This window comes from Pezoporus flaviventris, unplaced genomic scaffold (assembly GCF_033815535.1).
Source record: "Pezoporus flaviventris isolate CSIRO_AGI_PZ_B2104156 unplaced genomic scaffold, CSIRO_AGI_Pfla_v1 ptg000031l, whole genome shotgun sequence".
In the NCBI taxonomy this organism is placed as follows: domain Eukaryota; kingdom Metazoa; phylum Chordata; class Aves; order Psittaciformes; family Psittacidae; genus Pezoporus; species Pezoporus flaviventris.
In genome coordinates, this window is record NW_026892579.1 from 31,097,959 (window position 1) to 31,164,358 (window position 66,400).

At 43.2% G+C, this 66,400-nt stretch overlaps 1 protein-coding gene across 3 annotated transcripts; it reads left to right on the forward strand.

Moving 5' to 3' along the window:
* The first annotated feature begins 919 nt into the window (after positions 1–919).
* Positions 920–35,590, forward strand: GCLC (glutamate-cysteine ligase catalytic subunit). 3 transcript variants are annotated; one of them, XM_061460615.1, is made up of 16 exons: positions 920–1,172; positions 16,317–16,429; positions 17,747–17,929; positions 20,683–20,823; positions 21,600–21,658; positions 21,742–21,878; positions 25,099–25,173; positions 26,036–26,152; positions 26,967–27,105; positions 27,648–27,760; positions 28,411–28,503; positions 29,238–29,342; positions 31,452–31,533; positions 31,630–31,733; positions 31,838–31,958; positions 33,982–35,590. In XM_061460615.1, exons 1-16 carry the CDS (start codon positions 1,023–1,025, stop codon positions 34,185–34,187), a joined length of 1,938 nt encoding a protein of 645 aa, XP_061316599.1. In that variant the 5' UTR covers positions 920–1,022; the 3' UTR covers positions 34,188–35,590. The 3 variants fall into 3 exon arrangements, with proteins under 3 accessions (XP_061316599.1, XP_061316600.1, XP_061316601.1); XM_061460616.1 differs by having other exon boundaries at positions 20,710–20,823; XM_061460617.1 differs by lacking the exon at positions 920–1,172 and having other exon boundaries at positions 16,311–16,429; positions 17,708–17,929.
* The last annotated feature ends 30,810 nt before the right edge of the window (positions 35,591–66,400 follow it).

Consider the following 66,400-nt stretch of genomic DNA (forward strand, 5'->3'; position numbering starts at 1 on the left):
ATCAAATGTCACACACTATACCATGCCCCCGCTTCCCCTTTCCTGAGCTGACTGCTGTTCCAATGCCCTTAAGGACAATTCCCAGGTAACTAACTCATCCCTGACATCTTCATTAGTTGGCCCTTTTCCTGACACAGTAGGATGTGGGCCTTACAGCCAGAGCAGACATGTCTGTCATGAGGTGTCTCCATGGAGTCTCATTCCACCCACGCGAAGCATCTGTAGGCATCCAATCCATAGGATCATTGAATAGTATGGATAGGCAGCGACCTTAAGGCTCATCTAGTTCCAACCCCTGCCATAGGAAGGGGCACCGTTCACCAGAGCAGGCTGCTCACAGCTCCATTCAACCTGTCCTTCTGAGATGTGTGCTCCGATCTATAATAAATCTACAACACCCTTCAGTCCACCGTCCATATTTTAGGACCTGTATTTAGGCACTTTTAGCCACACCAGGGTCCCTTTCCACCAGGAACCCTATCCAGACCAGGCCGACCAGCCTGACTCGCCGCTCCTGCACCGTTGGCCGCAGGCAGGGCCGCCCTCGCCACCGGGGCGGACATCTTCCCGCCGCCATTTCAGCAGGCCTTCCGCAGAAGGCGAAGGGACACTTCCTCCTGCGCTCGGGGCGTGCGTCGGGCAACGAGCGGGGCAGCAACGCACGCACACGAGCACTGCGAAGCCGCGACTTCCCCTGAGGCTGCTTTCCCCGAGGCGCCTCCTTCCTCCCCAGTCCCGTGAGCGCTGGGATAGAGACGCCCGCGGCCGCCAAGCCGGCAGCAGCGCCGCAACTGCTGGGCACCGCTTCAGCCTGCCCTCAGCGAGCCCCGACCGGGGCGGGGCCTGCCGGCGGAAAGTGCTGAGTCACGGCCTGACGTCCTGTGCCGTCACGTGTGGCGCCGGGCTCCGCTCCCGCTGCCGCCGGGGCGCAGAGCGCAGCCCTCAGCCCGCGCCGCGCAGGCTTCGCTCGTCTGTTCCCTTCACCTTCCGTGCGCTGCCGCTCCGCTCCGCCGCGGGCCGGCATGGGTCTGCTGTCGCAGGGCTCTCCGCTGAGCTGGGAGGAGACGCGGCGGTACGCGGAGCACGTGCGGAAGCACGGCATCCTCCAGTTCCTCCACATCTACCGCGCCCTGCGCGACCGGCACAAGGACGTCCTCAAGTGGGGCGACGAGGTGAGACCCCGGCGCGCACCGCACCGGACCCGCACGGCCTCATGCGGCCTCCGCCGCCCGAGTGCAGGTGCCGCGGCGACTGTGGGGCTGCCGCTACTCTGCTGTGCTCTGCTCTGCTCCGCTCCGGTGCGGCCCGGGCCCTGCCTGGGAACAGGGGGTCTGGCCGCTCGGCCGCGGCTGTCGGCGGGAGGGGAGCGCTCAGGCTGCCCGCCGGGGCTTTGTTTCTAACGCACACGCTGTCGCTCGCTCGCCGCCTCCGGCTGCGCAGCACGGCTGCCCCGGTGTTACCTGGTGGTTTCTAAACGCACACGCAACTTTCAGCGCTTCCGTCGGGCATCGGTAAACCCGATGGTACACCTCGGAAGGTGTCTCGCTGTGAGCGGTGGTGTCTGGCAGCACTTGCTCGTTCCCGTAAGCTTATTTTCTCTGCAATGAGGTCTGGTTAAAGCATGTGTATGTCTAAACTTCAAGGTAGTGCCTTGGTCTTGGAAGGGGAGCAAGGGAAACAGGGACAGGAGGTGGGCAGGTGGGCTCAGCAGCACCACCCCTCTCACCGCACACCAGGTTCCTCTGTGATCCTGGCTTGTCCTGTGGAAAGAGACCTGCCAAACCTTTATTTTACTTCAGTCTTCCAGGCGTCTGGCACAAGTCAGCCTGCCTTTGGAACAAGGATGAGGACAGTTGCTCAGGTCGTGACTTAAACTTTGTTACAGGTGCTTTGTGCCCGAGGACCGTAACTTTATCTGCAGGTCTTAGCCATGCAAGCCGGTGCTGAATTGTGTCCCAGACTGACAGCACTCTGTGAGGAACAGAAGCTCCCTCTGTTGATCAGGATTTCCCAAGGGTCCCAGCTTTCCCTGGAGACAGCGAGTAGCTTTGGATGTGCTGCCCTAGTAGCCATTCTTCATCATGGTGCTGGTGTGGTCCAGCATGTTTCTTTGAGGTGTTTGTGATGTGACTGCAGGGGAGTTCAAAGAGCAGAGTGGGAAGTGAGCAACATGGGGGCTTCTCTGTGCACCTCTGGTTTGTGCTCCATTTCCTTTCTGAATGACAAAGGCATTTCTGAGAAAACTATCCAGCGGTAACAACAGGTTTTCACAGATGCTCTTTGTCAGAGGAAAATGCTGTTCCATTGAGCACCAAGAGAGACCTTAATTATTAAAGTCTGTTGTTCTTTAAGGAACTAGTGTCGTATCTCACACAACTGAACAAGGCAAGCACTGGAGCACAGGAGCTACTTTCAAGAGGACTAGGTAAGGGCTTGGCTACTAAAAATATGTCCTGTAAGGGGACTAATGCTGCCAGCATGTCTAGTCTGCACTGAAGGGTTTTGCAGTCAGTGATGTGGGCTCAGGAAGTTTAAATCCATATCTGACTTCTCTGTGTCCTTTCATCTCATGTATGACTGGAGTTATGCTGATAGAAGAGCCTCACAAATAGTCTGAAGTTCAGGAATATAGAGGGAGCAGAGCCTTCCTATTCCTCTGAGACTTAGCTTGGGGGGTTTCTCATTAAACTTTACGATGGGATACTCATTTTTCAATGGGCATTACTTTCTAGTTGTCCTTGCTTTCTCAGGGTGAGATTTCACAAGATAGCTAGGGCTGATCCACAAGCAAGTAGGTTCAGCTTCCTTCTTCTTGCTCCAGGCTTGTGTTTCTTCTGCCTTCCTTGCATTGTTACTGGTTATGTGAGTTCAAGAACTTAACCCAGCAGAAAACTCTTCTCCTGTTCAGTTTTCTAGGGTGATTCATTTACTCAGAGCTTCCTCTGCTTCACTGTGAGATCCAGCAAGTTCTGCTTAATGTGAAGAAGGTAGCAAGGGTATGTGGAGGAAGGGGGCAAGCAGAACTCACTGGTAAATGGTGGTGTGTTATGTTTAAGGAGATTCAGATTTCTTCTGTCATGCCCAGTATGGCAAGAGGCAGAATTTTAAGAGCAGTATGATTACTATCATTACAGCCACAATTCTGATAAGAAGGTAAGAGCAATATTTGAAATGCCTGTGAACACTGAGAAGTAACCCAGTTTATCACCTACCTCTGATTTTCGCAAATGGGAATAAGCTCAGGTGTGGCTACTTATTTTTATTATACTGTATTATGCAATTTATTTTTTTTATGTAAAACAACATTTAGGAGTGTGTTAATGTATCACATACTTGCTGCCAGCCTGCTCTTCTTGTGCAAACAAAAAAGCATACCTGTCTCCATAACTTATTTTGGCTGTGCTGTAGACAGGCAAGTGGGGAAAGAGGTAAACTTGTTTTCTGTTTTTCCCTCTCAAGTACCTAGTTATTAGAAAATGGCGCCACATTTACATGCAGCTTAGATGGATCTACTAATTGGACAATTTTCATAAAAAGCCTTTTGTGTACTTTGACCTTCATGTATAAAGTCACAGCCTGAGGGTGTTTTGTTGTTTTAAAAACCTCTTGAAGATAGATGTCAAGAATGAAGATAACAGCCCTCTATAATGGTAGAGATTAAATCAGAATTAACAATTATTTCTGTGTTCAAGAGATGCTTCTGAGACACTGTTTGGTGAAAGGTTTTTGGTTGTTTTTTTTGTTTTTTTTTTTTAACTTTATTTTTAAGGGGACTGCTTCAAATTTCTTAGCACATCCTGAGTTTGTCTTTCAGGGCAGATGTGTGAATCTGGAAAGATTGTCCCCATCTAGCTGATGCCATTGTGAAAAAGAAATCCTGTGTTTGCTTTAGAGTATAGAACGAGCTTTTTCTTCGGATCTGTTTTTCAACAGGACTCCACTTCTCAATGTGTGCTGTAAGGCTCATTAGAGAATTGTGATCGTCCTTTGGGGTGCTTATAACCTTCCCTGTGGTCCCAGGGCATGAAACTGTGGGGAATGATCATACACTTTCTGTTTCTTGGGTGCTAGGCAAAAGTGTTGAGGCTTGAAAGTGTTAGTAGGATGGTGGCATTTGTTTTCAAGAAAGCAAGGCAGCATCACAACTTTCATAGTAGGGCAACATTCCCTAGTGCTCCCATATTCCCCTGACTAAGAGCTGGAAAGGTCAAAACACTGGTTCTGTTGCCTGTTGAAAAGTCAGTTATCTTCTTGCTTTCAGGGTTAGTAGAACCAAGAGCTGTTGCCTTCCCTGGGGGCAGGTTTCTTTTTGCTCTCTTTTCCACAACCATGAAGCCTTTGCAATGGTAAAAAAAAAAAAACAAAACAAAACACACCAAAAAGCAACAAAACCCAAAACTTACAGATGTGAGTGTGGCAGAGAATAAGACTTGGTTAAAAAAATAAAATCTTTCTAAAGGTCTCTTTGAAGCTGCGTTTGCAAGTAAAGGTCTTTTGTATCTTAATCATCCTTCTGCCTCATTTAAAACTGACAGTTGGCCTCCCTGTTTATGCTTGGCTTCTCCTGACTATGGAACTGTCTCATTATCCCTCAGCAAGCCCTTCCTTATTATCCTTGCCTTAATGCCTGCGAAAGTTGGGCAACAGATCAGCTGATAAGACCCCATTACACTAATCAGTAAGGTCTCACAGTCTCCTTGTGTTTTCATCATCCAGTCCCACCCAACAACATATGCTTATGTTTGTATTTGCAGAGTAGCAGTCATTATTAGTATTTTGCGCAGCAAATGCAAAAATCTGCACTTTTTCTGTACTGGGTTTTAAAACTCCAGTAGAGTTAGTAGGTATTATATGAAACAATTCATTTGTGCAGCTTGGCAGATGTTAATGGTACCAAAAGAGTTTAAACGGTTTTTGAGGGTAAGGCAAAGCCTATTCTGCTGCTTCCCAGCTTTTGTCCCAAAAAGCTCTCTCCTCTGCCAACACATTACCAGTCTCCTGTGCTGTTCAGTGCCTCTTGTCTGATGATTGCATTCCTCTAGCTGACGGATGTTGCTTAAATTTCACTTTGCAGCTTAATGTGGACGCTCGGATCAGACAAGTGGAATGGTTGGCCCTTGGCTAGGCTCACTGCCATTGCTTTGTGCTGAACACGCACACAAGTGTATGAATTGTGACACTTCATGCATAACTATCTATACATATGTATTCATGCATGCATGTAGTACTTGTATTCTGCAGTCTGTTTTGCTGCTAAATGGGACAGGTTGGTTGTTTTCCAGGATGGACACTTACCTGGACTGGGAAGAAACAATACAAGCAAGAAGAGCTGAAAAAGGAAAACTGAAAGGGACAAAGAAACAGTAAAGAATAAGGAGGAAAATGTTGAGAAAGGCATGCTGGAGGGAGATCTGCTCAGAAGGAGGGGTGTAGAAAGCAAGCATGGGCAAAACACGACAGTTTTATTTGAAAGTATATGTAAATGACTTGCCCAGCCTTGTTTAGTGAAATTGGACATAATGACCCTTTTGTTGCGTATCAGACTGTTCCTGTCAGTGTTGGGACATAGCACACAATAAGCATCTTTGGCTTTTAGAAAGTTGTTTTCTTCATGGAAACTAAATGAAATTTGGAGGCCTTTAAAATGGGTTTGATAATAAATTGTATGAGGCAGTGTGAAAAATGTGCCACTCCACTGCTTGTCTGTTAGCTGTTTTTTTTAAAAAAAAAACAAAAACTTCTTTTGGTCTTTCTTCTCTACTTGAGATTCATTCCCTTCCTTATCCATTAGTTTTTTAATCATATCTTATAAATGTTTTAAAAACTAAAATGAACGTTTGCTATTCAGCCCTTACTCATGCAAGAAGCGAAGCAACCCCTCTCAGGTTCTGTGAGAGGCTGGAAGTTTTTTACCAGAATTTCCCAGAGGTGTGGCCTCTGATTAGAAGATGCAAGACTCTTTCAAGCCTTTTCCTTCTTCCTAATGAAAGGGTGCGCTGTGAAAAAAGCTGCTTTTCCTTTTGAATGATTCTTCCCGGGTACCTAGCTATTGCATTAATGTCCTGCTGCACTTTACAGCCTGCATGGTTTTGTTTTGCTTTTTTTTTTTTAATAAAGCAGTAGAAATGTGTAAATGATATCATCAGTGTTGTGTTACAGTCTGCAGAACTTCAAAATGGTAAAATAACAAGCTCCATCTTAAGGAAATGGGTTTGGGTTCAGATGCACACAGCATGAGGCTCCTGTTTGTCAGCCATTTAAAACCAGCAACGAAGTCTAGGGCATTTTATGACAGTGGTGAATCTAGCTCACCAGCAGCATAAAATAAGTTCAGCTACTAACCCTCATTTACACAGGTGAAGTTTTGGTCATCTTTCTGCTAAAATACGACAGTGAGGTTTGGTGAAAGACACGCATACGTGTGGAAAAGGTCAAGCAGAGGTAAGAAAGGACCATGACTGATAAAAGAAGCTGTAGGTTCAGAGAGCATTGTGGTGTACAGGAAAGGTGATGTCCTTTTCTCATTTTGCAAGAAATTTGCCTAACCTGATAGAATGGAGAGGCAGCAGATGTCCCTTTAAGATAATTTCTTACTTTACAAAGCTTAGATGTTCTGTGGAACAAGATGCTGCATGATAGTTTTGCAGCAGAGAGACACACACGGGCAACAAGAACAGACAACCTATTGTGGTTTCTTTAAACTCCACATGCTGCAAGATGTATGTCCCTCTATCCAAACCACTTAGATAATTGTCAAGTGACTCATGGGGCTTCTTTAATGTTCATCTGAAACTTTTTGCTAGCTTTTTACTGTATGTATTATAAAATAGAATCACCAAAAATAGTTGTTTGATTTTCCTGGCTGTTGGTAATAGATCTTATTGAAAAGAAATTAATCAGCCAGGTCATTATACAAAGTCATCATCAGTATCCTGGTGATCTCGCATTCTCACTTTGTACAAATTGTTGCAATATATGGAATGCAGAAATTGCTGTATTTTGAAGGTTTTTATGGGAATCTCATGATTATAATAAAGTCAACATAGCCTGATGTCTTCCAAAATTGTTCGTTACTTCTGAGCTTTTGTGATTTTAAGACAATCACTTTTAGTCTCCTCCTCCCCCCACAAAATTCCCCGAACAGAATGTGGTTTTGAGTTTCTTTCATGCAGAAATTCCTCATGAGGGCTCCTGCCAAACATGGCATGTGTAGATGCATCTGAATGGGAGCTGTCTTAATCGATGTACTTGCCTGCTTACAGCATGTGGGGAAGCAGCACTCATGAATCATCTGGTTGTTTATTGCATGTCTGCCTGTTCATCCTCTCTCTCTGAGCTTTATTTGGTTAAATAAAGGGACAGTGCATTGATTGTTTACGGATAGATTTAGTGCTTTCTTGATGTTTTGTAGCTGCACCTGTTATTTATCCTAGTGGCATTTCTGGGGAAGGGTCTGAAGGTATGATGTTAATGCATCAGCTCATGCTGCTTGACAGCCTTGAGTGTATATATGCAACTTCTCAAATGAGTACACTCATGCATGCAAATGCAACTCCTTAAATCTTGACTTGAACAAGATAGGTGCCCTTGAAGAATCTCCATGTTTATTCCTTCACTAGATGCTTTGGCTCACAATCCTGAAACTAGTTTTTCTTCCCAGCTTTAGTCTTCGTGTCAGGGAAAACCTAAACCGAATTACATCTAAACCCTCTAGCTCTCAAAATGTGTATGATATGGTGACCTCCCCAATAACTGATTATTTTGCTTCAGCTCTATACTTCCATGGCCAGGTGATGAGGTTGCAGTGCAGCACCTCTGATGTACCTGTAAGCTTTGCTGCTGGATGTGTTGTGCATATGACAGTACAGGACTTGCTGTAAATTATAGTGGGGTGCTTTTTCAAAAGCTAGTTTTGTAATTCAGTTGAAAGCAGTTTGGAAAGGATGTTTTTTTGTTTGTTTGGGTTTTTTTCTTTGGTTGGTTGGTGATTTTTTTTCCTAAACAAGCTGCAGTTTGTCATAAGTAGTAACCATCCCCGTTGTAAGCATTGATTTCCTCCTTCCTGATCTCAAAGCTTAAATTGTCTGCTGTTTGTATATTTCTGATAAATATTCTGTTTACAGTGAATGTCTTTCTGTGGATGTCAAGTGAATTGCTATGGTCTTGTCACGGTATTGTTGTCTATTGCAATTCCTCTTTTGCCACAGGGCTTCCTCTTCTTGCTGTACAGCCACCTTATTTTAGTTAACTGTGAGAAAGGGTGAGTTGCAAGAATGATTTTTTTGTGGTTTTTTGTTTGGTTTTTTTTTTTGGTTGTTGATATTTCTTGTTTGGTGTTGGGGTGTTTTTTGTGGTCTTGCTTTCTGATGCAAGAGGTAACTTAGAAGCTTGCAGCATCCTGTTTCACAGTTGATCAAGTGATCTTTTAATAGTACATAAAAACATCTAGCCTGTGTGGAACAGAAAATATCATTGTGCCAAAAAAACTCCTTTTCTGTTTTAAATGTATGAACATTCACAAGTGAGTGTCAAAGTTACCTTTGCTGTAGAAATCTAAAGTTAACATTACCCTAGTATCTTTTTTTTAAAAACACTGTTAACCTTAGTTGTTACATGGTACAGCAGTCAGAAACACTCTGCTCTCTAATGTGCCACATCTTTAGATGCACGCAAATGGTTATAACCTCTAGATTCTAGTTTTTAATAATCCAGCTTCCTGGTTTGTGGTATGCGTGGCACAGGGCATCCTCTAGTCACATTCTATCATGCAAAAGAAAATCTGCAACCCTGACATTGGCAAGTGGGAGGGGGAACGGGCCTGAGCACTTAGCTGGGGCTGGCTGTGCATCGTTGTGGTGAGAGCCTGTGCATCCTCCTCCTTTTCGTTATCTATGATTGTCTTTAATGTGGCATAGAAGTTCTTAGTTTTTTTGCTTATTGTCAATGTAATATAAAATATTAGCTGTGTTTTGTTTTTAGGGCATGGTCTCTGGGAGTTGGTCTCATGTGGAGCTGGAAGCTGCCTTGTTCATTGGATTGTACCCCTTCAATCTGCTGGATCAAAATTAAGAACTTTGGGAAGTAAATTTGAACCTTGGTTCTGCTGTTTATGGCAGATAACTTTAAATTGGTTTTGTGCAGAGAACACCCATAGTAATCTTATGAGCATGGAAGTGGCTCATCCATGTGCCAGTGTATGTGGTTTGGGGATGTGCCGGCTAGGTACGGCCACATTATAGGCATAGAAATAGCTCATATTATAGGCATAGGAATGGCCTCTGTGGCACTTCCAGACTTGTTTTTCTCTGAAATCTGCTCCCTCAGGGCTTACATTCACCTTTGTGGGCCAGTAAACTTCTCATGAAAGGTACAATACCAGTTGGTTATTCCTGTGGCTCCATGATTTCACACAGCAGTGGTGAGAAAATAACTGTATTTAAAAAAACATCTTTACTGTTATGCTTTATGTTCATCAGAGTTATGTGTACCTGTGGAAGAAATCTGCTTTTTCCAACTTAACACTCAAAACTTGTGGAAGAGGTTCTTTAATGAAGTTGGGTTATTAAAACTTTGTTCTTCTGTAGGGTATCATTTTAATGATACAGGATATTTTAATAGTGTATTAGCTGACCACTAAATGGGTGTGGGAACTAGGGTTTTTATTTTCGCTATAATGAAGCTTAATAACTAGTGAAAAGCGCTTTGTTTCTTTGATGCTCTTGACAAGAAAGTTCACCTCAATTTTATTTTCTACTGTATACATAAATATAGAATCATAGAATAGTTAGGGTTGGAAAGGAGCTTAAGATCATCTAGTTCCAACCCCCCTGCTGTGGGCAGGGACACCTTACTCTAAATCATACCACCCAAAGCCTCGTACAACCTGGCCTTGAACACTGCCAGGAATGGAACATTCACAACCTCCCTGGGCAACCCGTTCCAGTGCCTCACCACCATTACAGTAAAGAACTTCTTCCTATAGCCAATCTAAACTTCTCCTGTTTAAGTTTTAACCTATTACCCCTTGTCCTGTCACTACAGTCCCTAATGAAGAGTCCCTCTCCAGCATCCCTATAGGCCCCCTTCAGATACTAGAAGGCTGCTATGAGGTCTCCACGCAGCCTTCTCTTCTCCAGGCTGAAAAGCCCCAACTTCCTCAGCCTGTCTACATATGGGAGGTGCTCCAGTCCCCTGATCATCCTTGTGGCCCTCCTCTGGACTTGTTCCAACAGTTCCATGTCCTTTTTATGTTGAGGACACCAGAACTGCATACAAAACTCCAAGTGAGGTCTCACAAGAGCAGAGTAGAGGGGCAGGATCACCTCCTTCGACCTGCTGGTCACGCTCCTTTTGATGCAGCCCAGGATACAGTTGGCTTTCTGGGCTGCAAGCGCACACTGAAGCCGGCCCATGTTCATTTTCTCATCAACCAACACCCCCAAGTCCTTCTCCACAGGGCTGTTCTGAATCTCTTCTTTGCCCAACCTGTAGCTGTGCCTGGGATTGCTCCGACCCAGGTGTAGGACCTTGCACTTGGCATGGTTAAACTTCATGAGGTTGGCATCAGCCCACCTCGCAAGTGTGTCAAGGTCCCTCTGGATGGCATTCCTTCCTTCCAGCGTATCAACTGAACCACACAGCTTGGTGTCATGGGCAAACTTGATGAGGGCGCACTCAATCCCACTGTCCATGTCAGCGACAAAGATGTTAAACAAGACCAGTCCCAACACCAATCCCTGAGGGACACCACTCGTTACTGGTCTCCAGCTGGACATTGAGACATTGACCACAACTCTTTGTGTGCGGCCATCCAGCCAGTTCTTTATCCACCAAGTGGTCCATCCATCAAATTGATGTCTCTCCAATTTAGAGACAAGGATATCATGTGTGACAGTGTTGAACGCTTTATACAAGTCCAGGTAGATGCCATCAGCTGCTCTACCCCTGTCCATCAGTTCCGTAGCCCCATCATAGAAGGCCACCAAATTGGTCAAGCAGGATTTCCCCTTAGTGAAGCCATGCTGGCTGTCACCAAGCACCTTGTTGTTTTTCATGTGCCTTAGCATGCCTTCCAGGAGAATCTGCTCCAAGATTTTGCCAGGCACAGAGGTGAGACTGCCTGGTCTGTGATTCCCTGGGTCATCCATTTTCCCCTTCTTGAAAATGGGGGTTATATTTCCCTTTTTCCAGTCATCGGGGACTTCACCTGACTGCCATGATTTCTCAGATATGATGGCCAGTGGCTTAGCAACTTCATTCACCAGCTCCTTCAGGACCCGTGGATGGATCTCATCGGGTCACATGGACTTGTGCACGTTCAGATTTTTAAAATGGTCTTGAACCAGATCTTCTCCTACAGTGGGTGCAAGGTCTTCATTCATTAATACCTCTAGCTAAGTTTAATTCTAACTGGGCCTTAGCTTTCCTAACCTGGTCCCTAGCTTCCCGGACAACATCCCTGTACTCTCCCCAGGCCACCTGTCCTTGCTTCCACTTATTATAAGCCTCTTTTTTCATTTGAATTTTCCTCAGCAGCTTCCTATCCATCCAAGGAGGTCTCCTGGCCCTCCTGCTGCACTTCCTTCTGGTTGGGATGCAACACTCCTGAGCTTGTAGCAGGTGATCCTTGAATATCAACCAACAATCTTGGGCCCCTCTGCCCTCTAGGGCTGTATCCCATGGAACCTTACTAAGCAGCTTCCTGAAGAGGCCAAAGTCTGCTCTTTTGAAGTCCAGGGCAGTGAGCTTGCTGCACGCTCTTCTCCAGGCCTGAAGGAGGGTACGTATGAGGAGGCTGCTAATAATTGCCCCAAGTATATGTGGCAATAGTTGTCCAGTGGAAGGAGAAAGAAACTGTCAATAAGATTGTCCTTGAGGAACAGCAGTGGTACGTAAGTCCCATGCGATCAGGCCTCGTTTAGAATTGCAGAACGCTTTGGGTTGTAAGAGACCTTAAAGATCGTCTAGTTGACTGCCCCCTGCAGTGGGCAGTGACATTTTCCGCTTCCATGCTCAACAGCCCCATCCAGCCTGGCCTTAAACACTTCCAGTAATGGGGCATCCACAGCTGAGATAGATGACCAGGAGTGTGGTAAAAGGTAAATTCAGGGAACTGATTTTCACATGTAGAGAGGATACAGACTTGCATTTCTTTCCTCTCAGAAAAACTTACCTTCAGATCATGGATCATCATTCTTAAACTATTTTCCTCTACTATGTAATCTCAGCACCTTCTGAGCTTACCAAAGTCCAGACTGCTTGCCCGTGTTTGCATATGCAGAAATGCCGTGTGGCAAATTCTTGGAACGTCAAAAGGATTTTAACATTAACTCTAGAGCAGAGGCTTCACTCTCAACTATTAGGTAGGTTTTGTTCCCACTGTACTTAGCATGATGGTGTTGAGTATGTGAGAAAGGGCTTTGATACTAGAAAGGCCACTGCCAAGACAAGGATTTGGACAGTGATACTATGTGGGATGTGGTAGAATTGCTGCTAAAGAGTCACTTGACTCTTAAAGTCAGTTTTAAGTAGTGTGAAACAGTATGTGTAATTATGGTCAAATAACTTGGGCATTCAGACACCATTTCAGGCATGTTTACCCGTTTCCAGAAAACAATCATCTTACACTTTGCCACTGGGCAAGTCCAGCACAACTGTTTGGCTTAGTGCATGGAGAGTGGTTTGGATCCTTCCCAGCTGAGGGGCTTCAAGGACTTGCTTGTGGTTGTATTTACAGCAGCAACATCGAAGAGTTTTCAAAAGCTCAGAATTTCCTTGGTAGCAGACTGTGAGAAGTAATCATAACAAGCGAAGTAATGCTGTTACGGGTGCTGTTCTGTTGGCAAGACAGAATGCACTAATGGTGCATACTCCTACAGCAGTGAAGCAGAGCTGATGTGGAAGTACTCTGAAGGTGCAGTACATTGCAAGTTGGTAGTTGAGAGGAAGGAAACCTGTAAAGAATAGTTTTTCTTTGTGTTGGCTCACAACAATAGATAGATCTATTATACTCTTATTATTTGCTTTGACTTAGAATTTATTTGGTTTTTTTTACTGCATTTAACTTTGAACAGTTTTTTTTAGGCATGCTCTGTGTGGGTATGTGGACTTACAGCTTTTGCTTTGCAACCTTGCTGGCAAAACTGATGCTCCTTCTCTGGGCTGGTTGGAGAGGTTGGCACACTGAAGCAGTGCTGAGCATGTCTGTCTGCAGGGAGAAACGGGGAGTCCACCTCCTGTCCTCAGCAGCCTTGCAGCACGTGCCAGCCAGAGGACAGAGATGCACAGGGTTTGCTGCAGGGTGCAGGCAGCAGCTGGGCGTGCAGGTCCGAAGTGGCCACCTTTCTTGCCATGGTAGGGTGCACTTCCCTAGCTGGCTCTCAGCAGGACTTCTTGTCAGCCATCTGCATCGATAATTTGACCTGACATGTATTCGGATGTTTGCTAGGGAGGCTAGTTAAAATTGGAGAAAAGCTAACTCTGAAGAGCTTGGCAAAATGATGAATTCTAAATGCTAGGTGAAACCCCACATACTTGGCTTTCAGACTCGAAGCTCTGCCAGGCATGCTGATGCTTTCAACTTGGCTGCAATCCTCAGAGCTTTACTGTGGGTAGAAAACATGTGAGAAGTCTGGGAATGACGAGCTGAAGTTAAACGTGAAAATGTGTGAACTCTGAATTTGCTTCTCTCTTTCTAGCTGCAGGCTAAACCTTTTGATGAGCTTAAACTAAATTCTTTAAGGATGCCCATTCAGGCAGTCCCTCTGTTGGCATGATACTCTGTGGGTTACTTGGAATTGTTGGCAGCTGTCTGAAGATTTTTTTTTTTCTTTTCTCATTAAAATTAATGGCAGATCTTCTGTGTGTTAAGACAGCTTTGAAGATTAGTCAATGTTTCCGGAGGCAAGAGTAGTAGCTGTTTCTAAAGCTAGATGCATAAATGCAATATATTCACTACAGCACTTGGATTATGAAACATCTTGATTTCTTTGGTTTTACCTTCTTGGCTTAATACTTCTTTACACTTCTGGCTTATTTTCTTTTGTGGAACTTGTAATGAGGTTTATAGAGAAGCAGAGTGTTCTCACCACCAGCTCATTGCAATTATATTTGGGGAGGGTTTTTTAAGACAGGAGGCTAATCATAGTAATATGTAATGGTGGACAGATGTCCAGCTTTGGGATCTCTCAAAGGTGGCTGCAACTCCTTTGCCTTCCCTTCTGCTGCCCATCCATGTGGGTGTTGTGCAGTTGGATGGCATGGTACGAGGCCAGGCATGCGGTGGGCTTGATGCCCATTCATGCGTGCATCTGTATGACTCGGAGATCTGTGTGGTTGTGTACCTCCTCTAGTTTAGGCTGGGTCCGAGTGAGGAGGATGCTTTCCCAAAGCAGGAAGAGATGATGTTGAATGTGGTGGAAACTGGAAGGTGTGAGAGTAAGCACTATTTTTTCCAATAATCATGGGTCAGGCTGGAGAGACTGGTAGATAATAACTAAATCAGTACTAGAATGTGTCCTGGTTGACTGTAGTCTGTATTTAGTTCAAGTAGATCATTGTGGAATAATACACACAAACCACAAAATACCACACAAAATGCTGTGTTGCACAGAAACTAGAAGTCACTGGTTTTCTTTAGGGGATTAAAATTTGATCTTAAAACAATATAGAAAACAAGTGTAACTGCTGAATGAGTCCCTCCAGAGTGTCTGTCTATTCAAACTCTGTAGAATTACATACACTCTTGGATAATGCTGCTGGTGATTTAATTGCAAATCCCAACAGAGGATTATATTTGTAGTCACGGGTAGCAAGCAATAATTCTGTCATGAACACGGAAGCAACCAAAGAACACAAAGCCCACAAATCCACTTACAGTGTGCTGGAAAACACCGTGCAAGTTCCCTGTGTTTTGGCAAGCTGTTTTCCTGTATGCATCAGACTTCTGTACCAAACAGAAGTTGCCATGAGTTGGTATGCTGCAACTTTAACATCATCATCTTGCATGAGTCTGAACTCCCGGGGCTGGAGAGATGGTGTTTGGTTAAGTACTGCTGGTTGCAGCTCTAGGCAGTGTGTGAAAACCAAACTGAGGAATACAGTGCAAAATCTGTGACAGGTTCTAGCTGTGGAACTGCAGCTTGAATTCTTAACCACATGCTGATGTCTGTAAGAGATGAGTTGTGGAAGTCTTGGAGGCACCAGTTTCAGAGCCTCCAACAAAAGGCACTGTATATCACTGCTGATCCAGTCAGGGGTTTTCAAAACCAGTACCCTTGTGATTCATTTCCATGTATGACTTCTGCTTTCATGTGGTAGACAACACATTGCACTTGGGGGCTGTTTTGTCTTTCATATTTTCCAGAACAGTGCAGAGCATCCCCTGCCAAATAGGTGTTAGGAAATAGATTGTATCAATAATACTGAAAGGCTACAAGGTGCAGGCAGCTGTTGGCTTGCTATACTGAGTAGCACTCTAAAAGTCTTTTTGGGAGCTTTCATAGCAAGTATGCATGGAGATTAGGAAGTTTGACATGAGGGTGTTCCAGGTTTGGCTGCTTTCAGATAAGCTGTTATGGAAACAGCTTATTTGCCAATGCTGGGACACAGCACTGCTGTTGTTAGTGACTTCTTGGATTGAGTGTGGCTTGCACCCTGGAGCAGGTACAGGGACAAGGAGGCAGTGGTCTGGGGCAAGGAGTGCTGCTGGGTAGGAGGGAAAGAGAAGGTGGCAACAAAGCTGAAATCAAGAAGGGGTGGAACCCCCTATGCTGTGATGAAAGCTGGAGTGTGTTAATAGCAGGACTGATGCTGTCTGTAACAGTCATGGTGTACACGAGGCATCATGCTAGCCTTAAATAGCTCCAATGAGTGATGAATGTAAATGAGTCTTGTTTGTAGAATGACTGGGTTTTTTGTCAGTAGCAGAGACTGTAACTTGGGGTTACAGAGAGGTGTTTGTAGGTAACCCCCAATGGCTTGCATGGTGGTTTATTTCTTTTTGCGTCTGAAAAATAATGTGGAGGCAAATACAAATTCAGAAATCTCTTTGCAAAATATCCACAACTGGAAATGGAGGGGAAAAAATTTCAAGGCTGATTTCAAGGAATTTTAATTCTTTATTCAAGACGAAATAAGCCTGCTGCTGCCATCTCCAGTACTGTTTACTGTGTTCGGTTAATGATGGGTTTTAAGCTTCCGTAAAGTTCAGTCTGACATCCATTTTGTTTTTTTATTTAATCCTTAAAATTATGTGCCAACATGTTTGTGAACAAAATCTGACCATTTAATTGTTTTTTGTTTTCATTATTTACAAGGTGGAATATATGTTAGTGAAATTTGACCATGAGAATAAGAGAGTGCGCTTGGCACTCTGTGGTGAAGAAGTTCTTCAAACACTGCAAGACAAAGGGGAGAAGGTAAATCCCAAGTGAGTACCTGCTTCCTGTTTCTTCTTTTACTTTTTTCTGTTATGGTACTGTACATAAAGTGTTAACTTTCAAATTTGCTGTCACTAAAACTATATTTTTACATAAATCTGGGGTGCAAGAAGTGAAAGATTTGATCACATTTGCAGGCAGTCCATGCATGTTTTGTTATGCCTTGGAAGAAAGAAAGATGTAATGGTGAGCCCACAGAAGTTACAGTTTGGTATTCATTTTTTCTTGCTCTGGTTTTGTGTCTGTGTATACACAGTAATTTGGTACTAGGCCTTCCCTGCCCCATAAAGCATATGCATGGGTGCACTTGCCCCTGTATCCATGGCTGCAGGAACAAGTGAGGGCTGTGTGTGGAAGCCTGTTGTCTGTAGGAGCACTCGCTCATTTTTGGCAGAATTAGGAAAGTAAGTGTAAGGATGGCAGGGCAATTCTTCCCCATCCTCTCGCATGGAGAATAATGAGATTTCAACTAGCTAGAGAACTGTGAATTACCTTTTAACCAATAGCCACAGAGAAATAAAGCCAGAGACAGCAAAGTGTTTTTGGTGAAGAAAGCCAAAGCAGGTCACACTTTAACGGGAGCATAGAAACTGCTGTAGTAACGAAAAGCTTTTGTTCCGTGGGCCTTTCTGCTTCTTTCTAGGTACCTTAGCCTCATCTTCCAGTAAGGCTTCCCTGTTTTCCTCAGTAGAAGTACTACCTGCAAGAAGGAAACCCTTAGCTTTTAGGCTCAAAACTACTACTGCCAGAAAAACAGTAGGGGAGATGTGACTGTCTCTTTGTCGTGTGTGCTGCATAGAGGTGGAATGGCTTCCCAGAGGGGATGGGAAGGTATTACTTTTCAGGGGTGACTAGATGCACTCAACCTTCTTTTAATTTCTTAACCTGGTAAATTTATGAAACAAAACCAGATATTCACAGGCAGTAGAAAGAAGAAATTGAGCATAACTTTTGCCTTGCCTTGTACTGTGAAAGCAGTTGAGCGTTCTGTATTTTCCAGTTTCAGTTAAAACACCGAGGAACAAAGCTTGAGACAGACTCTAAAAGTGACTGAAATTTGACATAGCAAATCCTACTTGTTACACTATACAGCAATACTTTCTACTGCCAAACTATGTTTTAATTTCTTTTCACCGCTTCCTGGTGGTGAGGTACATTGGAAAGTGCATTGTGTTACTCTATTGAATAATCAAATTTAGGAAATTTTTCTTGCGAGTTGCATTCATTTCTGAAATTCTCACAAATAATTCATTCTTTTTTTTTTGAAGTTGCAGAAATATTTAAATGAGGCTATTCTTTCATTATAGCCACCCAACACTCTGGCGACCAGAATATGGAAGCTATATGATTGAAGGGACGCCTGGGCAGCCATATGGGGGAACCATGTCTGAATTCAACACTGTGCAGGACAACATGAGGAAAAGACGGCAAGAGGCCGGTTCTGTTCTTAAAGAAAATGAGGCTATTTGCACTGTGACATCGTTTCCAAGGTGAGATATTTGCTGAAGTGTTTCCTGTTCTTCTTACACTCTTTTTGTCCTTATTGTATATAGCCACACTGTGTAGTGAAACAGAGGAAAACACAATTCAATTAAATTAAATTCAATTGACTTAATGCTCCAGTCATTTTTTCCTAAAATTTTTACTGCAGCAAGACAAACAATTAAGCATCTTTTATATTTTTAAGTTACTTGTAATCTGTGATGATTTTGTATTAGGAGGGAATACCTGAATATTTGTAACAAAGTATTATATAGAGAGTAGTCTGCCGTCTTGAATTCAGAAGTAAAAATCATATAGAAAAGGTTTCTTTTTACAGATTTTGCAAGCTTTTATCTTTACAAACGGCAGTTTTGTAAAACATGACTAACCTGGTCTCTTTTTTTAACACTACTTTTTCATTGAAGCACATGCAAACTTGTTTTGGTGGCTTGGAGCACACAGGAGAACAGGAATGCTATTATCCTTACAAAATAAAGACTCTAAACTTCTATAATGCTGTACTTACTGAATCTAGAAAGAAGAGCATCTCTCCTGGCTTCGTAACACACTTACAAAGGACAGATTTCCTCTTTTTTACTGTTGTAAAAAGACTCTTGAAGTTAAATTTGGGATGTGCTTCATTATCTGGGAGGACCTGTACTCTGACCTTCCTTTCAAACGTCATTCTAGGCAGGCATTTGTGTTCACTCTCACTAGCCTGGTCAGCCAAATGGATGAAGATAGTTATGCTTAAAATAGTAAAAAAAAAATAAAAATAATTGCTCTGCAGTAAAAGAGAAGCAGCCTTACTAGCTGGTTTCTTGTATGGTACAGAACACAGTGGCCCTAAATTCTTGCTGAGAGCAAGAATGGTACAAAATGTGCCTTAGCAGCAAAGTTCAGGTAGCAAAATGCCTATATTATGTCCCATGAATGCTATTTTGAGAACACTCTTGACAAAATATGCTTCCTCTTTATAAGAGCTGTGCTAGAAATCTTTAATAAGAGCTTATTTAAAATCCAGTGGTTAATGATTAGTTCTCAACGTGTTACAGAATTGGTGGGGATTTTTTTTTTCCCTACAAGCTTACAAATAGATTGTCAGTCAATAAATTCTGTATACAAATGTTTCAGACCCAGTCTCACAAGGAATAAAGGGAGGAGGTCATCACTTTGTCAATGCAAATAAATAATTTCTGCATCACGGTAGGAGCAATACATTGGACTTAAGTGAAAACCAGTAAATAAGAAAATGTAGCTTATTACATGTGGATCATCTCAAACATAGTTTCATCTTTCAGAGATTTCTCTCCCTAGGCTATTTAGTTTCTTATTTCTGCCTTTTGCTATCTTGCCACTCAAGTCCTTGTTGGTTCAACTGGAGTTTTGTGGGTTTGGGTTTTTTTTGCTACCTTCTCCCTGCAGCAGTATGTACATATGCCTGTCTGCATCTGTCCATATACATGTGTGTATAATAAAAATAAATCTGTGCATCTGAAATGAGAAACTTGTTAGAGTGCTGATAGAAGAAAGGTAAAGAAGTAGGTTTATTCAAATTAGAGTAACTCAGTTAAAAATGAACAAACCTGAAAATGCTGAAATATTAAAAAAAAAAAAAAAAACTAGTTTAGGAGCTAAACGAGTGTCCCTGGTTTTTAAATTTGTGAGCTCTCACTACTGGGTCAGAATGGTGTTTTCTTTCTTGAGGAGTGATGAAGTTTGCAATGTTGTTATTATGTAAGTGATGAGGTTGGGTGTACATGTTGTAGGACAGCTTGCATACTTAAACCAAGAAGAAGAAAACAATAGTGAAGTACGTGTTGACCATAAATAGTATTTCCAGAAATGTGTGTGTTCCTGGTATTTTGAATAGTTTGACTGTAGTTGTATCAGCTAACCCTTTTTATACATCCAAATACCAGAGCTTCTCAAAATGGCACAAGTCTCACTCTTTATACTGTGCAGCATGGGGAAATTAATATTTCTAAATTAATCTACAACTCTGCCTCCAACTTCTCTAGTGTTCCTTTGTCTTAGCTGTACTGAAAGCCTCCTTATTCTTGTTTCCGACGACTCTCAAACTTACAGCAGAGTTTCCAGAGAGGAAATTAATTATATTCTAATTTATTTGAATATCTCTGCATTTTACACCTAATAGCTTTCTTTTTTCTTTGCTTATTACATTTCTCCCGTGGGATTTTTCAGAGTTCTAAAATCACAAATCTCTGTGAGGCTTGGGATGTATGTATCACTTTGAAACTATTGCTAATTCTTATGAAGTTGGTTAGGTACATCTTTTTAACAGGGGTAGATTGTTGGGATAAATTACTTCAGCAGTCAACATTAGCCTGAACCCTCTAGAATGCAGCTGCATGTCAGTATTAATAACAGGTGCTAACACACAAGAATGCATGTGTACTCTACATAATACTATGGAGTTTCGTGCTTCTGCTATTCTAAAGGTCCATGTTTACACTGTAATGATAATAGAGAAGTGGTTAAAAAAAAAAATAGGGTCTGTTTCATCCACCAGGAAGCTGGTTGTTGGCAAACACAGACCTTGTAAGGGCAATTGTTTTAAGATATCTTTCTGGTAATTCCACACGCATAGGTAGCAGTCTTGAAAAGCACTTCAGAAATATGGTAAATGTAAGTGTTTAAAAAAAAGAAAAGATAAAATCTATTTTCATGCCTTTGTCTTCTGCAGTCCTAATCTCCAGTCATCTGACCATTTTAAAATCACAGTCTGTTTTCATTACAGTTTGGATCTCATTGTTGTGTTACATAGGTTAGGGTGTCCTGGGTTTACAGTGCCGGAATATAAGCCAACGCCCGTAGAAGGAGGAGCTTCCAAATCCCTGTTTTTTCCAGATGAAGCCATCAATAAACATCCTAGATTTAGGTAAGAGTGTTTGGGGAGTAAGAACAAGAAGCTGAATATTTTTCTGTGCCTAAATATCATCAGCATACCTGCAACTTCCTTACATTACTGGAATAGAGAGTTATGTGGCTTGTTGCTGGAGATACCACAAGGACTTGGAGAGAGACGGCTGTGATGACATGTATTTTCTGTCAAAGTGACTTAAACTGTTAAGTTCAAATAACTTTACATAGCAGTTGATGACATTGATTGTACAGTAGTTCATGTTGATTGTGCTACTGTAAAACTGTTTCCAGTTTGAAATCCCACTGCTAACTGCTTCCATCACAGTTAATCCAGCTCTCACTCAGGTATGTCACAGCAACATCTCACTGTACTCATTAATTTGCCCTAGAAACTCTGAAATGGAGCATGGTGTCAAGCTGCTTGTATAGTCTGAGAGGAGTTTTCATTGTAAGGTGAAACTTTGGAGAAAGAAAATCATTATATTTAGAAACTAAGCATACAGTTTTCACTTGCCCTTGTATGCTTCATGTCAGTAGCCTTTCGCTTCTGCCTGTTCTATCAGCATAGTACTGTAAAGTCCATTAAAGTAAGACTGGCTTTACTGAAGAGAAATTCAGCATTGTATCTGTTATGGTCTATCTTAAACTAAGAAAATAAGTGTCCAAAAGTGAAATGCTCAAAATAAATAGAAAGTTGACATTCTGAAACCTTGAGAATTGCCGAGAAACTAAGTGAAAAAACTACATGCAAGAGAAACTTTCAGATATTTCAGCAAACTCCTTTTGTTGTAGTACACTGACCAGAAACATTCGGCACCGAAGAGGGGAAAAGGTTGTAATAAATGTACCAAGTAAGTAAACAGTCTGTTTCTTTTTCAAAATAATTGTTCAGTCTAATGCTCTGGGTTACTGAGTACCTGCATTTTCCGCTCAGTCTTTAAAGATAAGAACACACCATCACCATTTATCGAAACATTTCCTGATGATGATGGAGAAGCAGCAAAGGCAGCTAAGCCAGACTACATATATATGGATGCTATGGGATTTGGAATGGGCAACTGCTGTCTTCAGGTAAAATACGTCAAGGTGTCTTTCCTAAATTCTTCCCCTCCCTTATGTCTGATTCCTCCAGCTTAATTCAACAGATGCATTTTCAGAATGGCAACATAGGGAATAAAACAACAAATTAAATCTTATGCCTAGTAATCTAGTCTTAAAATCAGGTGTGTTGGATTTGCATGGCAAGGATTTGGTAGTGGGAGGTCTACAGTGATGGTTTCTATGAGAAGCTGCTAGAAGTTTCCTCAATGTCCAGTACAGCCAATACCAGATGGCTCCAGGATGGACCCACTGATGGCCATGGCCAAGCCCATCAGGGATGATGTTATAACGTACCTCTGGGATAATGTATTTAAGAAAGGGGAGAAGTTACTGCACCAGGAGCAATTGCAGCTGGAGAGGGGAGTATGTGTCGGAAACAGCTCTGTGGACACCAAGGTCCATGCAGGAAGTGCTCTAGGTGCCAGAGCAGAGATTCCACTGCAGCCACAGTGAGGCAGGCTGTACTCCTGCAGAAGGAGAGCTTTCTCTTTTGTGTCATTTTGTTTTATTTACAAACCACATGAACTCCTGTATAAAACTTCTTAAATACGTTTAGTGATCTGCTAAGAAGTCTCCTCGCTGCTTGTACCGTGAAGCTGCCAAATCCACATGGGTAGCTGTCTTCTGTTATTGTGTGCTGGGAGACATTCTTGGTTGTTTTCTCCCATTTTTTGCATGCCTACTTTGTATTGTTTTCATTCATTTGTCTGAGTTACTGCAGTTTTATAGTGTCCTCTGTTTAAGTTGAAGTGCTGTGCTTTAATCCTTTCAATATCTATTTTAAATGTTTCCCTGCCATAGTAACCTGATACTATGGGCTGATACCTTAGGTAGTAGTGGTATATTTGACTGTTGAGAAAGTCTGTCTGTTGCCACCGTGGTCTTGGAAGCAGAGCTAGAAAGTGGCTAGTGTTAAATCTCTAGGGGATTAAAGGAAATTCTTCAATCTCTTGTTTCACAGCAGTGGCAGAAATAGCTCCATTCAAAGCACTTCCCTTTGAGATTGATAAACTGCGAAAGCTGAATAGATGAATGTTCTTGATAGCTCCTTGAGTATGATTTCTTGTCGCTAAGGGTAAACTAGGGAAAATCTGACGTAGTTCTAGTAGTAAAGCATTTATAATACTGCGTGGTTTTACAAGGTGTTAAGTTTGGTATGGTGTATTTTGTACTATCTTATTTAAAACCAATAAAAGAAACACAGCCTTACTATTCAGAACTTGTTTAAAAATATATTAAAATCCTTTTTAAGGAATAGTGGTTTACTATTCCCCTTCTTGTAATCAGTGACCTAATTTTGTAGTCTTTTTATCATAAAGGGAGAATGAAAACAAGGTTGGCAGGTGTTATAAGCAGCTGCTTGTGTATCAACAAATAGTTCTTGGTAAAGGACTAGAAGAAAATGTGTTCCCTACCTATTTTCTGTAAGGTAGTTTGCAGTATGTGCACTTCCTTTTGCTTTCTTCTCACTATGCACCAAGCTACAACTGTGATATGTTTCCAGGATTAAAAATAATGTCCTTATGAGCTGGGCTGGGACAGCCCACAGCATCTGCCTGCAGCCCTCCTCTAGAGAAGACTGCTGTGCCCTTTTCCTCTGTAATTGGGTGTTTGGCTAGAAACTGGGTTGATTCCCAGATTTAATGTGATTTGATATAAACATAAACAGGAAGGAAAGTTGAATACCACTGTCAGGGGAAGGAGTGTAGGTGTCCTGTTGTTCCGTCCCAAGGCAAGCTTCCCAGTGCTGGAAATCCAAAATTAGTGATGAGAAATCATAGTTAGCTGCTTCTCTGCAAGAGAAATAATCTTGTCTTTTCCAAGTGTGTTTTGTTGGGTTTTCTTTCCTGATAGCTGCTTGAAGGACAGGCACAAATATTATCTCGGCCACCCACCCTTTTGGGATGTTTTAATGAATGTCGGCTGCAGATTTAAAAAGACAAACAAAGCAAACTCAAACAAATCCTATATTCCTCCTACACCACCACCCCACCCCCAAAAGTAATGCACCTCTGAGCCCACCAGTGAACTCAGGAGGTTTTATGGTGTTTGGGTGTTTTGTTGTTGGGTTGGTTTTTTGGGGGGTTTGGAGTTGGTTTTTTTTAAGGCTTACTGGGGGTTAGATTTGGCTTCAGCGGCAGACTGAAAAGAGCCTGCATGTCTTGTGGAACTCTAATTGCAATCCATGGAAAAGGAAAACGTGTGTTTGGCTAGCATTCTTCTGGACAGCAGGCATCGCTTTGTGGTTTAGAGCTGAAGCCTGCGGTATGATATGATGATAGTGGTACAGGGGTACACTCCTTATCTAAGTTACCGTATGATCTAGGATATGTAAACTGAAGGAGAGAGAGGCTTTCAGTTTAGCATCTTTTAACAGTTTTGAGGTGATTGATCCCCTTTTTCATTTTTAAACTGCATGAAGTGTTGGTTTGGGAAGTCTTGGAAGCTAAGTCCTGCCACTAGAAATTCATCTCCTGTTTGATGCTCCTCTGAGCAAATTTCACCAAAAGTTGCAAAGGAGCCATGTTTTGCAGTGGCCCATGTGTGGTAGGGCTTCCACATCATTAATGGCTTCTGCAAATAAATTTTTTTCCATCTTTGCTATGGCCTGGCCTTTCATACATGCAAAACTCTTTTGGGGGGTTTTAATAGAAGTTGCAGTAGACACTAAGACTTATTTTTTGCATTTTTTCCAGATCAAAGGGAGTCTTGAAATGTTCTATAAACCAGGATTAGCTATCACATTAAACAAATACCACATTTACAATAGTTTCTGACTGTTTCTCTAAGTAGGTAGATTCCTGGCTTAGTTCCTGAAGGTGCGTTACTGACCCACATGTATTGTAGATGTTAACTCAGTTTTCTTTGGTTCTGACAAGTGGTTTAGCCTCACAGCCAAAGTGCTGTGGTCTGAAATCTTCTAATAAGCATGGAAAGAAGCTTGTGATAAACACGCTGCTGATAGATGGGGAAAACAGTTTGTCCAAGGATTGGGGGTTTGAAAACAACAACAAAAAAAAAAAACAAAAAAAAAAAACCAAAGCCAACACCCAAACTCAACCAAATGTAAACCCCCTTAAAAGTCCTGGTATTTAAATCGTTCTATTATATCACACATTCTGAATCTAGGAATACCATGCTTGCGCTATGATTGCAGAAATGATGATAGGAGTTGTTGTTCATCCAACAGGTAACATTCCAAGCTTGCAGCATTTCTGAAGCAAGGTATCTCTATGATCAGCTAGCCACGATCTGTCCCATTGTGGTAAGTAATGGACTTCTATTACATCAGCTCTGCATTGTACAAAAGCTGCTACGTGTAAAAAGAAAAAGAAGTCTAGTGTAAAAAACCCCAAACTTGAATGCTGCTCACAAATTTGGTACTCTAGGAGAAGTGTCAGTCTCTTCCTAGGTTGTCACATGAGCAGTGTGGTTTAGTTAATGTCCAAGTGACACTACAAAATGCATTATGTCTGGTTATTCTCTCCTGCCCTCCTTCCCACATGCATGAGACTCTTGCTGAATAGTTCTAGAAATACATTGGGGGCAGTTTTTCATGAAAACAAGACAAACTCACGCCTTAAAACAATTTTTACTCTGTTACAGAGGTTTTCAGCTTAAGTTGTTTAAATTGTTCCCTTTGTAAGAATGTGGTCATAAACAGGTGTTACGAAAATAAAGTACTGGTCTGGGCTCAGTGGTGAGCAGATCGTGCTCCAGGCGAGGTATATTCCAGCACTGTTGCTAAGGTGCTTGGCCAAACAAAAATAAACAAAATGGTTGCCAGGTGAGCTTTTGGAGTTTGGAAGTGTGCAAGCAGAATACTTGCTGATTCATTGTGAAACTGCTTCGGCCTGTATCATCTTCATATTTCTTAAATGCTGATCTGAAGACATAATAAATTTGAACAGTCAAATGCTCTTTGAGTAATACTAACCCTTTATCTAAGCATATTCTGGACATGGCAGTTAAGAGATTTGTGGCTATGTGGCTTTGGCTGTACGTTAAACTGAAGTACATAATTGAATTGCTTCTGGACCACCAAGTTTCCTTTTCTAGTGGGATTATATTTTGCTTTTGGTTCTTTGGCTTGTCCTTTGTTTTCATATCAGGCTGTTTTATTTTAGATGGCGTTAAGTGCTGCATCTCCATTCTACAGAGGCTATGTGTCTGATATTGACTGTCGCTGGGGAGTAATCTCTGCATCTGTAGATGATCGAACGCGAGAAGAAAGGGGGCTAGAGGTAAGTAATGTCAGGCAGCAGATGTCTGACTCTTTTCAGTCAAAGAAGTTAAAACTCCTTTAGTATCAAATGCTGCTTGTGCTCATCAAAATCCCTAACAAGGGAACATGGCAGTCTTCATGGTAAATGTAGGAGATAATATGAACGTTCACCTTGGCTGTACAATTTACATTAGCAAGTATATATTTTTAGTCAGGTATGAAATCTCAGTAGAATTCCACTTACTCCTCTACAGCTTGCTGGAAAGGTCCCCCTGTGATGAAACTTTGCAGCCTGTGCTTGAGCTCAAAAAGCAAAAATTGCTTTGGATTAAATAGCATGTGCTGATGAGTAACCCAGTAATATAAACTAGAACTATGTGAAAAGATCAGTTATCAGAACTTAAGGAGTCTCTCCAAGCAGGAATTGGGACACAAGGCACTTACACAATTGGAGAAAAAAGAATATAATAAAAAACCCTACTTGAAGTATTTTTTGAATTACCAGTTTTAAGAGCATCTCTAGTAATGCTTGCATAGTGAAACTCTGTGTTGATATGTTTTGCAATAGGTATAATAATGCTTTCCACTAGAGAACTCTAGTCGTTGTGTGATGACTGTTTTTTGGCTCAGATACTCACATCTGCAAACAAAACAGTCATAATTCCAGGATTGCTTTCTAGTAAGCCTATTTAATACATGTGCTTTGAATAATTTTAATTGAGGCTGTAGGGTTTTAAATAGGATAATAAATCTCACATAAGTGTCATTAGTGAGCAAAACTTAGGTAACATTGCTAACAAGCTGTTAAAATATTGTATTCTTAAATTATATAGCCACTGAAGAACAACCTTTATAGAATCAGTAAATCCAGATATGATTCCATAGACAGTTATCTATCTGAATGTGGTGAGAAATACAATGACATTGATTTGACAATAGACAAAGATATCTACGAGCATCTAATAAAGGAAGGTAAGTGTTTGCTTCATTATGAGGAGGTTAAGAATTTTGCTTGCAGTGTGTGGGGATATTTTACATTTTTGTTCTTGTTTGTTTCAATCCTTGTGCATCCCTCACAGTGACTCCTACTCAGGAAGTATCTGTGTAGCATGGTCTTGAGAGTTCTTTAAAAAGTATTCGTTTGTAACAGAAACTGTCCCCAGTTCCAGCTTGAGAAGCTCAGCGTTTGAAGCATTAATGTTTTATCTTTGTGGAGAGAGCACAACTGCTTTAGGAAACACGGCACAGAGGTGCATCAGAAAACAGGAAGAATGGCAGCCACACCAGTGTTCAGCTGCCATTTCCAAACAAGAACCTGCTTTGTTTTGGGTTTTTCTTTTTTCCTCTTTAATCATTTCCTTCCTTCCTTCCCGAAGTCATCGTTTAAACTTTAACAGGATGTGGTGGGTTGAGGTAGCATTGCAGAGTTGGATGTTTTCAGTCTTGTAAAACAAATAATTTCCCAGAGCTTGCTTTGCTATGTGTGAATTGTTTGTTTGAATTTTCATTTTTAGGTATTGACCACCTTTTGGCACAGCATATTGCACACTTGTTCATTCGAGACCCATTGACTTTGTTTGAGGAGAAAATACATCTAGATGATGCAAATGAATCCGACCATTTTGAGGTTGTGTCTGATTTAGAGGAATTTAATACATATATACATAAAATGGCTTATTCTTTATAGTACTGCTTAACTGGAGCATAGCTATATTAGCTAAGAAGGTTTCTCCTGGATTTTTCACTTCAACTAGTTCTTTAGCATAGGACTGCAGTTATAATCACTATTTATTTATTTGTTTTATGATTTATTTAGGGAGAAGGTGGTGGCTTATGCTTTAAAACAAAGTATGAAGAGCCCAAACTATAGCTATGTTATTTTCATGGCTTCCTAAAAACTGTTTTGCATTACATTTGTCTATAAATGTCTCTTGCACAGCTTTATGAAATAACTACTATGGTGATATTAGGTATTTTTAGTTTGGGATGCATCAACCCTTAGTTTATTTAATCAAGTCAGCTGAATCTCAGCTCCCTATTATCTTATATGTAATCCTCAAACAAAATAGCATGAGAAAGTGTAATGCATTTGCTCCTAGGTTGGGTAGTTATATTATGGTTTTTAGGAAGTCATGCCACTTAGTTTAGAAGCACTTCTCTAACTCGATTGGCTGTTCCTGGGAAAATATTAGAGCTCTAGTTACCTGCTTTTCCTTTGATTATATTATAGAATGATGCATATCTTGATTCTGACAGATTATTTCATGTGCTTTGCAGAATATTCAGTCTACAAACTGGCAGACAATGAGGTTTAAGCCACCTCCTCCAAATTCAGATATTGGATGGAGAGTGGAATTCAGACCTATGGAGGTAAGAAAGGCATCAGTATGCACAAAAGCACTTTTCCTTTTAAGTGGAGAAGTACCAGGCATCTTGCTATCCAGTCTCAAACCCTTATCACTTATGCAGTGTTTTCTCCCCTCTGAATTGTTGGATGCAAGTGAAATGGACAGCAGTGTTTAATCAGACATGGACTGTGGGAATGTAACTGACAGGGGAATCCACTGCAGCACAGCAAAGCATGCTAATAGATTTTGAGTGATGGGGAAAGGAATTAGGCTTGTATTAATGCAACAGTAAATAAATCCTCATTTAGCTTCCAGGGACTGTATTTCTCCAGTACTTTTCTTGGTACTGAATAATTCCACTGTCATTGTTTCGTTCTTTTTTTTTCACAAGTGTTTTTATTTTATAACTGTCTGTTTCTGAGCGCTCTGAATTTAATCCTTTTAAAGGTGATATCTAAAAGCTATTGTACATTTGTAATTACACAATGAACCTGAAGATGGAGGTTATTAGTCTTTTGAAACCCAAGTGTGTTTTGGTGTAGGATTAATTGTTGATGGATGTGTGTGTGTTGTGCATTTGAAGCCACTGGATGATTCCTGCTTGTCCATCGCCATCTCTACTAGCAGAGTGTATATGAATACAGGTACCAACATGAATGTTCAAGTCAAATTGTTTTAAACTCTCCCAGGTATTTACTTACTGCCATAAGTGTGTTCCCACTAAATTAATATAATCTCTAATCCTTTCATGTCTAGGTCCAGTTAACAGACTTTGAAAACTCTGCATATGTTGTGTTTGTGGTGTTGCTAACCAGAGTGATTCTGTCATACAAACTGGATTTTCTCATTCCTTTGTCCAAGGTAGGTGTGAAAGATCAGATCTGTTAGAGCTAAATGCAAGGTGTTTGCATCAAGTCTGATTTTTATCCTCTGCAAGCTAGGAACTAGTAACACTTGTATACTTACAGAACAGTCAATTTTATTTTTCAATCAGTTTTTATCTGTACCAGTACTTTGAATCAATTTCAGCTCTGCAGTCTTAAACGGATAGTTTACTGCGGTCTCATGGAATTAAGGAATTTCTGTGGTGCCTAACAGTGACTGACTAGTGCAAAAATGTTGAGAAATGCTGTTGTCACAAGACTGCTTTTGAGACTGGGAAAGGGAATGTTTCCACGGGAAAGGGAATGTTTCCACCATTTTACACATGAGAGGGGGAATGCCCTGTGGAGGTCAAAATAAAAACTTTAGGTATTTATTTTAACATGGCTGTTGCCTATGTCTTACTCTTTATTTTGCTTGTATCAGATGGAGAGGGAAAGGAGGAGTTCAGCAATGCTTGGTGTTACAGTATATTTGAGTGAAAGCAAATACTGTTGATTCTGGTCAGAGCTGTGACTTGTGTTTAGGCAGACCGGCCATACAAAATGTGCCTTTTCCTTAATCTTGTCCTCACAATTGTTGAACTGTTTTGTGTGGAACTGTCCTTGCACATCATCTTTCTCAGGCACCTGGCCTGAAAATGTCTTTTAAAATGGATAGCTCTGCAATGTTATATGTAAAATTAGTGCAGAATTGCAGTGAAGAAGGCTTTTAACAGACCAGATACTAGAAAATACTACCAGCACAAAGACATAATATGCTGTGGGTTTTCTTAGTGTTTTTAATTAAAATGGAGAAATACCAAAGTTGTAACGGTAATCGTACTATACAGTTGGTATGATTTCTAAAAGGAGAAATTCTCTTCCTGATGTCAGGGGGTTCAGACTTCATAAACAAAGTAGCAGTTTAGCACTTAGAGTGTATAATTACATTGTTATTTGGAATACCTCAAAAGCACAAATTTTTTAACTAATGAATACTAGATAAGGCTGAAAGAGAGATGAGGTGCTGAAAACATTGAGTTGAGGGGCTGAGGAGGGCATAGAATTGAGCTTGCCAAGCAATTTGGCAGGTAATGCAGCACAGAATTGTGCAACCATTAGTAAGCCTGCCTCTTTCAAGTAAATAATACGGGTTTATGGGGCTAACCTCGCACTAATCTTTGCTGTCGGATTGAGTGTGTTGTACTCCCATCAACTAGGACTGCAGTGCTTTCAAACTTTCAAAACAGCCTGTTGTGTAAGTAGGTTTCATAATATCAAATGAATGAAATCACTTTTGAAAACAAAGGTTTGAAAGGTAAGAAGTGAAGGTTTTGCATGGCCCTTAGTAAAAGGTCAGACAAATAATTCAGTAGATCATGTCCCTTCTTCGGAAAACAATACAGTAAAGCTAATGTCTGAAAGCTGTGTGATGCTGAATCTGTGAGAACATACCAACCAAAGAATTCGGACAAAAATCTTCTATTCAGAAAGACAGAGCAGTGCTTATGCTATTTGCAGAAAATATGAGCAGTGCTTTGTAGTTTGACTTTTTGAGAAGTCTGCAATTTAGAACTTCTTTACTAGCAGTCTAAGTTTGTGTTTGTTTGGGTATGGAAAGATATGATTCCCTTACAAAGTTACTGGAATTCTGTTTCTGTAAGTTTATTTAATACAGTGATGGATCTTCTAAAGACTTCAATGATGTTGTTAATAAAAGCAGCAAACTATGGCTAGGGAAGTGGCGATTTTCTCCTGTACTCATTCAGATTGCATCTAAATATGCCAAGAAGTCTGCCAGGTGGGATGCAATGTGTTAATCACAGCTGTTCTTGTGTTTTCACCCAAACTTAAAATACTAGCATAGCATGTTCTAATGTAACACCATTACCTTTTCTGCTGGAGACCCAATTACACAGAGGCTCATCTCTTTGTGGTTTTGTCCAGGAGCACTGAAGAATGAAATAAAACTTACCTCCACAGCTTAACCTTGTATGACAATATAGTAAAAGTAGATGTTTCAACTAATGAGACCAAAATGGGAGGGTTTGGGAGAACCCTGATTTTCTAAAAATGTCACAAATCTCTGAAATACTTCTTTTGCCAGGTGGATGAAAACATGAAGGTGGCCCAGAAAAGAGATGCTGTCCGGCAGGGAATGTTTTACTTTAGGAAAGATATCTGCAAAGGTATGAAAAGAAGCAATCTGATTAACATTCTTGTGGATGTTAAGTATATCTCTTGCCTTCTAACAATTTCTTCCTTTCCCTTTGTCATTCGTGAAGGTGGAAACACTGTTGTGGATGGATGTAGCTCTGCGCAGAATGGAACAGGCACCAATGCTGAAGAGTACACCTTAATGAGCATTGATACAATTATCAATGGGAAGGTCATAGCCAGTTCTGCCTGGAGCACAACACTTTCCCCTCTGTTCTGCCCTCCCAGAAACCAGATTGAGTATGTTTTGTATGCTGACTCTGTTCTCTTACACAGGAAGGAGTCTTTCCTGGTTTGATCCCAATTTTGAATTCCTATCTTGAGAACATGGAAGTGGATGTGGACACAAGGTGCACCATCCTAAACTACCTGAAGCTAATAAAAAAGAGAGCATCTGGTATGTTTGACACTGTTGGACATTGATTTTCCTGGCATTTTTCTACTTGGATGGTAGTTGGTCTGGTTTATAGTTTTCAGTTGGGTAAACCTGGTGGCAGCTGTGGCTGTCTGGTTTAGTGTTAAATTATAGGAACAAAGGACTGGAGTGTGTTCTCTGGCTTAAATCTGGTCCTGTATAATTCCAATTGTTTTGTGATCCATTTTAGAACTTAAATTAGGAGTAACTGATACAGTTACATTACCTTCTAAGCTGCAATTGTATCTCCAGTCCCAGATTGCTCTTTTCAGCACTTAATGCTGCTTTTGCCAGTATATTTTCCATTTCATAGTAGTTTGCACATACAGTAATCCCATTTGCTGGTCACTTGGATGTTGTAAGAGTATGTGGGACTGGGTCCAATAGCCTAGTGTTACTGGTATGACTCCAAATCATTCATAAGTCTAAATTCTGAGCATGGGACCTTGCCTTTAGCTCTCTGTTAAGAAAGCCCTTCTGTAAGTAGCAAAATTCCTTCAAGGCAGAGCAAACCAGGCTTCTCCCTTCTTCCACATGCTGCAGTGTTTTTGAAGACGGGCAGTATAATGACTCTTTATGCTCCTTTTTAAAATGCAGCAGTATAATAAGTAAAAGTTGCAGGCTAAACTGGAATTCAGAGCAGGGCATGTAGCAAAGTCTGCAGCAGCTTTATACCTTTCTGTGTACACATCCCATGTATGCCTGCCTTGCTGTAAATTTAGCTAGGCAGTTAATTTTACCTCCTAAGTCAGGACTCCCTCCCACACCTCACCTGAATTTTAAACTAAAGTGTTGCATTCCTTTATAATTCTTGAAAATGGCTGTAGAAGATCTTTTTAAAGCTGAGGCAGAAATCAGAACTTTTTTTTGCCTGGTAATTCAGTGCTTCAGCAGTAGTTCAGAATGGTAGTAAGTTTTAATTACTGCATCTAAACTCTGGTGAGCTGAAATGATTTTTAAATGATGCTTCTTAAGAACCAGAATTCCCAGAATAAAAGGCATTAGGTATTGCATTACTGGGCCATGATGTTTCTCGGTTGTGAGTTTTGGGTTATTTCAATTTAATCTCAATCTTAAATCAAATGTTCCTGAACTGCAGCCTGTCTAGCATGAGACGTGTCCACCAAGAGTGACCATTTTTCAGATTTCTCTCTTCACATGGTGAACACAAAGCACTCAGAGTTAACACTGGCACCTTAGCTGCTCTGGCTTTAACCTTCCTCTGATGTAGTTTTATCTGTTTTTCAGTCACATCTTCCTCTGTAGCACAGCTAGGTATTGCTCTCTTGGTCTTTGTTTAAATGCTCTTCACAGTTATTTCAAGATATACCTTCTAGTTCCTACATTGTAAGATAATGTTTCTCTACTCGCTTCTCATCAACATTCATGATTTTGCAAAGGATGGGGAGGGATTGGTCTGTCTGACCACTAGGTGTCTGTGTTGCTGAGAGCTGGGCTGCTCTCCCTTCTTACCTCACAGTTAACAAACCAAGAGCTGGTATAACAGTGCACTTGCCTGGTTTTTGCTAGGATAGCTGCCAGAGGGAGAAAGAATAGTAAGTCAAGGTAGACAGAGCAAAACTAGCAGCTGAGTTGTATGGATCAACTACAAAATCATTTTATACACACATATATATTTATATGTAGCTGTTGTAGGGATGTCTGTTGGTTCATCTAACCCAGCGTGTTAAATGACATATTTAAAACCTCTTGCTATACAATCTGTTGGTAACACCTGTTCCAGTTGCTACTTCTGTCTGCACTGTTTTATTACAACATCTGAAAATTTGAAGATCGCGCCAATGAAGTGAGCTTTAGACTATATCGGCAATAGCTTATTTATGACTCCAGTTTAACCGTATCCAGGAAGAAAATATATATTGGAATGTGTTTGTCATTAAAGCATGGACCATTCATTAATTGTGTACATAATGCAGAGAACTTGAGGTGTCATACTGCTAAATTAGGTGTATAACTGTGAGATTTGACTTCCCCTTGCCCACAGGAGAACTGATGACAGTTGCTCGATGGATGAGGGAGTTTATCGCACAGCATCCAGACTACAAGCAAGACAGCGTGATAACTGATGAAATGAATTACAGCCTTATTTGGAAATGCAACCAAATTGCACAAGGCCAGGCAGAGTGCCCTGAACTATTGGGGATAGGGTTTAGTAAGAAACAAAGCGGAAACAAAACTGGCTCTTTGTAATGAATTGATATTTCTTAAAAGAAAGTTTAAGCCTTTTAGCAAAGCACTAGCAAAGATACTGTGAATCTGGTACAGTTTCATGGTGTGAAGACCAAAACAGGGATACTGCACTATAAAGTGGGCCAATCTGCCTAAATATTCATTAAGGCATCCTAAAATGGGCATATTCTTAAGGTTTATACAATATACATGTAAATAGTAAAATATTTTTATGATTAACATCAATGTATTTTAATAACATTGTATCTAAAGTTATTGTGAATTAGCTTGCAACTTTTTTATGCCTATTCTAGAAAGAAAAATCGTCCTTTGTAAATGTAATGGTACTTGTACATTATATGCATTCCAGTTACTGAATGTTTACTGTAATTTTTTTTAACCTGGAATGTGCTAAGTAATCTACCTTATTGTGTAAGAAAAAGGAAAAAATCATCTGGACCTGTCTGAATTGCAGATACTTCTTCCTTCCATTCGGGTTTTGAAAGTATGTAAGAACACACAAATGCATGTGCATCCCATTTGTTAATCTTTACAGCAGTTTCTCAGTTGCCACAAGACCTGCATCCTTCAACTGTAAAATTCAGAGGAACACATCTGTCTTTATTCGAATAACCTGCAGATGCATTGTTATTTTTTTCCCTGCTGAAGTAAATGTGTACACTATTGCAGGTCAGAAATTTGCCTTATTTAACAAAAAGCCAGTAACAGTGCAGGCATGGTACAGGGAGGAGGAAATGAGAGCTGAACATAAAGCTCTCCTTACAGAGGAGCCAGAGAGCCCTGCTCTGTCCTTCACTGCTCATTCTCCCATGTTGCTGCTGTTCCCACAGGCAACAGTGGTACAGCCCAAAACCAAACATCTGTTCATTCTTCCTGAAAGTTGAGTTTCTCATTTGTCATTCATTATAATAAATACTTCTGTCAGCATGTTTAGGTCCTGTAGGTAGGGACAACTTAATCCCCTCTAGAAAATAGTTACAAAGAAATTACAGCTACTCCTTTGAAGTGGGAGTCGGTGCTGGGAGTGACTGTAAGGTATTTAAAATTTAGCCATTGCAACTGTAAATAAAGCAACCTAACGGGGCCTTTTTGATTTAGCTTCTTAACCGACTTCTAAAAGTGAATTGCATTATGGGTAGATAATGCAAAGCTTTATGCAAGCACACATGAAATACCTAAGGTGTAATGAATTTTTACAAAAAACTAATGGAGAAGCTGCAACGGAGAGATGCACTAAGATGCTTTTATGTACTGACATTAGCCTTTGTTCTGTGCTCACAGGTGTGCTTTAGAGAATAAGAAGAGCGCTGTTTTCCTGCTGTGGTGGATTTGTTTTACTCAAGCTGTAGGCCTGTGCTCATTTAGTTTCTGTAATAAGGAAATAAAAAATAAAATTTGCAGTACGTGTTGGTCACTTGCATGACTTGAGCCCATGTTTTCAGATTGAAAGAAGGAAGAGTGCAGTACCTGGCAAATGCAGCTCATCTTATCTAGACTCACTTCATTCATATTAAAATGGTTTACCACCTCTGCAACATTGCCATTGTAGCATGTGTCTGATTGCATGGCCTTAGCTACTATGCTTGGAAGACCCCTAAAATAGTTGAATGCTTTCCTGCTGTTACTGCATCAGCAAATGTCTTTTTTCCCTTTTAGTTGACATTAAGTCACCCTTCTTGACCTAGTAGGTGGCTACAAGTAAGCATCTTGTAAGTGAATGCAAATTTTGTCATAATGCCCAAGAGATGTGGCTGGAAAGTTTCCTTCATGAATTCTTGCATGTGTGATTTTTGGAGAGGGTGAAGGAAGATCAAACACAAAGCTGCTGCTTATTTATTGAGGTGTCTGTGGTTGCAGTGTCTAAGGAGCTTACATTCCCCAGGTGAAGAGTTAAGGTATGTGCTCCAGCCTGTTCTCCATGGTCTGGCATGGTGAAGGCTCTCGGGGCAAACCAGAGCTGCTGCAGGGAGGGACAAGCTTTACCCCTAGTTCTGAATATGCCCTAGAAGTGGCTGTGTGGTATCAGCACCGGCTCCGAGGTGAAGCAGCAAGCCTTGGGCAGAGCCTCAAGCTCTGGCTGCCCTTTTGCAGAGAGCATGAGAAGCTCCCTTGGGTTATGAATTCAGGATTCCTGGTCCTGCAGTCATGAGGTTTTTCCATGGAAATAAGTGACCTTTCCAAGAGCCACCTGAACAAAGGGAAGGGAAGAAGCACCTGAGGTGAAACATGATTGTTCTTTGCCCAAAGACCTTAATGCGTCAGTCATGGCACTTCCTGCAATCACTAATGTGTTGGCCCCAGCTCAACGCCAGTAATTTGCTTCATGCTTTCAACTCAATTCTCAGCTAGAAGATCCTGTTGGGATTTCTGGAGGTCTATAAATGGTATTCTGATACCCAGTTTTCTCCTGGGAGTCAAACTCCTTGAGTAAGAGTGCCTTTATTTCTGAATTATTTTAGCTATGTTTTTATCATGGCCTAAATCATGAAAATGTGGTTCCTTTTGTGTGTGCGCAGAGCTCTATGAGCAGTTTGCCTTTCTGGGACTGGTGCTTCAAGAGCTTTGTACAATAATTCAGTCCTGCAAAAGCAATCTGACCTCTGAAACAAGCATCATGCAGCTTGTAGGAGGTGCACTGGGCTGTCTCGGAAAATGACCTCGCCTTTTGTTTGCAATAACTTTGTTTAATATTTCAAGTGGATTATATTTGGTGTGCTGATAGCAAATTGTGAGAGACTTCCTGCTGCATGGGAAGCTGGTCAGAGGAGAGGTGACAACTGAGGTTATTTCAGCAGTTATCTGGATGTTGTGAGCTGGATTTCAGCAGGAAAGGATTGCTGCAGTCCCAGGACCTTCTGTCTGGCTCTTACAAATAAACAGCAGCACATTAACACATGCAGTAACAGGGTAGTGTGGATGTTCTCTGTTCCAGGACAGCAGATAGGGATCAGAAATACAATAGTTCCCCTTGCTGCAAGGAGTATGGGAAGATTACTGTAACGCTGAGCAGTGCAAGAGCCCATGTTTTACAAGAGAACAGAAGGCAGAATATGCATTTTGAGCATTACAGCAGAAACCCAGGCTTCCAAGGTCTGAAAGACCTGATGCATCATCAGAACCTTCTTGAAGCCCCTTTGTAGAGAAACAACGTTTGTAAACTGTGACCTCTGCAATGAGCGTACTTGAACCCTGATGGAAGAGGGGGACAGTGTGCCTCCTGCTGTGGGCAGGTGACTGAGTAGCAAGTTTTGTGGTTCTCATCACATGAGCTAAGAGATGGCAGCAACAGCATCTCCTTTCCCTTTAAACAATGCAATGCCTTTCCTGAAGAAAAGTGTGACTGTCCATAAGTGCTGGCAACAAATTCAAAAACTGGGTGGAATTCTATGGCTTATGTTAAGCAAGAAATGGGTATGTAGTCTTTTAAGTCTGACACAGAACACAGTATGTTAATTTAGCCATTGAATTTAGTTATGTATCTCAAAGATACTCTTACAGCTACCTCTGTTACATGACTTAAAGGGAAAGCTGTAATCAGGATGGCAGCGACAAGGTAAGCAAAGTGAGGCTAACACCCAGAGGCATGTTGTGCTCAAAAAACACAAATGAAAGTGTTGGTGCATGACGGCTCCTCATCACTGACTTCCAAGAGTTTGTGTTCTGGCTGGAAAACTGCTAGTTTATAAAATATGTAAGCAAGAACTCTGATGTGGTCCCTGAGCTACAGCAGTGTTAACGTCGCCAGCAAAGCGCAATAACCCCGGCATGGAGAGTGGAAAACGAGCGAGGGCTCTCGCTGGGGTGTGCTGGTGGCACAGGCAGGGATGAGGAGGGGAAAAGCTCACTGCTACGCCCAGGGCCAGCCCTAGGTGTCCTCCTAAGTTAAGCAGCAGCGCAGCGAGCTGGAGAAGGAAAGTAGCTGTTCTCTGAGGTGCAATGAGAAAAAGGAGGCAGAGCCACAGCGGTATTTCAGGTCCAAATCCTCTGCCCGTTTTGGCCCAAGTTCCTACTCCTGGGCTTAGCTTCAGACTCTGCGGCTGGTGTAAACCTCTTCAGGTCCTGATGTCCCAGTGACTATGCACCCTCCCTGCTGCCTTCCCCCTGGGAGAGGAGCTGCCCCTGTGGACACCCTGGCCAAGAGCTCTCCAGGTTGCCAGGGTGTGCAAATGTCCCAGAGCATGGCAGACCCGGTGTGTGTTTCAGAGGGTATGCAACAGCACCGGCTGGAAATAGGCCAGCCTGTCCCTTGCAGAGGTTCAGTTCAGCTGCACAATTGCGCTGCTGGGAGCAAAACTGCCACCGTCCAAATTAAAATGTGCAACATCCAAGCCAGACATGAAACATCCTGAACAGCCATGTGGGGTGGAGAGGAGGATTCCCTTCTCAAATGCGGTTAGGTCTTGCTCTTAAAGTAATGAATTCTAGACAAAAAACTTCACTCACTGTTTAAAACCAAATCTGTCTGGGCCTCTGTCCTGGGCTCAGCAGTAGCAGTCATTTTTCTCCTTCTTAGTAGCTGGTGCAGTGCTGTGTTTTTGACTTTCAGCCTGGGAACAACGCTGATAACACCAGTGTTTTTAGTTACTGCTCAGTAACATTTACTCTGACCAAGGACTTTCTGAGTCTCAAGCTCTGCCAGGGAGGAGGGGAAGCCAGGAGGAAGCAGAGCCAGGACACCTGACCCAAACTAGCCAAAGAGGTATTCCATACCACAGCACGTCATGCCCACTGTATAAACTGGGGCAGTTACCCAGAAGGGCTAGATCACTGCTCGGGTTGGGCTGGGTATCAGTCGGCGGGTAGTGAGTGGTTGTATTCTCTTCCCTTGTTATTTCCCTTATCATTATTATCATTGGTGGTAGCAGCAGTGATTTGTGTTATACCTTAGTTACTGGACTGCTCTTATCTCAATCCATGGGAGTTACATTCTTTTGATTATCCTCCCCATCCCTCCAGCGGGGGGGGGAGGTGGGGGGTGGGGGGGGTGGAAGAAGGAGGAGGGAGGGAGTGAGCAGCTGCATGGTTCTGAGTTACTGGATGGGCTTAAACCGCAACAGGTTCCTCAGAGAATGACACAAAATAACACATTTCAAATTGTCTTTCCCCTCTACTTATGCCGCAGCTTGACTGGCACTAATCCCATTGCTTCTGCCGGGACAGGGATAGGGCATTTCCAGAGGCACAGGTGAACAGCAGAGCTCCAGAAGGGAGTGTCCATGTGTTCCTGGAAACTCATTCTGACTTCCCACTTCCCAGTCATCCCAGCACATGTGATGTTATTGCTATCTGCCCGTTTCCATGTAGGCCACAAGGATTTGATGATGTGCCATGGCTGGGTGGGCCAGGTCCTCTGGCTGTGACTCCAGCTTCCAGCAATGCAGCATGTTTTGGCCTTGCTGTGAGCTGATAGAATGACACTGCCCTGAATCCAAACCCAGCATTAGGACAAGCTTTTAATTTTCATCATACCTTGGAGGAGCAAAACCCGCACAACAGGAAACTCAGGAGATTCAAACTGTGCAACAAGGGTATACAGCGAAAAAGCTCTGCAGGCTGCTCTGATTTTCAGTGGCTGCCTTCTGTGCTCACATGTCTGTTCAAAGCTCTGTAATGCAGTTCAAGATATATCAGGGCAAGCCGTACTCTGGGGGAGAGGAGTACTTCCTCCAGGACCATAGTGTCCTGAAGGGGATAATTTGCCAGGCACATCACCAGTCAGAACATCAGCAGAGCTGGTTTCTGTTTCCAGCTCAGCTTTCCTCCTGAAAGGGAGGCTTTATCTCCCTTTTGTCCTACTGCAGCCAATAGACTTTTCTAGTATGAAAACGTTGGTGTCAGGCGTGTTTGCTGCTGCAATGGCATGCCACAACACCGCACAGCTAGAGCCTCCTGTTGATGTATGGCAATCAGAGGCATGATGCTGACCTAGAAGAGCCCGCAGGATGACGTTCTGTGCTGAGTCTGGTTTTCTAATTGCAAGTAAAGTGAAACGCATTATGATCAATTTCATTATCAAACTGCTCTGTCTTTAGAACATTTCCTCAGCCATGCCCAGGGTTTGAGAGAGATGACATAGTGACAGCCTTGCACACCCATTTCCTAGCTTTTATAATGGACAAACACAGAGCATGAATAAACTTGGCCTGTACTAGATAATTCCTTCTAAACAACTTTTACTGGTGGAGCCCACTGGCAGTGAGGACCTGTAATCAGCCAGACTTGTGAGTTTATATGATACCTACCATGAAAAGACATCTGGGGGCTGTGTCCTGGGGCACCACAGGTGGCATGGGCCTCCCAGGGGATACTGCAGGCAGTGCTGAAATCTATAAATACCAGTGCTGTGCCTTCATGGCATACCTCCAGGTGGAGACCAGCTGCTGTGATAAGTAAGTCCTACAGCAGAGGCTGGTGATTTAGCAGCTACTTTCCAAAACTTTTTTGTTGGGGTAGGAAAGACTGAAGGAAGTAACACCAAATTCCCAGTTTTGTGACCTGCCTGATGATTACCTTGGGGATAGGCATGGGAGAAAAAAAACACATGCACCCAGCAAATCCCAGCTGCTCTGTCCTACTGCTCCCATAAGCTGTGCTTGCTCCCAGAAGCAAAGCTAAACCTATTTGAGAGGAGCCACAAAGATGGTTTGCAGGGACAAAGGCTACTTTCATCATTACCTCCCTCTTTGCCAGTCTTACCTTCTCCTTCAGGATGCACACCTCCCCACTCTCCCTCTCTCCCCCAGTAGGACATGGTTGAGCCTCCTGACCAACTGCTTCTTTTTGCTCTTGTATAAGCTCTATCTCCTTTTACCCTGCCTGCCTTGGAGGAAGGAGGCTGCCTGCCCCTCTGCAACTGCACTCCAGCAACCCTGCTCCCTAAGGATGCAAACTGGGAGGCCGTGCCTACTTCCCACTGCTTAAGGGGTGGAAGAGACTTGTAAAGAGCCAGACACAGGCATGGGACACCCTATAGCCATATTAAAAGGCCTCATTACTTGTCATTACAAAGGAAGGCTCTGCAAGACTTAGGCAGCCTGGACACGGGGAATGAGTGCCCAAGCTACAAACGTGTGTGTTTTTTTGTTCTTGGTTAACCAGTAAAACCAGAAAGCAAGACAGAAAAGAAACAAGGCAGATGCTGAAGAGCTCCAGTTTGGCCAAGCTTACTTATCTGGCAGCTCATCTCAAAGGAACTGAGAATTCAGTGTAGGCAGAAGGCAGCGGCAGGTCTGGCATAGAGAGTGAGCTGTAAATTATCTGCAAGGAGACAGGCAGATGAAATTCCACTTTTATCCAGCGACAAGAGAGTAGACAGAAAGCAGAAAAAGAGACACACAGGCCATGCAGGAGAGGTGAGGAGGTGAGGAGAACACACCAAAGGGCTCCTGGTGGAGCAAGCGGATAGTCAGAAGGGAATCCAAGAGTGGCCAGAACAGGAGAAAGCCAGGGAAGATTAGACATCAGGGAGAGTTCAGCTGTGTTTGTGAAGCCTGATGGTCCAAGGGAGACAAGGCGGGCATGTAATTTGGGATGGAAGGCCTTTTTGTTTGCAAAATATTACTATCAAAAGAAAACGAAAGAAAGAAAGAAAAGCTCCTCTAATTCTGAGCCACTCCTTCCAACTTAGACATCCTCAAGTGGCTGCCAAGGAATGCTTGCATACTCTTACCCTGTTAGCTTTGGCACACAGCAAGGCAGGCCAGAACTCCTTTGTGCCTGGCTACCGTGGACGTGGTTTTGGACGTGCAACTGGCAACTCTTTTCCAGAAATCCCAGCAACTCCTTCTTCCTTAAGAAAGGTTTCCATCTTCCCTCTTCTTCCTGTGTGGTGGATAGAAACTGAAGAGGAATGAAGCATTTCTGGGATAAAGTGGTACTTTGATAGGGACACCGGGTTGCTGGTCTCTGTTGAAATATCAGGCCTTGGCACTGGCTCCTCACAGGCTTATAGCAGTATTTTTATCCAGATCAGGAGTGGTACAAGTCTGTTTATGTAGACATGTTTTTCCAAGAGGGGTCAAGGCATCAAACCCTTGCTCCTTTGCTATCTTCTGCAGAGGTCTGAGCTCCAGACTCCTCTCACATTTGACCTCCAAGTTTCCCAGGCACCTCAGAGCACACTTCTCTAGACAGCACCGAGAGACCTGTATAGGCTTAAACCATGACAACTGCCCAAACCAGCAATCCTCAAGTCCCAGACAGAGGGACTCGGTTCAGAAAGTAGGCAACAGGCAATGACAATCTGCAAACTGCAATTGTGGTTGCTTTCTTTATCTCAAGAAAGGCTTAGCAGAAAAAGATGTCTCAAAGTTCATAGGAGACCCTTGTGGTGAGAGCACTTCTCAGAAAGTGGAAGGTCAGGTGCCCTGCTACCTCAGAGGATTCAAGTGCACATCATCTTCATATACAGTATCTAAACCAGCTCCTTAACATAATTTTAAAAGGGTATCTGGAGAGGATGGGAAGTCTCCATCCTCGTTATCGGACTTCGCTGCCATAGAGAACAAAACAAAAGATATTTTTAAACCCCTGTAAAAATATGCAATGAGCTGACATCTTCATTACTGTCCAGTGTTCTTCCTGTCTAATCTCAAAAAGCATAAAAGAGAGCAAGAGATGGCCAAGGCCAAAGGGGATTTTCAGAAGACTATAAGGTCTTTTGTAACAAGTGAGACAAATAAGATAGAAGTTCTTCTCTTGGAGAACAGTCATCTTGGGGGGTGAGGGGGGTTAATATGATAGGGATATGTAGAATTAAATCAACTAAGTTAACTGTGGAACTGATCACTGCACAGGGCAGGCAAACGGGGTGGGTCGAGGCAGTTTGCGCAGGTCGAGGCAGTTTGTGCGGCAGTTCATGTGGGCAGACGAGTGGGCTGGTGAGCACTCGTCGTATGACCAGGGCCCGGTCCGGGAGCTCTGCTCTGGCTGCCCCGGCGGTGGCCAGCATAGGCACCCACACACAGCCAATGAGAGGGGAGGCTGCAGTGCAGAGCTCGGGGTGTAGGGAGTGCCTGCACTGGTCTGGTGAGGGGAGGGTGCACAATGGGCAGGGCTGCACTCGGTGCTCCCTGGTGGAGGTCCTCCTGCAGCAGGTGGCTGAGCTGCGGGATGCTGTTAATAGACTGCGAGATGTCAGGGAAGCTGAGAGGAAGCAGGAATGCTTGCTCCTGGCCCAAAATGTGCAGGGGCCACGAGCTTCACCTCCAGCTCATGAAGGAAAGAAGGAGGCCGTTAACCCGGGAAGCTGGGAATTAGTGACAAAAAAAAACCAACAAAAAAAGGAGGAAGAGAACAGTTAAAAGCAAGGGGCTTCCTCCTAAATCTGTTGTCCGCAGAACCGCTTTGCTGCCCTGCAGGGGACTAATGAGGAAACACACTTGAGCCAGAAACAGCCGGCTGATGCACTGGTAAAGATCTCTACTGGTGCTGCCAGGAAAAAGCAGCGGGTCATAGTAGTAGGGGACTGTACTTTGAAAGGGACAGAAGCACTCGTCTGTCGGCCTGACCCGGTCTCAAAGGAGATGTGTTGCCTACCGGGGGCACGGATCAGGGATGTAGCAGAGAGGCTGCCTGCTCTAGTAAGTCCCACGGACTATTACCCACTCCTAGTGATACCTGTGGGTGCTAGGGATATAGATAGTAGTACCCTAGGGAACATAAAGAAAGACTACAGAGCCCTGGGAGAGGCGGTTAGGGACTCTGGAGCTCAGATAGTCTCTTCGTCAATTCTCCAGGATACAGGGGAGGACCTAAAAAAAGCTAGGAGGATTAGCCAGGTTAATAACTGGTTAAAAGGGTGGTGTCATAGTCAGGGGTTTGGGTGTCTTGAACACAGGACCCAAGTTTGTAGGCCAGGTCTAGTGGGGGCTGGTGGAGCTGGTCTGTTAAAGAAGGGGAAGAGCAGTTTTGGTAGGAGGCTTGCCAGACTGGTCAAGGAGGCTTTAAACTAGGTGTGTTGGGGAGGGGGGCATCATTCCATCCCAACACACCCAGTCAGTTGCCAGCACCTATAATAAATGCTCGGAGCAATGTAGAGAAATCCCAGCTGCTCCAGCCAATGAGCCGGCTTCATTTGGAGCTCGGCTCAGATGCCTCTATACAAATGCCCCTAGCATGGGGAACAAACAAGAGGAATTGGAGATGTGTGCACTTCTACGGGGGTATGATATAATAGGTATCACAGAAACATGGTGGGATGGCTCCTATGACTGGAGTGTTGGAATGGAAGGTTACAGGCTCTTTAGGAAAGACAGGCCTGGCAGGTAGGGAGGGGGAGTTGCCTTTTATGTTAGGGATATGCTGGAGAGTATGGAACTCTGTCTGGGGACAGGTGAGCAGTCCACAGAGAGTTTGTGGGTCAGGGTTAAAGGGAATATAGCTATGGGAGACATTACTGTGGGGATCTGTTACAGACCGCCTGATCAAGGAGAACCTGCGGATGAAACACTCCATAGACAGATAGGAAAAGCCTCATGCTCACAGACCCTTGTTCTCATGGGTGACTTCAACCACCCTGACATCTGTTGGAAGGACGGTACGGCCCGGCACAAGCAATCCAGGAGGTTCCTCGATTGTGTGGAGAAAACTTCCTTCTTGCAAGTAATAGAGGAGCCGACAAGGAGAGGTGCCATGCTTGACCTCGTGCTCACCAACAGGGAAGGGCTCATTGGAAATGTGACGCTCCAGGGCAGCCTTGGATGCAGTGATCACGAGATGCTCGAATTTGAGATCCTCAGGACAGTGAGAAGAGCGTGCAGCAAGCTCACTGCCCTGGACTTCAAAAGAGCAGACTTTGGCCTCTTCAGGAACCTGCTTAGTAAATTTCCATGGGATACAGCCCTAGAGGGCAGGGGGGCCCAAAACTCTTGGTTGATATTCAAGGATCAGCTGCTACAAGCTCAGGAGTGTTGCATCCCAACTAGAAGGAAGTGCAGCAGAAGGGCCAGGAGACCTCCTTGGATGGATAAGGAGCTCCTGAGGAAAATTAAAATGAAAAAAGAGGCTTATAAAGAGTGGAAGCAAGGACAGGTGGCATGGGAAGAGTACAGGGATGTTGTCCGGGAAGCCAGGGACCAGGTTAGGAAAGCTAAGGCCCAGTTAGAATTAAACTTGGATAGGGATGTTAAGGATAACAGTAAGGGATTCTACAGGTACGTAGCAAATAAAAAACAGACTAGGGAGAATGTAGACCCCCTCAGGAAGCTCTCGGGAGAACTGGCTACCCTGGATTTGGAGAAGGCTGAGGTTCTTAATGACTTCTTTGCCTCGGTCTTCATTGGCAAAAGCTCTGACCACACCACCCAAGTCTTGGAATGCAGACGCAGGGACTGTGAGAATGAAGACCTTGCGCCCACTGTAGGAGAGGATCTGGTCTGAGATCATCATAAGAACCTGAACATGCACAAGTCCATGGGTCCTGATGAGATCCATCCACGGGTCCTGAAGGAGCTGGTGAATGAAGTTGCTAAGCCACTGGCCATCATATCTGAGAAATCATGGCAGTCAGGTGAAGTCCCCGATGACTGGAAAAAGGGAAATATAACCCCCATTTTCAAGAAGAGGAAAACGGATGACCCAGGGAATTACAGAGCAGTCAGTCTCACCTCTGTGCCTGGTGAAATCTTGGAGCAGATTCTCCTGGAAGGCATGCTAAGGCACATGGAAAACAACAAGGTGCTTGGTGACAGCCAGCATGGCTTCACTAAGGGGAAATCCTGCCTGACCAATTTGGTGGCCTTCTATGATGGGGCTACGGAACTGATGGACAGGAGTACAGCATTTGATGCCATCTACCTGGACTTCTGTAAAGAGTTCAACACTGTCCCACAAGACATCCTTGTCTCTAAACTGGAGAGACGTCAATTTGATGGATGGACCACTCGGTGGATAAAGAACTGGCTGGATGGCCGCACGTAAAACATTGTGGTGAATGGCTCAATGTCCAGCTGGAGACCAGTAATGAGTGGTGTCCCTCAGGGATCGGTGTTGGGACTGGTCTTGTTTAACATCTTTGTCGCTGACATGGACAGTGGGATTGAGTGCGCCCTCAGCAAGTTTGCCCATGACACCAAGCTGTGTGGTTCAGTTGATACGCTGGAAGGAAGGAATGCCATCCAGAGGGACCTTGACACACTTGTGAGGTGGGCTGATGCCAACCTTATGAAGTTTAACCATGCCAAGTGCAAGGTCCTACACCTGGGTCGGAGCAATCCCAGGCACAGCTACAGGTTGAGCAAAGAAGAGATTCAGAGCAGCCCTGCAGAGAAGGACTTGGGGGTGTTGGTTGATGAGAAAATGAACTTCAGTTCAGAAAACGGCTTCAGTGTGTGCTTGCAGCCTAGAAAGCCAACTGTATCCTGGGCTGCATCAAAAGGAGCGTGACCAGCAGGTCAAAGGAGGTGATCCCTGCCCCTCTACTCTGCTCTTGTGAGACCTCACTTGGAGTTTTGTATGCAGTTCTGGTGTCCTCAACATAAAAAGGACATGGAACTGTTGGAACAAGTCCAGAGGAGGGCCACGAGGATGATCAGGGGACTGGAGCACCTCCCGTATGAAGACAGGCTGAGAAAGTTGGGGCTGTTCATCCTGGAGAAGAGAAGGCTGCGTGGAGACCTCATAGCAGCCTTCCAGTATCTGAAGGGGGCCTGCAGGGATGCTGAAGAGGGACTCTTCATTAGGGACTGTAGTGACAGGACAAGGGGTAATGGGTTAAAACTTAAACAGGAGAAGTTTAGATTGGCTATAGGAAGAAGTTCTTTACTGTAATGGTGGTGAGGCACTGGAATGGGTTGCCCAGGGAGGTTGTGAATGCTCCATTCCTGGCAGTGTTCAAGACCAGGTTGTACAAGGCTATGGGTGATATGGTTTAGCATAAGGTGTCCCTGCCCACAGCAGGGGGTTTGGAACTAGATGATCTTAAGGTCCTTTCCAACCCTAACTATTCTATGATTTTATGATTCTATGTTATAGAGGCAGGTTTCGGCAGGTGATTAGCCAAATCAATGGAAACGATGTAGCTACAGTTGTTAGATAGTGGCATCATCATCATTGCCATTACTATTATTGTTATTATCTGCTTTAACATTCAGCATTCTGGTTGACATGGCAAGGAAATCCCCAAACCACAGGTTGCTGGAATGTGGGAAATATGTCAGGGAAGGATTGTTTTGTATCAGGTTTTTCTCATGTTCTTTCCCTGAGCATCCACATCTGCCAGGGAGAAAACACTCCCTGGTATGACTTGGCACTGAAGAGAGGCAGCTTCTTGTGGGTGAGAAACTGTACTCTTGCACAATTGAAGGTTAATTGAGAAGAGAGCATAGGAGAAAGAAAGGACTGCATCCTAGAAGGCAGGTGTTGGGTCAGGAGTCCTGGGGTTTGGGGCCTGGATCAGTATTCAAGCAGTCACAGGTAAACTGCAGAAGAAAAGAATATGGACCACTCAGACCTCTCCCATGGCAGGTAAACTCCCAGTCACCAGGCCTACACATGCCCTCCTTTCCAGGGAGCCTTCACCAAGCGTGGTGGCTCCTCTGGTCGGGTGGTTGTTAGTGGTTTAGCATGCAACTGAACTGAAGTCTTCGCCTTCCTGTGAGAGCCCTCCAAACAATAGCATTGCACAGAAGACAGGTAGACCAGCTGCAGCCATCTTGCTGTGTTGCTTGGCAAAAGGGTGAAGCCTGCCCAACCCTCTCAGTAGTCACACAGAGTTCCTGAGAGGACACGAGATTCTCTAAGAACCTTGATTAAGTGGGATGTAAGGAAAAATTCAGTATTTCCTACTGACTTGGCTATACAGCAGCATTTTAGACAGTTTTGCTCCATGCTTCTGCTCTAGACAAACTCAGTCATTTATACCTTTCTCCCTAACTACTCAAATAATGTATTAATCTACCCCTAGTTGCTCTTTCTCATGCCCCACCTACCTTCCCAATCATGTCTTATAACCTTATTAATAGGTACAGCCCATATCTTGGGCAACACTTCTCTAGCAGCCTGTTAACCTTAACTAGCTCTTTGATGGAAGTACTGGTTGCCTTCAACCACAGAGATACCTAACCCTATCCATGAGATGGAAAAAGAGTTTTGGGCTCATACACAGAAATGCGAACAGACCTGGTTGGCCTTATATGCATGGAAAACATACAGTAAGCTTATTCCCTGCATGGTCCTAGCCCAAGCTGACAAGAGGAATAGGGAGAGGGGGAGGAGCACAGAGGGGAAGAAAAAGGATGGAAGACAAAGGAGTTTTAATAGGAGCTTTCATACTTCCTCAAATTTGTAGCAATAAACCTGATTGTACCTATAAATGTTTTCTGGGGCCTTTCCTTGTGTCAGGTTACATCAGTAGTCACATCAGCAACTTGGTTTTAGCTGATGCAGAGCAGAGCATACGTATCTCCTTCTACGCCCACTTTGCGATGAGTGATGCTCTCATATCCTCCCTCCTACTGATGCTTGCTTCCAACTCCCAGCTTGATGCCCTTTTCCTAGACCATTTGCAGTACTTGGAGAAGCCCTCCTGGTTTTCTAAGTATAAACTCATGTCTCTTCCTTCTCACACATTTCCAGTGCAAGGCATGTTTCCAATACTACTGACTTCGTGGTTCACTCCTCAACTTCTCCCAGTCATACGGCATTTGTCTGAAAACGATTGCACCTTGAAGCAAAGATGTGTTACCTGTAAAGACTGTGCAGGCAGTACAAACCATTGCCTGATGTAGCACATGTCCAGAGCACTTTATATCAAAATGAGGCGGGCATTCTGGTTCTCTCACCTGTGTTGTTGTAGATGTGGAGTTACAGCACTGAGGTTACCTCAGCGTTACACCAACAATAAGTGACAGGTTAAAGTCATCCAGCAGGACGGTTTTGCAATTGGAATGGGTAAACAGATTATCTTTTGTTGTTCTTATCCATTCACTGGTAATGTTATATAATCTACACCAGCACTCAGAGTTTGTTTAACTGCATGAAGACAATATCCTTAAAGTCCTTTGCAAATACACTTAGTATATAGAAAAAAAATCTGATTAACAGTGTCATAAGAGGAAGGCAGACTAGGAGCACAGTACACTTGCTTGCTGCCCAGTCCTTTCCACTGCAGCAGATATTACCATCAAACAGCTAGAGGGAGAAAGCTGATTCTGAGGAGCATTCCCCCCTTCTGAATGTTGCATTTGAATTGCACATTTTACAGGAACAGCAAAATAGCAAAAAGTTTAATTTTGATAAAGGATTCATCCTTTACAAAATCTAGAGGGAATGGTAGGTGACTGCTGCATTTAGAGCTTCGCTTAATTGTCCCCTTTGCAGGAGGTATGAAAGAATGGTATATAATTTCAAATTACTGCAACAAAAGACCATGGTTATTTGCACTGACATGCGTACTCACGTCTTTCTGGCAATGTAAAAGAAGCTGCAGGGTACCCACATTTTAAAGCCTTTTCCCACTGCCAGAGGACACAAAAGCATAATCAGGTTGCAAGTGGTTTCTCTTAAATTATTCTCATCTTTTGCTAGTTAAGATTAGTGAATAATTTAAGATCTTATGGTGTATCATAGAATTGTACCTCAAGTTGGAAGGGATTCATGAGGATCATTGAGTCCCACTCCTCACTCCTCTCAGGACTACCTAAAGCTAAATCATATGACTAGGGTCATTGTCCAGGCAATTAATTTGTGCTGTTTTCATAGCAAAACCAAAACCACCTCTTGCTGGAAGCTAAATTTCTTCTGGATCCCGGAAGAAAGAGTGAGAAATCAAGCAAAGGCGTGTGCATACATTAGACCTTATTCTTGTACTTTCAGTAAAAAGCCCTCCATAAAACATGAAAATACATCTGTAGTTATCATGATATGGTTGGTTTCTGCAGTTGCTGCCTGGTGAGAAACACTGCACTAGCATATCCTTGGTAGCACTGTCAAAACTCACAGGATCAGCTTAGGAATAATTCAATGTTAATAAGCATTGTGCTTGTCAAACAGGCTTATTCAGTGACCTTGGAGCAAACACTGAACTCGACAGCTGGGAGGGCACAGAGGGAAGAGTGGTTTTTGGGATACATACAAGCACACCCCAGCCATGCATTGGAGGGGCCTGCTGTTCGCTGGGGTTGAGGAATGGTTTGCTGACAAAGATGGCAATTGCTGATGCCATCCTCCCCTAGCAAGGCATTAAAACTGTTTCTCCTTGCTACCAATGCTACTGTTTTCAAACATGAATTGAAAACAAAGGACATCTGTTCTTATGGGTTTAAAAACATACAGTTTGCTTTATATATAGCAGGAATAAATCTATTTCATTTTTTCTTGTTTGTCAGACATGGTTCTCTTTGGATTTACGGCCATTCATGTTCAAACACCAATTGTTTTCCGTTATGTTTCCAGAGGTGCTTTTTTATTCTTTTTAAAGCAGTTTTTCCTCTCTAACTGGACGACAGCAGAAGTAAATCAGCTTCCACGTGTTCAGATACAAAGGAACAATGAAACATTCAGCCAAGCTTGCCTCGACAGATTTATTTTTTTTTTTACAGTTTCAGGGCAATTTACAACAGGAAAACTGCTCAAGAGCTTAGAGGATTTGGGAGGAGCAACTGTGACTCTCTAGGGAGATTAGGGGCCAGATCCTACCCTCCTGTAAGTTCCTCTAAGTTGTGCAACTGCCCAAACAGGGCTGGGAGAGGAACTGGATCCATTTTTCTGCTGAGGGTAAATTGTGGCAATTAATGCCAACTGAAGAGCAGTAACTGGGTGCTTGGCAGCCGGCTCCAGGTCTCTCAGCAGAGTAAGCAAAATCCAGGTGTGTAGCCACTCTGCTTACAGTCCTGGAAAGAGGTGGAAGAGCAACGTGGGACCAGGATGGACAGATGCAGAGATTTTGGGAGTGAGTGCAGCTGAGACAGACAGCCCACTGTTCCCTTGGCTTGCTCCTGCCGGCCTGCTGTTCATAGCATAGTGAGTCCTGCCTTGTCTTCTCAGCCTGTGGCAGCTGTGGCAGAAGACTTGTTCTTTAAATCCCTGTGTAACAGGTCACCTTGTGGGCTGACAGAAAACAGGTAATGAAGGGCAGCTGTCACCACGGAAGCTGTCAAGGTGTGAATGTCCAGTTGCCTGCACATATGCTTCCTTAGATATTAAGTGGCACTTACATGGGGTACCTCTTCTGACTGGAAGCACACAGCCCCTAGTAAGGCTGAGGCCATATTTTGGACCTTGAGAGCAATTTCCAGTTGTGTGATATGAAACCAATGCAAAATTATTAACCACCTTGCTCTAAGACATGAAAGCAATGGCAGGGGCAGAGGGAGGAGGTCATCACCTACACCTTGTCAGCCAGGAGCTGCAGTCGAGACACGGCTCAAAAATGTCCCCCTAGTACTCACAGCACCTAGGACCTGCAGAAAGGTACCAATTTGGCTCACACTACTGAAGATGATTTCAGCAGGCAGTGTGCAGTGGCAAAACAGCCAAGGCGCTGAATTAGCACCCTAGGAAAAAGTCACCAGCGATGAGTAATTATGAGGGATATTTGATTAGCTGCTGATGGGCTCCAAGTGCAGGGTGCTGTGTTTCCTGCCACACTAGGTGGCTCTCCCACTATTTGCCCTTTGTACCATGGCCAGTCGGAGGGCTGAGCGGAAACAGTGACAGTTCACCAGCGTTTTTTCCTTCTGGTCTTTTGCCTTTCTTTGGGAGGAGGAGGATTCTGGTGCATGGTAAAGCTGGGGAGGCCATTTGCCTTCAGCTGGCTGGACTGCTGGCACTAGCAAATGTTTCCAACAAAGCTGAGCTTACAGCTTCTATTGCTGTTTTAAAATAAGATATTTATGGTTCTGGGCTTTGCTACCGGTATTTTGAAAAGAGAATGTTAAAATATATTGATACAAATGGCTGTATTCCTTACAGTTTTACAGTTTAGTTAGCCTGTTCAAAATGTCACCTTCTTTTCCAGGCAGCATATCCTTGTCACCATCTCTGCAAACATTACCTGATTTCTTTTTGCTCCTCAGTTTTGCCCTTAAGATAGCTTCCCTTTGTTTTCTTTCCAGTGTTCTGCATCATTTCCATCAGCTTTTGGTTTTACTTTCTGAGTTTCTTTTTCGATTCCTTTTCTCAGCTACCAAAAATGAACAGCCAAAACATAAATATTTGTGATTTTAGTGATACGATGTAATGTAAAAAGGAGGGAGCCACAGGAAGGAAGTACGTATTTTTAGAAGAAAAAGAGGATGTTCTAAAAGTACCTGCAGAGAGAGGCCAGCAACGCTGGTAATGATGTTGAGAAAATCGCATATGCAGTGGGTGAATGCTTTTATGATCTGGATTTATCTGAGGGATGAATCCTGTCCCGGTGAAGGAACTTTGGTCGTGACCACAGGGATCAATCTGTTCTTAATTTAAGATGACGACATGACTACACAAATATAGTGAAGAAAGAGACTTCTGTGATCCTCTGGTGAATGAGTCCCAGGCACCCCCACGCTGGTCTGCTAGGTTGAACTCAACAGCCATGGTTGGAAGAGCACAGACTGACAACTTGGAAGAGACATTAGTCAGTGGGAGTAGAAGGTTCATGCTGCTAACACAAAACTACCCTGCAAAGAGTTGACACAAACATTAGGTACTAGACAAGGACAGAGGCAGTCTGGCTCCCAAACTTCTGTTTAGCTCCTGTCCATTCAGCCCCAGCCCACTGCCCTTCCCAACAGGTAAGAGCAAGTCTCTGTAATGATGCAGGCTGCGATGTTGTGCCATGCATGGCATCAAGACAGTCACATCCAGCACTGGCTGCTAGACTGAAAATAATTAAATTTAACTTTTCATAAAAACCTGGACCATTTAAATACAAGAAGAGGCTTGCAGCTCTCTCACCAGCCAAAGCCTCTGCTAAATATTGCACTCAGCAGAGGCAGTAGCTCTGAATAATGACAGTTTATTTCCTTCCTTAAGGTTCATGGCTTGCAGCAGAAGTCTCATAAGATACCTCGTTCCCAGTCCTTATTTTTCCTTACAAAAACATGCTCAGGACCTCACCCTTCCTGTTCGCTCCATGAACCTTATGCTGCCCTCCCGCCTCTGCCATGTGCCCCAGAGAGATGCCTGCTGTGGCCTGGTACCACTTGCCCCAAGGCAGGGCAGGGCACATTTGCTAAAGCTCAAGCAATGTAAAGGGCATGGCATAAGTAATTAGTCCCTACAGATCTGCCGTAACCTCCATGTGGGATGTTATCAACAGCGCAAACTGCCCCTGGGCACGTCCCTGAGCACCTCCTCAGGAGCTCCCAGGAGAGGAGGGAGCTTTAACCAAGCCAAGTCCAGCTTGTGCTGATTTAACCAAACCCTCTTGGCCTCCTGGCAAAAAAACATGCCTTGAAGTACCTCGGGGAGTGGCCCTCAACAGCACATCCTGAGGCAGGAGGCCAAGAGGCAGCGCTGACTGAAAAAACAAAACATGAGCTTCCCGGCAAGGGCTGCGCAAAAGGCCTGCACCTGAGACACCATGGCTGCGCTCCGAGCAGGCAGACACTGCGATGGGAGCGCCATTCCCGGTGTCAGGATTCAGCTGGTGAGCACTGACCTGCACAGCCAAGGCAGCCCTGCTCCCCACCCGTCACTTCTCGTGTCTGTAGTTACACCGCTCTGCTTACGGTTTTTGCAGAATGCAGAAGTGTTGCCCATCAGATAAAACTGAACTGAATGCAAATTTGTTTGTTCCCTTCACAAGAGATGTTTTTTTTCAGATGAAGTGGCATTTAAACAGGGAACATGATAAATATCAGGGGTTTACAGCTTTTACCCTAGGTGATGTAACTAGTCATGCTCCAAGAACAGTTTGCCAGATGAAATCCAATATTTAGTTGTTGTCTAAATCAATGTGAGGCTCATTCCTTCTGCTGTTAAAATAAATGGCAATTTAAGTTCAAGAAGAAGCTGGGCCCTGGTTCTGTGAGAATGTAAACCAGATCTTAGCCTCTTGGCCCTGCTCTTTCTTTTAAAAAGAAACCCTTAAACCTACATCATCTTAAGTTTCCCTCTCCTGTAAATATATGTTTCTAAAGAGGTTAAAAAAATATTTCATTCTTTTGACTGTTTCCTTAATATTGTATTCCCCATAAAGCTGGGTGTTTCAGCAGCTGCATGTGAATTTCTCAAAGTGCACAGGACCAGACAACTGTGTAGGGGATGGTTTTTCATAGCTGTGTGACTTTGGGGGCTCTTACACTGAGTACCCTAACAAGCCTCAGGGACATTCCTGAGACAGTGGGAAGCAGCCCCCTCCCTCCCACCGCCTGCAGACATGCTGCAGTTTGCAAGTGCCAGTTACAGCACTAGTTTGCTCTAAGGCTTCACTGGCAAACAGAAAGAATGACTGACCTGAGAGAGGCCTGGTCAATACATGCTATTGTACAGCTGTTCTAGTTGTATGAGACCTGTTGGCATGGTTTTCATCTTCCTTGCAAATTCACCCAAAGAAAGAAGGGCTAATACAGGGAAAAAAAGCCTTTAGAGAAAAAAAAATACAAAAGAATAAAATCAGAAAATGTAGTAAGGGTCTATTTTTGAGAGATTGCAAGCAATTGAAGCAAAATTAACAAGTCCATATTTTCAAAAGTCTGCTTAAAATAAGAGGTGGAAATGAGAGGTCTAATCATGAGTACCTTCTAGAAAAGAAGACCATCAGCAGAAGCAAAATGCAGTAAGCACATGCCTGTGTTTGCAGTGATGACTGACACTAGTTCCACGATCCCTTAATCCAGTGCAAGCACTAATTCAAGCAGGAAGTGATGGTCCTGCCTTCCCCATGCTCCCAGCTCTCATTCCCATCTACTTTCTTGCACCCACACCAATGCTCACGAAGTCTGACAGAACCTAGTACTCACTGAACAGGTTCCTTCTGATACCCCATATGAGCAGGGTTTAATGTTTCAATACTACATTACTTATTTGAAGATATTTGACATTACACAGGACTTTAATTTAGCAGACCTATACAGCAATATCCTGAAACACAATCTAAGCATTATAAGCAATTGCAATACACAGCTGAATCACAATACAAACATGTATTGCATTATCATTCTCTGTATGTGCTGGGGAAACAGTTGGACTTGATGATCTTAAAGGTCTTTTCAAACCTAGTTGATTCTATGATTCTGTGATATGCTCACTGTCACAATTCTGAACATTTCCAGTCACCAGGAGGAAACAGGTGCATTGAAGCCAGCTGAAGGTCATTGTTCTCTTCCCAGTTAATTTTACTGGATCTTCAATTTTATATTCCATGTTGGGCTGGGACATATATACACTTCCCTCATGCTGGTATGGCCTGCTAAGGAAGATCATTTCTCCTGATCATTTTAGGGTATGCCAATTACACAACCAGTTGATGCACTCAACTGATACAGTGGTCTATCTACAACAAAGGTCACCCTCTGGTCCCCTTGGTGTTGAAATAAATTTAGCTTCCTTTAAGACAGTTGTGGTCATTTCCTGTGTTCTTTGCTGAGCTTCATGACCACACCACCCTCACCTACCTCCTCTGAGCCTTTCTCCACAACAGGGGTTTGTTGACTGGTCACACAGCCATACAGACCACACCTATTCATTTAGGTAAGCATGCCAGGAAATGAGGCCTGGCACTGGAACTCAGGCATCCATGTTTAAATGAGAAGAGTAATGCCTTCTGGCCATCTCCCAGCCAAGATCCCAAGTTCTAGGGTGTGATCCAGTGGTTAGCACAAGGAGGCATCGCTCTCAACCAAGAGGCTATGTGTGGACACCCTGCTGGAGGTGGTCACTCTACAGTGAGTATGACAGTGTGGTCACAGGCATCCTCAGTGCCAGAGAACAGCCTGGGACAAGTTTGATTCCGTCATGCTGGTGTAGCCTTCTGCAAATCTTCACTGCTTGTGCTGGGTTAGATTCCAGCCACAGTTCAAACCCAAGATCAGGTGAATGGGAACAAAAGACACTTGGAACAAGCAGTTGCAGAAAGTCAAGGGTAAAGTAGTGGACCAGGCCATTGATGACAGCCAGACTAAGTTGCCCATGCCACTGTAGCCTGAAAAAAAGATGTCACAGGCACTGTTAAGGGCAATAAGTGAAAGGCTTTCCAAAGAACACCCCATCTTCTCCATGAGAAAGGGCTCAGTGGAAAGCAAAAGGGAGATCAGATAGGCCAAGATATTGCAAGGAGCAAATCCACAGCTATGACTCTATAGTCCCTCATTAGTCTTTCAGATACCAGGATATCCATATTAGTTGCTAGTTTTCAAGGGAAAGGCACTCACCTTACTGACCTGTGGTCTGGTCGATGCACTCGGGGGTTTACCAGGAATGAAAATTGTACACATACAGTCCATCAGGTGAAAACTGAGTTTAAATAGCCAAGCTTCATTTTCCTAGAAGCTTCTACCCCCTGTTCAAGCTAGACAACAGATCTAGACAACAGATGAAGGTCTTCACTGTGTCCTACCCAGACAACTTGCTGGCACAGTTCTGTATGTGAGCTATTAGATGACCATGAATTGGGGATGCATATTTTATAAAGTTAATGTTATGCAAATATTTCATTTAGGAAGCATAAGCTTCCCCTGCTATGCATTGTAGAGTATAACGGTGCAGTAAGGAGCACTGATTAATGTACGTATTAAATAGATGAACTAGTCCGTGGTGCTAAAATATACAGAGCAGAGTTCAAAGCTTTTCAGTGCCTGTGTGGCCTGGCCTGCCACTCCTGGGGACAGTCATCCTTTAAAGTCTGGGCACTGGGAATGCTAAGCTTTCTCATCAAAGCAATGCTCCAGATGAAATCAGTTTTTGAGTCGTCTGGCAGAGGATAGGGTTGAGGAAAGGGCAGGGGAAAGGCAAGTTCTGCATCTTGAAATAAAATGTAAGATCCAAACATAACAAAGCTACCTGTTGGAAGCAAAAGGGTAGTTAATAATCCTGCCTCCAGGTCACAGCCCTCAGGAACTCCTCACTGCAGCAGGCACAGTGCATACACAGCTGAGAAAGAGACGTGCCTTACTATTCAGGCATTTGCAGGGCCAACATGCTTAACTGCTTCAATGTCAGAAACCAGCTAGCTATTATTAACTGAAACCCACGTTCCCACTTTCCTTTAAAGAAGACAACTCTCCACTATCAAAAGAGGGAGTTAGGCTCGGTAAGTCTGCAGTTCTGATCTTAGGCTTCACGCTGTTGCCATTATTAGACAAGCCTTAACCATGTGGGTGGAAGCAGAAAGCCTGCCAAGAGCTAGGAGACAAATAAGAAACTATGTGAAGAATGGGGATTTCTGATGAGAGCTTCTGATGATGAATCCCCTGCTACTATGATCGTGAGAACAGGGCCAGAAGTCTCAGCTCTGAGCTGCCTTTCCTCTGCCGTCAGCGCTCTCACTGCAGCATTGGAGCAAAAATGCGATGGTTATAAAAAGCGACATGATCAATGATCCATACAAGGGATGTTACAAAGCAACTACCTTGTCAAAACGATATGAGGAGGTGCTATTATAACAAAAAGCAAATAGGCCTTGGTGATGCTTTTTTTTTTCCTCATAAAAGTAGGTTGAAGAATCCAAGACACATCAAAGCTGGCAGTTTATTGAATTTGGCAGTGGTTCAAAGCTAGAACCTCTTGTTCGTGCTGCGTAGAGCTCACACACGCTATCTGCAAGAGGTAAGGGATGAGGAGCGCAGATGCCTCGCACAGAATAAAGGAGTGAACTGATAATTCTTCCCGAGTTCCAGAGGATGCTCTATGCAGCCCCCAACACACAAAATAAACAGCAGAAAGTGCTGTACTGAAATAACAAATCCCTGACACTTAAGGCTGGCAGGAGGTATAAAGGAATTATTTTAAAAAATACACTCCATTAAGCCCCTGGTATAAAATAAAAAGACAAGAAGAGTTGTTTACAAAGACTATCCATGCATTTAAATCCACACAAAAAGCTGCATTCAAGTGAAAGGTGAGGAGGGTGTGAGGATACCGCCTATGCTGGAGCTAAAGCTTCAAAGTGGTTTTTCTCAGCGACGACTGCATCCGGAATTTAGCACGTTTCAGCAATAAGTAGGAGCTCAGACAATTTTTAACTTGTCTAATTATAGCATGTTGGTAGCGATACTATAATTATGAGAACAGAGGCACTCTCATACATATGCTTAAAAGAGCTTCTGCTGCCAAGGAGAGGTGTTAGCAACAGTAAGTGTCCCCTGTATACACCAAGCTAATTTAGCTCTTGTTAAATTGTATGTAAGGGCTCAGACCCTAAGTGTCCCTTCAGCTGCACAAGTCCCCATGCAGAAGCAGTAGCTAAAAGCATTCAGTCCCCAGCAAAAGCAAGACATGCTAGCTTCGATCTGCAAAGATTTAGGCTGATGTACTTCATTTCTCATTTCCAACAGGAAGTAAGAGCATAAACAATTTTGTGGTTGAAGTGATGTGGTAACTCATCAAACAGCAGTAACTTGGCATTTCTGAGTTCCGCCTGTTTTGTCCTGACACAGGGAAGCCATCCCAGAGATGAAAGGGTCCTGAGACATCCCACAGCAGCCATTCCCACACAGAGGCCAGAGGAAGCAGTGAATGAGCCACAGCGACTTGCAATTTTAGGAAAACTCAGTGCGTAAAATTACTCCAACAATAAACTAAAACCAGCTACTATTCCAACCATACTAAATCTCTAACTTTTAAATATGAAAAACACAATTACAAGAACGCAGAACTCTTCAAATTTATTAGATAAAAACTTGGTATTTATTACTTGGTACTAAAGTTATCAAGTAATAACAGTACAGCTATTGAACATTGATAGAGCCAAACCAGAAAATTAGATTGGTTCAGAAACAGACTCTTTTATCACAGAAAACACAGAAAAGATAAACCTTAAATGTAACAGACAAAACTGCAACAGGACACAAAAGGAGGAAGTTGCCTCATTTAAAACGGAGTTATGTGAGAGAAAGCCAAGGACTGGGTCTCATAACTTCAGTATTTTCACAAAACTGGCTGCTCACAGGTGTAGATGCACTAGCCTGCTACTCAGGAAAGCAGTCAACACAACCCACATCACATCATCAGCACATTGCAGCTAAGCAAATGGATATTGATGTGAGAGCCTAGTACATAGTTTCTGATAATAGTGTAATCATGCCATCCTCCTACAGCTTTTCAAATAAACCAATAGATGCAAGAAACCCTAATAATTGTTAGTGAGGCTGTTCAAGCACTAAAGTGAGAATTCGTGACTGGAAACAAAGGTTGCAGCAGACAAACTGACAGGTTTTAGCAGACTACAGCTTGGAAATGTTATAAGTGCAAAAAACATACTGTAAGCAGGAAGTTGGAATTACAGATAGGACCAAATTTTGCACCAGAGGTACAGGAGAAATGGTAGATGTCATCAAAGTTAAGTGTCAGGCTTAAAGAAAAACTGTAATACTAAAAGACAGGACTGCAAATGCAAATGCATTTGTTCATAAAAGAAGAGTCTTTGGATAAATGTCACCCTAGCAGCATGAAAAAAAAACCCACTTTTGGAAGCAAACCCAAGTATATTAAAATACTGCTTTCATATTGAAGTCATAAGCAGCCACTTGCTGTTTTAAATTGTTGTTATTATTGGTATTTCTTTGATTAAAAGACTTCTGAGGGAGGCAGTGGGTTAACGAAGAAATTAGGGAGACTGATCAGGGCATTGCTTTTGATAAAGTCCATTTTCAAAAGCATACATCAGGCTTGTTTCTTTGCACAACAGCAGTACTGTGCCCCCAGAGACAGCAGCCTCTGCCCAAAGTAAGAACTCTTCTTCTTTCCTGGGACAGCACCATGACCTCCTGTGAATTTTTACACACGGCCTTGGTTGGCAGCTGCACTCTCAACCTATACACTTGGGACACGGTGATCGATGTGGCTGAGGATGTTCATTTTAGCTGCTAACCTTGCACAGCAGGAACAGTTTACTATCTTTGGCTATGCTCAGGAAAATCTCACTGTGCCTAGGGATGCAGGAATTGATTTGATCATAGAATCATAGAATCATAGAATAGTTAGGGTTGGAAGATCATCTAGTTCCAACCCCCCTGCCCTGGGCAGGGACACCTCACACTAAACCATATCACCCAAGGCCTCGTCCATCATCTTTAAGACCTTTGCATATTTACAATGAGGCCTCTCTGAAGACATACCAGAATTGTACCAAATCTTTCCTTAGAGCTCCTTGGGTCATCAAAATTACTTCAGGCTGGTGCCACATTTCCATACACTTCTCCCATCTCCTAATTATTTGCGGTCCAATCTGCATGCATGCAGTGGGAAAGATCCCCTGCCCTGAATTTACAGTGTAAGTGGTCAAAACAAAGAGTGAGGGAGGAAGAGATGAATATCCACCATTATTTATCTCAGTCTACCTGTATCCACTATTGTTCACAGCTGGGAAAAAAATGCGTTCCTAAGAGAATAAAAGGCAAACCACCCCTCCTTCCCAGGGAAAACTAAACTACTTTTCATCTAACAAAAGCAAGCTTATTCTTAAACATCCCCTACACAAAAACTGACCTGGATTGGTGGCTCTTCCTCTCAAGAAGGCTGCAGAGACTCCAGGGCAAAGGCAGGGTCTGCCTACACAGGTGAGAGCTGGAGCAATCCTAGGAAGTGGGAATGGATATCTGAACACTTCGTATCAGGCAAAAAGTTTACTCTCACCTTAGATCTTAGGCTGAGCAAGAAACAGAGTCAGCACATTGGGAAGAAGATAGGCAGGGGAGGACTCAGTGTTGTGTACTGAGGCTTTAGTATCCTGCAGCCGGGAAGGGAGGCTTCAGGATATCACAGACAGTGACCCTACAATAAAACAGACTGTTAAAATCATATGCAATAGTTTTCACTCAGGACAAATTCCAGGTACAATGATTTTATCAAAACACAGAAAAGATCTTCTGTGAACACTGAAGACTGAAAAAAGAAAGGAGCTATAGCAGGATTTGAGCTCTCCGTAGGGGAAGAGCCTCCTCAAAAACATGACTGCAGTAATGACTTAACAGCTATCCCAGCTATCAGGTAAGAAATAGTGCCATAAAGTTCAACAAGAAGGAAATTTGAATGGATTAAATACTTGAAAAATTCCAATGTGGAATGAGAACCATTCACACTAATGTATAGTTTTCAGATAAAATTTCAAAAAGTACTTTCCCTCATCTCCTCTTTTGCATTGAGACAACACAATTTACTATTTGCTTTAAGCAGTGAGACAAAGTTTTCTCTCAACAACAGGATCCTCAAACAGTTTATGCCGGCTGCAATTAAAGGGAAAGGGACATGGAGCAAGGCACATGAAGAAGGATCACAAATGCTGCCCTTAACTGCTCCTCCAAAGCAGATCATCTAACACTCTTAATGGAAATACAGTGTTGTACTCCTACCAGTTCCATTATACTGAGTAACATGACAGGTCCAAATCCCAGTCCCACTAGCTCTGAGATAAAGCAGAAAATTGGTGACAGACTAATGCTTATGAGGTTGTTTTGGAAGAACGAACATTGTTTTGAAGGATTAGATGTTGTAATCCATACAGTAAGTCAACAAAAAGGCCCCATAACAGGAACAAGCAAGGAGTAAGCATCCAATTACTAATGCAAAATAATGCAGTTTATACTTTATTCACCCCTCTGTGATTACCATTAGCTCTTATAAAATCACTCTGCAACAGCAGAAACTGCTTGCTAGAGGAAGTGACATTACACTTTACCCCTTGAAGACCTTCTACTCTTAACTGCAGATGTGCCCAGAGTGTGAGGGGAATACCCAAAAGCAGGCAGGGAAAGAGTGAGCAAGGCCAACCTCTGGGAGCATTCCAGGGTGGCAGCAGAGTCAGTGGAACAGAGGAGTGAGTACCAGGGAGATCCTCACATCCTGCTCCCTCCCTTGCACACTGCAACCATCAGCAAAAGCCCTGTATCGGCTACAGAGGGTCATGCCTTAGCAGGGACTGATCGCGCCAGAGAGAAATATTCTTTGAGTACAGGGCTGTAAACAAGACACTCCTCATTCCCACTTCTACTATAGACCCTGACAAAGAGGAGACAGAGTGAGGAAGACACATGGTCACCATCCACATGTGTTAGCTGAATATCTCTTCCTCTGGGTTAAGTGATCACTTTCTTCATGCCCAGTTTGAAACTACCTGCTCCTTTAATACTTGCTCATCAGAAACACCTTTGAATTCTCCATATGTCTCCTATCAGCAGCCCCAGCAGCCCCAATGACAGCTGCCCAGCAGTGCCATAGGGGCCAACCAGTGAATATATAGTGGCAAGATTCATGGGGCTTGTTATTTTCCCAGTTCAGGGCAATTACAGCTTTAGCAGCCAAAGAAAATAGCACATATTCCAAGTAACTGAGGTAAACAGCATTGACAAGGGTGGACTTAAATCAAATTTTCTCTCTGAGATGATGAGCAGCATGGTGAGAAAAAAAAAAACACACTAACACCAATGGCAAAGAAAACTTTCTCATTATTTGACCTATTTGGCAAGAAACAAAATATTTTGCCCTTGGAGGACACCATTTGGGGTAAACCTTGCTCTTAAAATATACAGCAATTTTGGTGAGTTGGTGTAGGTCTTTAGTCCTATTTAATCATTTGCCTCCAGCACTGCACACTGCAGTGAGATATAAGAAGAGGAAGAGGAAATGCAGAAAAGTAACTGCTGATAATGTAAAAAGCATGAAATTGGATTAGAAACATAGCTAGGGACAAAAAACTGCCTCCACTCCAGCCTGTGAGAATTTTGCCCTCAATGGCAGAGAGCAAAAAGCACCCTCAAAACTTAATGCCAGTCTGTGAGGCAATCATACCTCAGGACAGTCAGGTAGTGTGTTCACACCAGTTTTATGCTGGAATCTCAGAGTTGCAGCTTCATCCAGCCACTTGCTTCTGAGACCTCCCAAGTACAAAATTGGGAAGAAAACCTCAGCTGGAAGCTTTTTCTATGAAGATCAAGTTCTTCAAAGTTAAACAAAGTTGTATAAACAGCATGAAGCATTCGTGGTTTGCACAACAGAAGAAAACACCATGTTCTGAAGAGATAGATGCTGAAACTTCAAGCCTGATACTTTAGTCCAGTGTTTGATTTAAAGAGAACAGTAATCGCATCCTACTTATCTCTCTGATAAAGAACATGGAGCTGCTGCAGTCAGCCTGGAGGGAAGCCAAGGCAAACCCAGGCAGAACTGAAAATTCCCGTTAAGATGACTGAGTGGCAAATGAGGGCTATTTATTCTAATCCATTTGTTAATTTACTTCAGGAAAAACTGGACTAATTTATTTATAATCAAAACAAGGACCTATTCATTACTGTGTCTGTAGTGAGCCACTACTAAATAGGCATAGCTAGGATTTCTAATAGATGTCTGAAAAAGAAGACAGACTTGGTAACTTACCCTCTCAAAAGAAGACCATTCAGAAGAAGACTCGTTTCCCTGCAACACACACTTCTACCACTTTATGCAGGATAATTTCAAACACTGCATTGATGGATCTTCTACTCTGAACTCTTTTGCCTCCCCAGTGGTGTAGCCCTCACTGACTCTTCACTCTATTTTCAGTAGTTCCAGCTGTTCTCCGCCTATCTGTACTCTCAGACACTAGTATCTTCTATTTAACCTCTTTCTTTTGCTTTATTTAGTTTGCTTGACTTAGTGAGGATAATGCTATCTACTGAGGCCTCTTGCTACCTCTGCTGCTGCTGTCTGGCCTGGGTCACTTAGGACTCTGCTTTCCACAGTGCTCAGATTCTGCCTCTTCTCTATCTGAATGATTACAATAGTTATGAGACACAGGTAAAAATCAAATGCAAGGTATAATTTACCTTAAATCTGCCCTAGCACTCTTTCTGTCTAAATCCCTAATTCTGTTTAATTGGCTCTTCTCTGAACTCCAGCCTCATCGATCCCACTCTGATAACGAGGTCTCTGAAGCCCATCTGGAGCAAACATACCAGCAGCAATTTCATCATGGTTTGGTGGAGAGATTAATGGCAATGTCTTCACTTCTGGCAAACTTACAGATGCTCCAAGAGGGCAGGTACAATGCTGGGGCTCAGTACATATGTGCCCCAGAATGACACTGGCCAGCCCCTACCCCTCATCAAACGCCAAACCTTTAGTGCCAGAACATTTGGCATTATTTGCTTAGTTCTCCCAAACGGTTAATTCTGAAATTACAGTTCCCACAGCGTGACCTTGCTCTTGTTCTGTGACTGATAGCAGCATGAGCACATTGGAGAGGCCATGGGAGGGAAGAACCAGCAACTCAGCAGGTGGGCAGGAAGTCTCATGCTGGAGCTGGACTGACAAAGCCCAAGTGCCACCCCCTACCCCCCACACCCCAACTTCATCCTTTCCCCATCGGCAGCTGTTTCCCCCTTCTTCAGTGCCAGCTGCTCGACCCTCTGCACATACAGAGCCTTATTAAAGCCCACCACCAAGCAAGAAGATCAAGTGGAGGGAGCCAAAATGGGTGCGTGCCAACCTCTGGCAGGCTTGGGAGACAGCGTGGGTACCAGGCAGTAGCACCTCCCTCTCCTACTCTGGATGCTGCTCACTTCCCTGCTACCACCTGCCTCTCCCTATACCCCACTCCATCCCTTTTTGCATCTAAAGTTGCAAATGGTTCTTATTTTTAAACCACCAGATTGAGTCTTAATTATTTAAGCATCTTCCAGATTTAGAAAGCTGTTTTGGCTGTGAAAGTAACATTCAGTGCAATCATCTCTCATCAATAAACCATGGAAACAAATGTGTACACCCATTGGAAAGCAACTTTATTTAAAGCACATTGAAATGTCACGTTCAGATTTACAGATGTGAAAAGCCTAACACTGGTCACGTTTCAGTAAGCTCATGACATTTTAGCTCAAGTAAGAAAAAACAGGACTTGTGCCTTGCTCCATTAATTTTGGCAAAAGCAAGGTTGCCTGACTCCCCTCAAACAAGAGGGGATGCCTCGAAAACATCCAAAACACAGACTTGGGCAAAGGGCTTTCAGAAAGGAGAGTTGTGCTGGCTTTCGGGTTTTTTTATCCAAAGTGTTAAAGCCCATAGGCAAGGACAGCTGTGAGTGCTCATGCCTTACTGAAAACTGCTACAAAGCCTCAAATCATATGCTCAAAAGTCGTACAGGTTTTGGTCTTTCAAAGAGAAAGGGACATGGAGGCTCAGGCTTTAAAGTGAAAACACCCACAACCCAAACCAAAAAGCATTCCTATTAACATCTTACTCCAATAAAGATGTAAGATTAAACAAAAAACTATGGAATAGCCTTGATGTATGCTTTGGAGATAGATTTTTTTTTCTTGTCCCAGTAAGACTTTATGTGAGATTGTTTCTGACCCCACTGTGCAAACACGCTGCAGTATCATGTAGCCCATGTATGGCCCAGCATTACCTCTGGGGACTGTTTGCACACTGAGCCTCAATCAGGTGAGGTGAGGTTGCAACACACTGGTTCAGCTAAACGGCCATGGACATGGGACCAGCGTGTTCCTAGCTGGAGAAGCCACTGGATACTGAGTTGGCACAATTAGCCTGGATGGCTTCACCTTCTATAGCCACAGAGGAGGTTCTGGGAGACTCTTAACTCGAACTCTCTAAAATTGCTTCCTATGGAGTGAAGACACTTGATCTTGAACAAACCCCATGCAAATTGCTGCTTGACTTCTCTCCTTTGCAAAGCAAAGCTGCTCTTTATTTATGTATCATTTTCATTTAATGAGCGAAGAGATGGAACAAACTCTTAGGGGAAAAAAAAAAATTAAAAGGTCATCTTCCATCATGAGAGAGTATGTGAGAAGGAAAGAAACAAACTGCTTTCTCCCCATTGGCCATACCAACACCAAAGCACCCTCACTATTACTTTGTTAGGATCTCTCAGAGGTAATGAAGGGCCTGGAGCATTTAGAGGGGACTTTTCCTCCTTTGTTGAGCATCCTGGCCACTGGAGAGGAGCCAAAGAGAATGCCTTGAGGTTCCTTCCTCGGACATCTGACACTGTGGGGACGGGTTCAGCATACGCATCTAAATCACGCAACAAAACCAGGGGGTTTATTCTATAACCGAGTTAAAATCCTGCATGTTTCCTGCAACCAGAGCTTATATTTAAAACACTATGATGTCGTGAATCCCATTACTCAAAACACAGGGGG

Bases quoted from the DNA above. Each gene is read 5' to 3' on its own strand.
- GCLC (XM_061460615.1), top strand. From the start codon at position 1,023: ATGGGTCTGCTGTCGCAGGGCTCTCCGCTGAGCTGGGAGGAGACGCGG. The intron at 27,761-28,410 runs GTTGTGTCTGAT...TGTGCTTTGCAG, and splicing joins ATGAATCCGACCATTTTGAG to AATATTCAGTCTACAAACTG. The intron at 31,534-31,629 runs GTATGAAAAGAA...TCATTCGTGAAG, and splicing joins TAGGAAAGATATCTGCAAAG to GTGGAAACACTGTTGTGGAT.